This window comes from Amphiura filiformis, chromosome 3 (assembly GCF_039555335.1).
Source record: "Amphiura filiformis chromosome 3, Afil_fr2py, whole genome shotgun sequence".
NCBI classification, from domain to species: domain Eukaryota; kingdom Metazoa; phylum Echinodermata; class Ophiuroidea; order Amphilepidida; family Amphiuridae; genus Amphiura; species Amphiura filiformis.
In genome coordinates this window covers 18,562,123-18,634,211 of record NC_092630.1, presented here as the reverse complement: position 1 = coordinate 18,634,211, position 72,089 = coordinate 18,562,123, and the positions used below count along the sequence as shown (strand labels likewise).

Sequence of the window (72,089 nt, the reverse complement as noted above, 5' to 3'; positions counted from 1 at the left end):
TACATATCGCGTGACTCATTTTAGTAAAGCAGGGCATGGCAAAGAGTGTGCACTTTGTGCTGAAGTTTTGTACTTTGTCGGAATGTTTGCCACCCCACCGCGGTTTTCAGGCCAAAAGGTGTGTGTGTGTGGGGGGGGGGGGGGGGCAAGCAATTTATGGCAGACCATTTTGAGAATCCATATCCACCACCCCCCGGCGCTGTGGCCCAGGCTAGTAAGAATAAGATTTGAAAATGCCATGTCTAGCTTATTCGTTGTTGTAGGGGTTTACTCAATATTCCTGAAAATACAGCACTATTTTTTGGAATTAAAAAATATTATCCTGTTTTGCCAAATGAAACATAGCTAAAGCCTGCTACTTTAGTTCTAACTGGCAATAAAAATGTAATTTGAATATTTTTGCAATTTGAATGAAAATGGGCCAAAATGTGCAATTTTGCATGCTTTCTTATAATTGTAGTCACAAAATCTTGAGTAGGCCTATATATATATATGCTTAGAGTTAGCTCTTAATTTTATGTTATTTATGATAATTGGTTATAAAATAGATTAGACAATGTTTTTCCAAAAATTAGAACGCGTAACTTGAAATTAGTCTTTGTGCAAGTCTTTGGGGTTGATTATCACAGCATACGAAAAACGCCCTAAAAAGGCATGTTTATGCCCGGGGGGGGGGGGTACTCAGTACAAATGACCATATGGGGACATGCCGCAAATATGGGTAGCATTTTCAGCCTCTTGGTATATCAATGACCCCTTTTTCAAAGCCTATTTTGGTATATGAATGGGTCCTTTTTTCAAAATTGTCTCAATTTTTTCGGAAAATGGTCCAATTTTTCATTAATCTAGCCAAAATTTTTAAAATTTTCCTAAAATTTTGGGAAAATTTGTAAAAACTAAGACAATTTGGGTTAAATTCGGCCGAAAATTTTGGCTTTTGGTATATCAATGGGTCCAAATTTCTTGAAAAATTGGTATATTTATGGGTCCACTTTCAAATTCTCAGCGGCACGTCCCTACCAAAACCAAACTTGAGTACCCCCGCCGGGGTTTATGCCCATATTTCCAAAAATTGCCAGTTAGAACAAATTTGACCCACTCACCAAAATCTGGAGATTGTAACACAAAAGGCTATAATTGAATGTGGAGTTTGTAAAATAAGGGTCTACAAAGATGCTTTTGGTGCATGAGAACTTCAGGATACTCAGGGTCGGATCCAGGAATTTTTGATAGAGGGGGCGCCTTTTGGTCGACGACGAAAAAATGGTGTTAAGGGGGTTACCCCCTCGAAAACTAAACGGTTTTGGCCCATTGCTTGCTGTTCATGGCCGAATTTGTTCATTTTTTGTAAATTTCTTTCATTTTTTGTATTTTGCCACAGGTGAAAAAACAACAACATGGTTTTAAGGCGACGAAAAAAGAAAACCCTGTTCTACGGGCCCGACCGACCCAGATATTGAACAAATTGGGAAAAAATTTTCCTGTACAAATGAATACCGACCCAAATTTCGACAATTTCAGGAACAAATTTTTTTTTTTGTATTTCCCAATTTTTTACAGATTTTGGTGATTTTTGGGTCATTTCCAAAAAAAAAAAAAAAGTCAGACCGACCGACCCTACTTGAAAGGTCCGTCCGCCCGAGAACAGGTTTTCTTTTTTCGCCGCCTAGCCGCGGTTTTATAAGAATTTACTTATCGGCCTTGAAGACACTCAGGAAAGTATTTTTGTAACTTAATAATTTGTTTTGAGATGAAAAAAGTGAACTATTTATCACTTTTTTAGTTATGTCATTTTTGCCGGCAAAAACTGGCAACATTATAAAGAAATAAAAGGCATGTGTTTTCATTGCTCACTAATGCATTTAACTGAAATGCGGCATATCAAATTCAAAACCTTTTCATATAAGGACCTGATGAGACAAAAAATATGTTGAATGATTCAATGAAACTTGTGTGTTACTGTTTATGAGCTTTCTTTGTGTGTTACTTTTTAATATTTGACTGACTACCTATGAGTTGTTGCAAGTTTTTGCCGGTTTAAAACAGTTTTTGCCACCGTGCCAGCCGGCAAAAACTGGTAAAAGGATGGTCTGATTAACTGTGATCAACAACCTCTTCTCCACTTGTTCTCCATCAAAATGGAGATTTCAGTAAAGTGCATATATTTCTCGTGGACAGCAAAACAATTTGTTTGGATTTTGTACACAAAATTGGGTCTAATGTCACCATATTTTCAAAATCGCCGGAATGGTCAAAGGGGTGGGAATTTTACTTGGAATTGCCCATTGGGCATATTAATGCAGGGACTGTGTTTTGAGGAGAGCAAAAGCAATCAATCTCTACTGCATACTCTCCTTAAATCTGATACAGGAGAGTGATTTTTAGCTTTTCTTAGTTGACTATTCTGTCCTTATATTGTAAATGCTCTAAACAGCTCTCCTCAAAGGCTCCAGAAGAGCTATTTAATGCTCTCCTGCAAATTCCAGAAGACAGTCCCTGATTAATGGGTCCTAAAAATTTCTTTTGTATAGTAGATACAGGCAGCATTCCAGACTCCACTCCAGACATCCACACACAACTTTAGAAGACCCCTGTAGGCTTGCTGATATAATTCATATGACCTTATAATTATCACCATATTCTGATTTTAATCAGTTCAGCACAAAAAATTAAATTACTCAATATCAGGTTTATTTGCATAGATCAAGAACAAGTATGCATAAAATGAATCAACAACCCATCTGTTCATCTTTTCACCTCACACTTGGTAATGATGTAGGTGCATATTTCGCTGGTCACGTCATCAAATTGGGTGCATTACCCTTATCTCACACAGAGCGTATACCTATACAAACCTGTTTTGTTGGCATGCTTGTGGTGCAATCACAGAAAAGCACTAACCACATCATTACCAAAGCTGAGGTGAAATTATATTTACATAACATAGACGCATACAAAAATCTTGACCAAAGTAATATAATGGATAAAATCAAGTACTGTTAAAATAATACCTGTATCTATGACCCATAACAAAAAGTAAAAATAATAATGCCCAAATTATGGATAAAATCAAGTACTGTTTAAGTCATAATGTACAATTTCTGTCCTCTGTAAGAATGTCCTTCCTGTCTAAGAGAGAAAAGGTACAAGGCAGTGTAAGAAAAGAAGACACATGAAGAGTATAAGAAAAGGCACACTGAGATAATCATACACATTATTTAGAACTGCCAAATCATATAGAAAGTCAGCTATCATCTTTTTAACACTGATTATTGGATAAGTTTGTGTTATATCTTTCAATACTATTTATTTCTATGAATAGAAGTTAAATTAAGCACCAACTCATTACAAAATCCTAATATTTATCTCAGTTTTTTTCTATGAATGGAAGTCAAATCAAGCACCGACTCATACTGATTACACAAATGATCTAAAGAACACCAAACATTCACTTCAAGTCTATAATCAATTCATAATTGTATAAGTTACAAAATCTAAAAATTTACCTCCACGACTAAAGTTAGATATCTAAACACTACCACATGATTGTTTCTAGGGAAACAGGACGGTTCGCACCCTTTCAATTTCGGACCCGTGCACTTTCGCCCCCTTTCAATTTCGCACCCGTGCACTTTCGCCCCTTTTAAACCGCTGGGTAATGTGCTGCTGTTGATTGATGATGCACGATCGATCGCTTCAACTCCGGCGGTACAGTGGGGTGTTGTATGTGTATAGTATTGGTTGACTGTTTAGTGTTGATTGTCTATGTTTGCAGTACCGGTACTGAGTCCAGCGTGTACAAAAGCAAATAGTAGGCCTATGTTTACCCGGGATGTTGATGGACTCTCCGGTTCGATTGAATTTAATAGGTCTATATTATTACAATATATAAAATGTGCTTCGACTGAAGATTGGTATTCATTATGTTTTTGATTTGTTATCATATTTTACTTAGGCCTATTTTATTTTATTTCATTTTTATTTTATTTTAGGCCTATTTATTATTATTATTATTATTATTATTATTATTATTATTATTATTATTATTATTATTATTAGAATTATTTACCTTATTAGTACTTTATTAATAGCTATATAATTTAGTGTCAAATTATTTATGGCCTATAAAATTATATAGGGCCTAATATTGATATGGCCAAAAATTTGATGGCTTATAATTTATAATTTTATCCCATCTTTATGTTGACGAATTTATCTTCTTTGACATGAAATTTCTCAAAGACAAATGCGCACAAGCAAAACAAACGCCTGGCATCAGCTCAGTTGCGATAATGCTGTGCTGACTTTCGCCACCTTTCTTCACCATGAGTATTAGCTGCCACTAGTACGCGAAAAGCTCGGGCGTGACATGGGTTCAATCAATGTAATGGTAGCCTCACGGTGACTAGGCAGTAGCACGCATATATTCGTCCCAGAACATACCCGCATCGGATCGATTGCTTGACAAGTCTCCGGCCCGCCGTCAGCGTGACTGTATACATAAGGTGTGACTTCTTCAACCCATTATGTAATGAATGACTTACGGGAAAGTGCCGAGTATGGTGTGGGTTCAATCAATGGTACCGTAAACAGAAACGCGAAAGTGCCATATGCCGAGCGACGTACGATAGAATGCTTGACAAGCCCCCGGGCCACGCGGCCGCGTGCCAGAATAAACTTGTCAAGAAATACATGCATACAAAGTTATTTATTTACGAACAATATGCTACGATTGCACATTGAGAAATATTACAATTGCATCCATATTCTTTGCCAAATATAAAATATTATTAATCAGGAAAGTTTTCTGTTCGTTTTAATGAGAAATGTAAATAATGAACCAAATGTTTTAACTTTTATGTCTTAATGAATGATGTATTTTGTCTGTGTTCTTAATTAATTTAATATATATATTTCTACAAGTGTTACGTAAATTGTATAAAACAAAGAAATGTAAATACTTTTAATGAATTTTGATATATTTGATGTATGATTTTTTTATGTTTATGTTTAAAAAAAATTCTTACATATATAGGGCCTATAGATGTATAATTCTACCAATTGTTATGTATATTGTTTTCATGACACAGGGCCCTGTAATAGCAGATTTATCTGAAGGGTAACCCTGTGTAAATATGGTTTTAATAAATAACATAAGTAAATAAACAAATTTGTGGAAAAATGCTATCCAATTCTGCATTGTAAATGATTGACATTTTTGTGTTCATGATTCATTTTGTTTACCGGCCTGTCAATCACGGACTCATATCTTACGCGGTATCTTAATCCGCTAAATACTTTATGCCGACAATTTTAAGGCAGGATGTTTGAACTCGAAGATGTCAATAATGTAATAGCATCTATTTCTTAGATATTAATAAAGAAAATCGTGTAAAGGGGATGATTTTCATTCTTTCTTTATTTTTTATAGTGCCTTTTTTTCTTTTTATCAAGAAAGCTGCTTTGTCTTTTGAAACGTCTTGTTTTTGGATGTTGCTGCACATTATAATTTATTTCTGTCAATTAGATTTGTTCAGTTCATCTTAATTTCTTTGTATTTAGTTTTTTTTCTTCTTTTTTTTTCTTTCTTTCTTACTTTCTCTTTCTTTCTTTCTTTGTTTTTCTTTCTTCTTTCTTTCTTACACTTACACATTAAAGTATTTATTTTGGAACTTAGCTACAAATATTATGAATTTCAACTAAACACAGAAACGCTATATATTCAATTTATTATAATAACTATTATTGTTATTATTACTGTTATTATTATTATCATCATTGTTATTATTAGGGTCTGTGCAATAATTATGAGCCGGGGGAGGGTAAAATGGGGAGGGGGCAAGAAATTTTTGACGAGCCGAAAGGGAGGAGGCAAGCAATTTTGGCCAGCCGAGAGGGGGGGGCAAGTGATTTTGGCACACATTCAAGTGGCGCCTTTTAAATAAAACGCTCTAAAAATGCTTAGGAAAAAAGGTTTGAAGGTTTGAAAATTGGGATCCCAAAAATTTAGCATGTGTAAGGGGGCAAAGATTTTTGGCGGGCCGAGGGGAGGGGGCAAGCAATTTTGGCGGGCCGTTCGAAATTAACCCGGGGAAATAATTATTGCACAGCCCCTTATTATCATTGTTATTATTATTATTCTTATTATTATTATGAAATATTTGGGAAAATAACCTGGTGAGTGCAGTTGAAAGTTTTAATCTGTTTGCTTCTTGTTTACTACCTGCACGTATGAACTTACACAACTGCATATTATTATTATTATCATCATATTAGGCCAAGTAAAAAATAAAACATGTTTCACGTCTGGGTTTTCGAAAAAAAAAGGAGGAAGAGGGGCTTTTTATTTTCTATTTTTATCGCAAAATTGGTGTAAATACCCATACTTAGAGCTGTTTTAGCGTATACAATAATGCCTAGAAAAGGAGGAGGCCCTTTTTATTTGTTGTTCTGGGAGTTACACCCCCTCTAATGATCACAAAACCTTCCTAAAATGTTTCTTGTATCTTAATAAGGCTATAGAAAGCATCCCAACGTCCTAGACATATTTTTTGAAAAGTTATAGCTGAATTTCAAAAAATAAAAATATATTTGTGGAAACCTCAAAAAAGGAAGCGGGAGGGGACGTGAAACATGTTTATTTTTTTATTTGGCCTTATATTTTTAAATTAACTTTGTTTATATTATTATCATTGTTATTATTATTATTATTATCATTGTTATTATTATTATTATTATTATTATTATTATTATTATTATTATTATTATTATTATTATTAAATTAAATTTGTTTATGTGTTTTGTGTTACTCCCCCATTGGATTTTGTGTCATACTTTCATTGTTTTTCATTTTATCCATTGCTTGTTGACACTTGTATCATTTTGGATCCATCCTTTGGATGTCAGTTGGAACAAATTCCCCCTGTTTTTATACATATTCTAATTAATAATTAAATATAAATTTATTATTATTACTATTTATATTATTACTATTTTTATCATTGAATTCTAATTATTTCATTATTTTGGGTAAGCCTGCTGCTAAAATATCTGGCCTGTAATATAACTGAAAAAAAAAATCGTTCCTCTATTTTGTTTTAAAATATCCTTTCTTTCCTTCCTTCCCGGGTTTATCATGACTTTATAATAAGTGCATGCCCGCCGGCCCAGTACTATAAACATACTACGCCGCATCGCCGGGAGTTCAAATAATCGATCGTGCATCAATCAACAGCATGACAGCAGCACAATAACCGCGGTATAAAAGGGGCGAAAGTGCACGGGTGCGAAATAGAAAGGGGGCGAAAGTGCACGGGTCCGAAATTGAAAGGGTGCGAACCGTCCAGCATTCGTTTCTAGTATGATGTATACTGCGCCAATAAAGTATCCTTACAGTTGGAAAAATAATCACAATTCCCAAACTGAACAATATTGGGTTAAATTTGTTTTTTTGATAGATGCACTATCTAATCCTGCACATTATGACACCACATTGAATCCAATGTGACCTCAAGAAGTAAAGTTACAAGCAATTGAATAGACGAAGGTCCAGTTTTAAAAGTGACAAACTGGCCTATACAAGCATAAAAAGATTCCAACAAGCGAAACAAAGAGACAACACAGTTTTTTCAATGAAGCGTTATTTAAAGCAGTTTTTATTTCAGTTTTTACTTCTCTGTACTTTTCATAACTTTCATTTTATTTGTCAGTTCTTTTGTTTCAGTTTTCTTTTGTTCCTTTTGTTTAAATTAAAGCCAAACGCATAAATTAGCCATTCACCACTCTCAAACCAGATGTCTAGTCTGTGGAGTTTTGAATAGGCCAGTTTGTCACTTTCAAAACTGGACCTTCGTCTAATCAAATGCTTGTAACTTTGCTTCTTGAAGTCACATTGGATTCAATGTGGTGTCATAATGTGCAGGATTAGCTAGTGCATCTAGTAAGAAAACATATTCACCCCAATATTGTTCAGTTCGGAAATTGTGATTATTTTTCCAACTGTAAGGATACTTTATTGGCGCAGTATATAACAACCACAGAGATTAGACCCAAAGAGTATCAACCCTGCCATGGTTGAGTGTCACTCTAGGAAAGGCTGCAGGATATAACACGTGCTAAGTGATATGCGGCAAACCTTTGACATGACAAACCAATATGGCTGATTTACCACAGCGTTAGGCCAAAAAAAAAAATTGTTGTGTTGCCCTCAACCGTCCGACCCTAAATCCTGAAAAATCAGGGGTGCATTTTTTTTTTTTTTTTTGAATGATGATTTTTACAGATTTGTTCAAAAACTCAATGTTTTTTACTTAAAATTAATATTTTATTGAAAGACTAGTCTTTAATTGATGTCTAACAGGTATCCAGAAGTCAAAATTGACAAATGTCCCCTAATTGAAGAAGCATTATTTAATATTTGAGGGGATTTTTAAAACTGAAGGTTTAAAAAAAAAAAGAAAAAAAAAAAAAAGAAATCCGACCGTCCTACCCAAATTTCCCATTTTCCCACTTGAGGGCAACACAACAATTTTTTTTTTGGCCTTATACACAGGGCAATTCTGAGTTGGTACTCTTTGGGTCTAAACTCCTTGATAACAAGCCACTTTTAGAATCACCTCATAACTAGCAAAATCTATACATAAACAAATAGGTAAAATAAAATAGATAATACATGTATATTTCACAATGCATTACTTAATACAAATTGTTCCATTGGCAAGGAACCAACCAGACTCTGTCATTTTACAGTATCCATCATATTAACATATTGTGAGATGGAAATTGGGACAGTGGGCCAACTTGAAACTGTCCATATTCTAACGGGTTTGAGCTGCATTTATACATGTAGTCCCTGGAAGCATCCTCTATCATGTCACCCAACTTTAAATTATGTAAGTCTACAACCTACATTTATAGTAAATTGTAGATAGATAATTCAAACATTTTGCTAGGCAAATCCAATGAATAAAGCCACTACTTGTAGTGACTTACTTTTTCATTGGATTTGCCTAGCAAATGTTTGAATTATCTATCTACAATCTACAAATGCAGCTTTTTACATTTATAGTAGTTTTGTTCCATTATTTCTGCTGATGAACAAGAGTTGCACCAAAACATTGCTATAAGAAGCTTGATAATGTAACTTCCAAAAGTTCCTAAATTGGAATCCCCTACTTCCCTGCCAATAAATAATTGTTGCTTCCATGTGCGATGAAAATAAAATTGCATTATGAATTGTTACATGCAGCATACAGGAAAATAACACGCATATTACGTAGCAGAATGCAGCATGTTCGAATCAGTAGAAATAAAATTGTTATAACCCATCCAAGACATAATTATATGAGGAATACTTAAAAAGTCCCAAACTCACCCCTCGCTAACCAGGCGCCAGTCACATATTACTTAACTAGCATATGTGCTGCTACTAACCAATATTATGAGTCTTATTGTTTTTGGCCAATAATAAGCCAAACAAACTCTAGTTATATAACTCTGGGATGCAGAAACTTAAGTGATTTCTTCCTCATCAGGAGCAAACTTTATCTATTTTGGTTTTCTCCATATTCCTTTTTGCTCCAACATGGCATTTTCTCAATTTTGACAGTCATTTACTAGAAGTGGTGCTCCCTGTTCTCCCTCTTTTTTGATCCCTGGATACAACAAAAATATACAATACACAAGACTCTCTATTTTAACAGATATAACATGTATTGCATGTATTGTGTAGTGGCCCTATTGTAACGTCTTTGCATAGATACATTGATTTCACTATGAAGTGTTGACATTATGTTACACGTTTCTGAATGTTTTGGGTCATCCAGTAGTAGATTAAATTTTAAAATGGGCTATTCCAGATGTATTCCGCACCCCCCCTATGGAAGACATTTAAAAAAAAATACAATTCCAGCTGGAATTGAGATGTGTCTAGAATTCCAGCAGTCATTTTTAGCACAGATTCCGGCTGGAGGGTATGGAAGACATTGAGATTAGGTGAAACTCCGGCTGCTAAAATAAGCGAAAAAAACAAGAGTGGGGATTGTGAAAGGCCATGATGTGCCTATGCAAGACATTCACATTTCTTAATATTCCGGCTGGAAAATGGTCAAAAATGCTCCAATTCCAGCAGAATCTTCACTTATGATCACCATCTCAATTAACCTATGAAAGACATTTACTTGAATTCTGGCTGGAAACAAAAAATGTTCTAATTCCAGCTGGAACCCTATGGAAGACATTTACATTTACGTGAATTCGCTGGCCATATTAGACATATTACCACAATTCGGCAGTGTCTTCCATGGGGTTTTCCTGACATGTGAATTCTGGCTGTCAATTTAGCCCCGAATTCTGGAAGTGTCTTCCATGGGGGGGTGCGGAATACATCTGGAATAGCCCAATGTGCAAAAAGTTGAATCAAAATTCTGAACTCTCCAACAATAAAAGTGTGACCAAACCACCACCGGTCAAATCTCTGCACAGTCTAATGAAGACCCCGTGAACAGATTGCAATTGTAATGTTATTACTGAAAATAGTTGGCGAGTGCAAAATTTTGATCCACATTTTGTCCAAACTAATTAGAATACAATGAGCTATTGAGACAAAATCACATTCAGTACTCAATTGGCCCCAGTTACCAGCGGACACTGAATATTTTTCACAAAGACTTAGTGTCACACATAAATGGACCAAGAAAATCAATGTCTCATCTCAAAATTCTTCTGATGAGTTGCAAGCAAACACTTCTTTTATCATTACAGATAATAGCAATAGAGCTATGAATTTCAAAAATATTGGGTGAGACATTTTGAGCCTAATATTTTAAAACTTGTAGCAAGACCAATAAATATTAGGTATAAAGCATCCAATTTTATCATGATTATGTTTTGAATTCAATATTTACACTTGGATTCATCATAACATATTAATGGTGAAAATGGAGATATGACATAAAACAGTTTTTATACTTAAAAAATATTGCAGGTGTAAATATTACAAAGATTTGGGAAGCCAACTTGCTCATAATGCAAAGTACTAATGCACTTGTGTTGCACCTTCGACACAATCAGTGTGTCATGCCATGAAGGCATTTCAGATTATACATAGTTTGTGAGTGTCACATGCACAAGTAGCGCTTTGTTCCAAATGCATTCCTGGCAAAACAAAGGCCCAGTCCACACTAGTATATTTTCGTCATCGTGTCGTAATTACCCGATTATGATACATGAATGATGAGAGCGTCCACACGGTCAGCATCTCGTCATCGTGTCATAATAAATTCACGCTACGGTAATTACGAAGTCCATTGAGTAAACATAAATACAACGACAAAATACGTACACACAGGTAATTTTCATCATTAATTACGACACGATCATGCTAGAAACCGGTCCAATGATGGAAATTTTCATCATTCGCGAATGATGACACGATTGTAGTATGCCGACGACATTGAGCGGACACACGGTACTAATATTATAATACGATTATGACACGATCGTAATCGACGGGAAAAAACACACTCATGTGGACCGGGCCAAAAATACACAAACATTTCATCCATGCTTAAAACACAAGATCATGGTGGAAAAGTGTGCATTCTCCTTTTATGTATTTCTGTGGCCTTATGAGCCTGAATGCATCTGATCATGTCACATAATACCCAGGGGTGTCACTCAAATTTTGGTAGAGGTGTGCAGCGCAAAGCACCAGACTTTGGGAACTAAGAACTGATGGTGCAAATGTGGGTCTTAAGGAACTGCCAGAAAGCCTGAAAAAGGGACCCTTGACCGGCGCACATACCCATACCACCTTTACATTTGAGTGACCCCCTCTGGCACAATACGCTTACAAGATAACTTATCTCTTCTATTCTATATTACACACAGATGAGGAAAGACAACAAATCATATCAATACTGATACAATTGACCACTATGTAAATTGCAATAAATCACCTTAATAATATTTTATAGAAGACTACACATAGCATGTATCACTGAGAATGGGGAATATGAAAGCTTCTGAGTGGTCCACTTACCCATACTCTAGCTTATATACCGTAACCACTCAGGTATTAAGCCCACCCCCCTAGCTGGCCGATTTCACTTCAAAAATGGGGGTGGGCTTATAACCGGGGAAGGGCTAGTGCTTGAATTTTAAAATATGAACAATTACCCCCATTTATTATGCCCTATGTACCAGTAATTTCTATCATCTATGTCAATTTCTTAAAATAATAAGTGTGGAATGTTAATTGTCTATACTGATATTTTTTACATTTGTTCTGAAATATGAGAGCAAAGCATTGATTTGATTTAAGAACTTGGCCAAAATTTAGTACTGGGCTTATACCTGAGTGTACCCTTGTTCCCAGAATGTTTTGAAAAATAGGGGGTGGGGTTATAGCCGAAGGTGGGCTTATACCCGGGTGGTTACGGTAATGTATATGTATAAATCTTGATTTGTATTAATCTATTTCTCTGTTTTCTTGATAATTACTGTTATGGCATTACACATAGAATCAATCAATCAATTTGAAAACCAAATAAATAGAAATCTGAATCAGATGAATAGAACTTAGTGTTCTTCTGTTTAAAATATAACATCTAAATAGAGCTATCAATTGGAACTGCATAAATTCTGTAAGTTCAGTTGAGTTGATAATTGTCATGAATTGCACTTTTAAAACATTTATAATCGACACTTTAAAGTCCTATTCTAATAAATTGTCTTTTCTATTCATATATCATGATATTATATGCTAATCTTATGTTTCTTTGAGTTGCTACTTGATCAAATAAATTTCACTCCATACAAACACTATCACTACAATAAAACACTAAAAGTAATTGGAAATAATTTCTATATTGGCAAATTTCAAAACCAGAGATCAAAATAGCAATAGAGGCTGTCAGCCTTTCGCCATCTTGTGGGTACAAATGATCTGTGTGTTCATGCGTCGGATACTACGCTCAGGGCGCAGCTTACCACGCAGCTGTTATCGCGCATCAACGCGGTGATTTTGCTGTTCACGCATGGAGATCGAACGACCATCACAGCGTGTACTCACAAGATGGCGGCATATGACGTCTTGCTGACGGCCATTATGGGTTACTTTTACACTAAGTATCCCCTGGTAGCTACAAGCTTACTTTTAATGCTACTTGACCTGCTATTCTGCATGCAATCTTACAGACAGATTCAACAGCCATATCTAACAATTCACTCAGGACTATATTCTACTTGAATACCATTTATGGCATGGAAAGCTCTTAAGGGGTGGGGTATGAACGTTTGGACAGTATTTATTGTGGGACACTAGAGCACATCAGACATATCCAATTGCATTGTGAATACGAAGAATGTCCTTCTGATATCAAATAATTTTGATTTTTGAAATTGCAATGTAATACACATTTTATGGCAAATGATTAAAAATTGATATTTTTGATATTTAACAGTACTCAAAGTAAACTTTATAAATCTGATGATTTATACTTAAAGTGTATGTAGGTGGGATGAAAAGCCAACGATCAATTGAAAATTTTGACCTTTCGTATTGAAGATATGGATTTTTTTCCCAAAACACCAAAAAATATTAGGTCTTTTTGGGAAAAAATCCATATCTTCAATATGAAAGGTCAAAATTTTCAATTGATCGTCGCTTTTCCTCCCAGCTACATACACTTTAAGAATATGTCATTAGATTTATAAAATTTACTTCGAGGATGGTTATAATATCAAAAATGTGAAAAATATCTAATTTTAATAATTTGTCATAAAATTTGTATTTATATCGTGAATTTCAAAAATGAAAATTATTTGATATCAGAAAGACATTCTTCGTATTCAGAATGCAATTCGATATGTCTGATGTGCTCTCATGTCCCACAAAAATACTGTTGAAACGCTCAAAACACTCATTCCAGATCCCTTAATACATCACTCGGTATTTTGAAATCTAACACTGAACATATTATAGATTACAATATTATTACTCATATTTGAATCATCAATGACAAAAGTTATTAATTTGAATAAATTTACTACATATTGTAGGCAGTGAAACTGGAAGGCATCATGCAGTTGAAAATATATTACATAAAACATCCCTTAAAACACTCATTATGTACATGAACTTAAACTCCATGATGCTATAAACCACCACTTTTGTTTAAATATGTGACACGATCATGTGGAATGGACAATTTTCAATTTCTGATATTTGTGCATTCACACTTTTAAATTGCTACAGTATTGATGGTCTACACCCTGTTAAAATGTGACTTCTAGTTTCAAAGTTATATAAGATTCTTTAATTTTAAAAACTGTAAAGCAATGTATTGCATGTTTTCATCAATAACTCAAAACCAATTGTGACTCCTCGCCACAACTGAGCCCGGATGTCGCCAGTGCCACTATTGAGATATGCTCCATCGAACTTAACAATAAACAATAGGAAAGAAAGGATTTGTTGACTGTTTTATTGATTTTTCACTACTTAAATGTCAAGTACTATAGACATGATATACATCATTTTAAAGTTAATTTCAAGCAGAATATTTTGGTTGAATATCTCAAAAATGATGATTGGCGACATCCGGGCTCAGTTGTGGCGAGGAGTCACAATTTGGACTCATTCCTCTTGATCATGTCATATATGCACTATTATATGCTTGAAAGAGACTGGGATGCAAGGCAATGTTGACAAATCGTATGTTGCTATTACTATTACTTAATCAGTTAGTCAATTACAACATCACTTCTCTACCTATAGTCCATTTGGCTTCCTTGAGACAGAAGTGTCCATGCATGATTAAAGGCAGTGTATCTGTAAGGTGCAGTCACTTTGTGCTGCATCATACGCTATTTAGTGAATGTGTATGACACCCTGATGCTACGTCTCGAGAAGCCAAATGGACTATAACCCAATATTGCGCTACATCAGCACAGTTAGCGATTTCAATGTCAGTATAGTGTTTGTCAAAATCTATATAAACACAGCCAAAATAAAAAGTCTCCACTAGTTCCATCCCCATTTAATCAGAGTCTGATGAGTTTATGGCAAAATAATTTATATAATAATTTTCTATACACTTTCCTTCGAAGGTTGATACCAAATTTAATATCAAAAGTTTAATCATCGTGAGCATAGTAGCCGTTGTTTGGAAATTCGTGCAATTTTAAAAATGACAAATTACGAAAAAAATCAATGAATGGTATCAGCTTATTATGTGGCCGGAAGCAACCCGTACAGGAATCATTGTACACTTGCCTGCGCACAATTGATTTGCATTTTGACATGCATGGGTAAACCTTTAACCTGCCGGCCTATTCAGGCGATGTAATTCTTGGCACTCACGCTAGTGTCGCTACGTGATACAATTCCCTATGTCATTTTTAAAATTGCACAAATTTCCAAACAACGGTCCTTATGGTCACGATGATTAAACTTTTGATATCAAAGTTGGTATCAACCTTCGAAGGAAAGTGTATAGAAAATTATTATATGGATTATTTTGCCATAAACTCACCAGACTCTGATTAAATGGGGTTGGAACTAGTGGAGACTTTTTTATTTTGGCTGTGTTTAGTACATTTTGTATTCCAAACAACTGTCTTTTATGACAATCTGGGACATCATCAAATAAAATGTAAGGGGCAGTAATATAAATGGTCAAAAGATGCCATAGTACCTTTGCGGTAAAGCGTAGAAATCTTTTGATTCATATTGGCATTTACATATGAAGAATTTATTTCTATACATAAAATGTGATAACACCCGGGGGGGGGGTACTCAAGTTTGGTTTTGGTAGGGACGTGCCGCTGAGATTTTGGAAGTAGACCCATAAATATACCAATTTTTCAAGAAATTTGGACCCATTAATATACCAAAAGTCAAAATTTTCGGCCGAATTTACCCAAAATTGTCTTAGTTTTTACAAATTTTCTCAAAATTTTCCCAAAATTGTGTGTGTTTTTACAAATTTTCTCAAAATTTTGGGAACATTTTGAAAATTTTGGCTAGATTAAGGAAAAATTGGGCTGTTTTCGAAAAAATTGAGAAAATTTTGAAAAAGGACCCATTCATATACCAAAATAGGCTTTGAAAAAGGGGTCATTGATATACCAGAAGGCTGAAAATGCTACCCATGTTTATGCGGCACGTCCCGTATGATCATTTGTACTGAGTACCCCCGAGAAAACACTTGTACTGTAATGATAAAAAGATCTAAAACCAAAATCATAACAAGCAGGTCATTACATAATTTTTGACCTCTTTGTTACCTAGTATCAAGAATTGGAACTGCTTCAGCTGAGCCCTGACAAATCTTAACCTCTTCATTCATGTGAAGAGAATAAACATGTTAGTAACTGCAGGCAACATATCTTAGTTATCTCTCAATCTCACATTCAACAGTTTTACTCCATTACCAATTAGCATGTAAAATATAAAAATTTTACACCTGATGTTATGGACACTGCGGTGAAACCAAACTTTCCTAATTATTTCCTATACTGGCCTCATATATACCCCAGGGGGTACTCAAGTTTGTTTTGGGTAGGGCCACATTGAACACAAATTTTGTTTTATAATTTTTCTCAAAATCAAAATGTATGTATGTTTTGGAAAACTCTAATTTCTAATAATTGGGCCAATTTCAAAACAATTTTGAAAAAAATATACCAGTTTTCAAAAAAAGAAAGGGGGGGGGCATCCTATTCCTACACCAGACACCTGAAAATGAAAGCCATTTCAGTGGCATATCACTGTATAGGCATTTGTACTGATAACCCCCTATGTCGTATACACACAGTGGATGGGAGAAGGGTACCCAGTACAAATACAGGGATGAGCCACAAACAAGGTACCAATTTCCAGAAAATAGCCCAATTTTGCTCACTGTAGCCAAAATTTATGAAATGTCCCCAAAATGTAGGGAGAAGTTATACAAACTAAGATAATTTTGGCCGAACACTTTTGGTATATATTTGGGTCCGTCCAAACTTCTTGAAAATTGGTATATTGATAGGGCCACTTTTTAAATTCTCAGTGTCACATCCCTACCCAAATCAAACTTGAGTACCCCTCCGGGAGTGGCTCATAACTGGATATAATAAAGATCTTCACTGACAACAAGGCCTTTTAACAACATCCTAAACATTTTTATAATTACGACATAAAGATAACTGTCAAAAGTGTTGTCAATACTACTACCAACACGGACACCTTGACTGCAGCACTACCACCACCTTCACACAAACCAAGTGGCTCCTTTGGTTTGCAACCTGATGTTATTACTTTTAAGGTTAAAGACACATTATACGTTATTGGATAATTATCACATGGACCGCATGTCGATGGGTCATTACACTGATCTGGTGCTGTACACCACCCGTACACCCTACGAAGTAATGCCCTGGGTAGAACTCGGGGTCATCATGATCAATTTTAACGCTACGCCGATTGATGTCTGCGAGCTTCCATGCGTGGTCGTTGACCGTTGGTACCACTATAGAACGTGACACGAGTAGCTCTGGCCAAGCGTATGAATTCGGACATGATGTCGGATCATTACAATTGCCAAGATTAACTTCGATGTTGACACAGCTGTCTGGTATACAGAAACGAAAGTATCCATAGCCATTTTTTTCAATCTGTCCTGTTAATGCTTCTCCATTGGGCATGATCTGGTCATGGTAGTGTGAACTTTCAACGCTGCTGGCCTTGACGGTAAATCTGGCGGCTGCAGAGAGAAAATTATAGATTATGGCAATCTACATTAAATTCTTGATGTACAAGGTGTGTAATTACTACACAAATGCATGCCATAACAATATTAAAACGGCAAGATGATTGTGTAACCCCTCCATGCTTCAGTTTTTCTGCCTAATGAGTTTGCCTTCAAATGGCAGTTAAAGGTGGATGGTCTGATTGCACAATACAATGTTTTCTACCTCAGATGGAAGGCTATCCCCAAAACATTCTTTATTCCAAATTTTGCGTTCAATTGCTCTAGAAGTTTGGATTCTGGAAGCCAAATATTATGTCACATACTAATGGCCCATAGACCAGTACATGACTTCCCGGGTGAGTATGCCACCAAACTATCATGTTTTTGTTCATTCTGCCTAAACCAAACATATTTCTGAGTTGGAATTTCACTGGTGTTATGGGAAAAATATTACAAGCTTTCATCTAATACCAAAATCTGCATTTTGATGGGTAAAGTGGGGATGAGGCTGTCAGATCACCCACCTTAAATTCAAATGTTTAAAACTAATGTTTTGAAAATTTTGTAACTAGTCACTTAGCATCTTCCAATGTTTTCATCAGGGCCTTCCTTCCATTTATAAAACATCACTATCTACTCTTGCACCTGATTTTCTTAGTCACTGAGCATACTCAGCATTGTATTTGTAGAAAAAGACAAAATGGGAGGCAGGCATGAAAATGAAGAAAAGAAGACTGAAACATAAAGGAGCATAGAAAAAGATATAGTAAATAGTTGTATCAAAAAATATCACCCCTTGAGCTTGATAACGAATATTCCCACTAACTCATGATCATGAGTCCAAGCTTGTATAGCAGCCCCAACATGCCATCTAAAACCTACATTGTACGAGTTGTAAATGCCCAGATTATGTGTAATACTTATGTAGAAATTCAAAATCATTTGAATAGTAATTCAAGTGAAGTGCTCTAAATGCTTTACTTTCAAAAGTAATGAAGAAATAATGAAGAAATCAGGCAGCCTATAAATCATGTTTCATCCTAGCCAGGCATAAGACAGTGCGGGCATGCTTCATCACAGCCAGGGAAAAGACAATAAGAGACATTATGTCTTCAGAATCTTGCCTCCTATACCTTTGTACATAACCCAGCTGTCTGATAAATTTGTGTATCGGTCACCTGGAGCTACAGGGTTTTTTCATATCTGTAGCCTCTTCATAGAGTGCATAGTTCATATACTTTATGTGTAAAAAGTCTTTTGGTGTGATTTTTTTGTTGTTAATGTGACAAGCCATGACCAAAAATCACAGCCATGACCAAAAATCACATTTTTGACCAAAAATCACATTTTTGACCAAAAATCACATTTTTGACCAAAAATCACATTTTTGACCAAAAATCACATTTTTGACCAAAAATCATATTTTTGACCAAAAATCACATTTTTGACCAAAAATCACATTTTTGACCAAAAATCACGTCAAAAATCATTTTTGACCAAGAGTCGCATTTTTGACCAAAAATCACATTTTTGACCAAAAATCATGTTTTTGACAAAACAGATTCTGAAGACATAATAATGATAAAATTGGACGGATAATTTAGCATGATACCTGAATTTATCAGTCTCGCTAGAGTTTTCAAATATCACGCTCGACTTTGTCTCGCATGATATTTGAAAACTCTAGCTCGACCGATAAATTCAGGTATCACACTCAATCCGTCCAATTTTATATCATAATCATGCTTCATCATAACCAAGCACAATGCAAGACACAATTTATATGTGAGGATTGAAAATAAATGAGGCAAATCCAAGCTATCATGATACAAATGATTTTTATGGAGCTCAGGGAGACTGGCACATAATCAATTGATAGGCTTAGCTAGGGATTGAACCCCTGGTCACTCGATTACCATATGTTATAATTGGCTGCTATACACAGTGAAAGAGTAGCTATATAGGCAGTCATGCATAGCTGAAATTATTTGTGTACCAGCAGTGAACCAGGTAGCGCAGTAGCATAAGATCTTGGTCGGTGATCGAGTGACCTGGGTTCAATCCACAACAAGTCCGAATTTTTTTGCCCTCTCAATATTTATTACATGTCAGTTTGCCCCAAGCTTCATCAATTCAGTTACTTTCAAAACTTTTTAAATCCTTAAACCTTACGTGTATTTCCCGTATCAACATCATCCCCACAGTATGCATGAACACCAATGTAAAATGTACCGACAGTGAACTCTGGATCCCAGCTTGAGATTGCCAGACGGTCTGAACCCCAATTATATGAAGACCATGCTAGACTGTTTTCTGTCGGGTATTTGGTAGCACCACGGGATACATATAAATTGGGCTCTCCTCTTTGATGTGAGACCTGGAGGTGAGATCAAAAGATAAGTGTTAAATGTTTTACATCCACAGATCTAACATGTTTTCTCACTTTCTAAGTTCTTAATGTCTTAATAGGGTGGGGTTGGGTATGTGAGGTCAGGGGTGAGGTGGCCCAGACCCTCACCCCTTTCCCATCTCAAGACTCTATATTGGACATCAAAATCAACTATAAAAATATAATCAGAAAATTATGGAACTTAGGGTAAGGTTAGGATAGGGGTAGGGTATAGGGTCACAAGATAGAGTGTCACAGGAGGATTGGGGGACTCAAATACCAAACTATAATCCACAGGGAAGTGCAGTAAAATAAGTAGAGTCATTCCATGTAAAATCTATGGCACAATGAACACACACAAAAATTTGATCTCATAGTCCATTGTCATTTTCAAGAAATGGCCCCTTGAAGTTTGGTGATTGTTACAAACTTTGGTAGCTCATAACTTCTTGTTCTGAACAGATATAAAGCTGCAACGTTGCATTCTCGCTAACCTTATGTCATATTTTCAGAATCTGGCTCTAAATTTCAGATAATCTGCTTTCCTTTTTAAAGTTATGAGCACCCAAAGTTGGTCATTTATTCAACTGCAAGTGTGATTCTGTCATTTTGGGGGTCCTCTGGTGCCAAAAATATGTGATCATATGACTCAAATGTCACAAATACATTGTCTATGGGTACATATCTGAGTCCACAAGCAAGTTTGAGCTAATCAAACCATTAATGGAGGAATGGGCGGCATCAGAAGTTGGGTTCGGGTGAAAATTTGCCGGAGACCCAGTAAGAATCTTTCAATAGTATTACCTTTGAATATTAGAACCATTTATTTATTTTGTATCAGATATGCATAAATACATTGCATTTTGTAAGATTGAAAGGTTTTAAGAGACCACCAAATTTAATATGCGATGCGGAAATTAAAGCCATAATGAGCAAATCCCATCAAACGCAAAAAATGCTGTAATAATATTAGTAGGTGTCTGACCATTTTAGCTGAAATAACAAGATAAGTGAAGGAAACCACTTCTAACATAATTTACACTTGTCAGTATATCAAAGTCTACTTACTAGTATTTCAAGATCTTTGCAGGCCTCTGTGAATTCTACTTTGAAGTACTGCCACTCTAAACAGGGCACATCATACACCTCGCTTTCTTCTTCTAAAGTCAATACAACATGGTCTGGAGATGCTGTGAAAGTTGTACCCACATGAAGGACTACAACCAAACATATGGCCAACTTCAACCTTGGTAAAAACATTATAGCTGGAACAATTCAATGTGTTGAACTATCACAGTCAGACAGATGTACACTTGTAGTGTAGATATTCAGTTCTACTGTAGAGGAGACTAGGATTATCTGTTGTCTGAGTCACCACCTGGTAGTAAGAGAGCAAGAATTGAATTAAAATTAACTGGTAGTTCAGTCTAACAAATTCATTTCACAGCTGTACCACAAGATTTATTCAATTACATCCCAATTCAACTTTTCATATGTACTTGCGTATATTGTAATTAAGCAAACACAAGAGAACAGCAACAAGGTTTAAATTTAATAAATTGGTATTTAATGTAATTGATGCTTTATGACAGTCAAGTAATAATAATTGTTAACTTGTAATTTTAATTAAATTTATACTTGGAAATTGGTTAAAATTGATTTAACTGCATCACCAGGATGATTCCAAGTTAGTCATGTGATTTCATTAAACTGAGTTGCATAACTTTGGATGGATCTAAAAAGATTCAAGAAGTTCATGAAAGTTCATCTGTGTTGGTATATTTATATTGAATGATTTTAAAACTTTTGACCCACTCACAAGAAATTATCCCTGCCTCAGAATTTTCAGATGGCTCTCTAGAGAGTGATGAGGATGTGATGTGCATCTCCAGGTCATGACCTTTTTGGTCTTAGACTTGATCACAGTCTCACTCTAGCGAATAAAATCACAATTGGAGAGCCATCTGAAACTTCTGAGACAAAGATTCAAAGATCAAAGATTCAAGAACTGTACACAACAAAGGAAAGCAAATGTTTTAACATTTAAAGAGCTGTGTAATACATAGTACATACATTTTGGATGTTATTGTATACTATCCAGTTTTTAACATGAATTTTCAAGCCAAATAACATTTGCTGAGAAAGACACCGTCAAGTTTTGTCAAAATTCTGATTTGCACGTAATTGTAATGTACTTTAATAAACTTACTCTGCAAAATTCAAGGCTGTAGGTGCTGTACAGGTATTTGCATGTGACAAGATCCGATATTTACAATAAAATGATGATATGTCCTGTTGTTTTATTCATATGGGATTGAAATATTAGGTTGAATGCACAAGCGATGATGTTAACACTGTACATTACATGTACATACTTGTCAATGTACAGGATGGTCATAACATATCAAAAGGACCGACCTCGGTTATGACCGATGGAGTGACAGGCATTTGGGGACAGGCGTCAAAATTAACAGGGGGCATTTCTGACAGTAAAAACTAACATTTTGTGGACAGTGGCAGGCAAGGGGGGCATTTCCCCCTCCCCAATATTTTTCTTGCCCCCCCACTTTTGAGCCGAAACCCCCAAAATTACGTAAATTTCCACTTTTTGCAGCAAATTTGCGCAAAATTGGTTGATTTTGTCCCCCCGAAATTCACTCTGCCCCCCATGCTCCCCCCAAATTCCTGGTGCTCCCACTGTTTGTGGAAAAAGAAATACAAAATATATTTTTATAGAAATGTTACAATAGATAGAAACTGATTATACTCACTCTATTACAGTTGATTGGCAATGGTATCAGGTAGACTTGGTTCTCTCTGTCTGTGATGTACATGAACCTTGTGTAACCTAAAGAGGATATGGATATAACAGATAAGATAAGTCTCTGATTGACTGTAAAGGAAATAATAGTGGTTGACACAATATGGAATGAATGCTGTGGTCTACACTGAATCTCTATCTACCTGTAGAGGATTGGGGAACATAGATGAATACAATTCCCCAGCTATGAAATCAAAAAAAATAAAACTGGGGGAGGGGTCACCAATTTTTTGGTAGGTATGCTCCCCACAGAACCAGGGGTGGAATTTCGTTAAGTGCCACAGGAGTCCAAGTGGATTCTCGCAAGAGAGTTTTGCGAGAGTCCATGGATTCCCGTAAATGGATTCTCGTTGTACAATCTTGCGGGAGTCCAAAAGGTATTATATGTAGGCCTACGTAAAATGCATTCAAACAAACAAACTAACAAATAAACTAACAAAGTTAAGTTTTTAATATGTGTCATCATACTCTCACTTCCATATATGTGATGCGATCAAGCAAAATCAGTCGGAACTCGGAAATATTAATTTTTCAGTTTCTTACAAGATAGTAAGAGGCATTTACAAAGCTGCATTTTGCAGAAAACCCCATTGAATTTGAACAACCAGTTCCAAAGATACGAGCAATTAAAGAGTTTCCAAAACAATAGAAAAGAAAAGGAAAGATTACCTTTGTTTGGCTATATCTCAAAATCAATATTTGCGAGTTCCGACTGATTTTGCTTGATCGCATCACATATGTCATTGCATCTTTGGCGACTTTTCCTTTATATTTTACAGGCTTTGAGTTTTAAGGCGTGTTGAACTTAAACGTAAGTTCGCTGATCCGATCATTTCCAGCGAGAGTCCACATGTACTCTCGCAATAGGATTTTACGGGAGTCTCTGCGAGAGTCGACTCTCAGACTCCCGCGAAATTCCACCCCTGCAGAACTGGAAACAAGCTCAAACCAAATTTGGGACAGCTAGAACGGATGAGGTTAGCAGAAATTGATCCGAATAGGATGGGAATGTTCAAAATTGTTCGGGACGGGTTGTGTTGGGTTGGTATTATTTCTCCTGTTTACTTTCTCTGTTTTTGTACCAGTACCGATGCAATATTGTCGTCTGCGGGTTAAAAAAATTGCGACCCAACCAACTTTGCCCCGTAAGTAATAATATCCACCTCAGACACGGACTGATTATCAACACCCAATACTCTTGTTAAATGGATGTATGTGGATGTTGCAATTGCGTATAGTTTGGTCAGGACGCACACCAGTCAATGAAATTCTCTCAAATGCAGGGCATAGTTCAAATAATGCCCCACTTTTAAAATAAATCTGGCCTTCTCACATTGGCTTGTTTATTATGGTCCATATGTATGTGATTGATTGATCGATCAGTCATTCCATTATTTCGTACGGATTTTATCTCCTGCGCTGCCTCGATCCAGATCTACTGGCTCTGTATTCCGGGCTCTGTATTTTCTGGGTGTTACGCAAAAATATTACAAAACAGTCCTTACAGTCGGCTCTCTGACTCAAACAGATTTAGAATGATAAATTATCGTTTCATAAAATACTTAAATTTTAAGATTTTTTGCCAAAATTTTAGAGATTACATGTTATGGCGAGGTACAAAATTATGATATCCTGACCGGCCCCTCCTAATCAAGGAGGATCACCCCTATTTGGGAAATGGGGTCAAAATATTTTGTTTCAGCCTCGATCAATATGTGCCACGGTAGATTTCGCAAACATGATCATTTTACTTTCACCTCTTGAAATTAATTGATATTTAGTATCTATTGACTCCAGATAACTGAGAAAAAAATAACCAGAACGTCAGATAAATCGGGTTGTGACAATGATGGTCCAACAATCGGAACAATTCTTGACAGAGTTTCGGCATACAATATAGGACATTGTAACACTCGTAAAATTTAGAAAATGCCTTGTTTATGATGTTGTTGACGAGCTTTACTTATCCTCAGTACGCTGCCTCTAATATCGCGTATCATCCATCACTAAATTCAAAATCTTACACGTAAAAGAAGTTGTGGGTGTTACAAATCTAAAAACGTCTTTACATATTATTGGTCGAAGTTTGCTACGCATAAGATGATTGGTTGTTTGTGATTTCTTACTCTGTGATTTGTCAACTTAAGAATTCTTACATGTATAAGATGCAATCTTACGCATATAAGATGCAACCTTACACCAGAGAAGATGAGAAAAGAGGAGATCGCTCGAACATATAATCCGATTACCCACAGTTATCCTCCATTCACTTTTCTTTGTTTGGGGTACTTAAAACGCCACTTGAAACTTCCTTTGTGGTAATCTGTTCATCCGCCACACACTCGACTGATTCGATAGTTTTCTTAGTGGAGAAAATATTCCACACACGGAAGTACATCGTTAAATTCCCAATTTTGTAGTAAAATCATGTTTTTTTTCTTTAAAAAAAATAATACTAACCAGGGTGACCATGATTTTTAAACGAGTGAAAAAGCATGATATATATCGCAACTCCCATTAAAAAATCAAATATTTTGTTAAGTTATGGAAAGTCAAGCATAATCAATGTTCTAGTAAAATTAATATAAGGTCAAAGGAAAATAAATTTAAATGATAAGCATTTGAATATTTGCGGCTGTTTACGGAAACTTAAAACAAGTGTAATCAGTAGTTCAAACTCGTGTCAGTTTCTCCATATACTCCCGTTTTGTGTCCAAAGCGTGTCCAAAAATGCTATTTGGATCCAAAATGAGGGTCTTTTTCACAGGGATCTCGGGTCAAACTTAGCAGCCGGTCATGCCAAACAATACAGAAATTATATTTCGCGGTCAACTGGCGTAACAAATTGATATCCGGGCATGCGCCGTTTAGAGCTAGACAGTCGTGACTGCATAAAGCCACTTATCGTATTAGTTGATCAATCGGATTAGATCATTGTTTCCATCAATAGGCGGATGCACACATTATTTATTTGATGTGGGGAGCGAGCGACCTCCTCTTTTATCATCTTCTCTGCTTACACATGTAAGACGCATGTGTAACCTTACATGTTTGTCTTACACATTTTTTGGACCACTTGGCCATTCATAGTTATCCGTAATTGTTACCTTTATAGAAAAACATGTTTTTATTGCTTTAAAATTAAGATCTTGATTTCATTCACTGAAGGACTATGTGGCATACAGCACTCAAATACCACCTTTCAATGTTATTACCCCATTTTGAGTACCGGGGTAACCTAGTTGTTGTCTCAATGTTAGAACTTCAAACATTCAATGCAGAATTCACACACATGGATGAGAATATGTTTCTACCACTGTACAAGACATTAGGCCCAACCTCAAACTGTGTATGTAACCCATTTCTCCAACAAGACATCACCACATTAGAAAAAGCACAGAGAAGGGCAACTAAAGTGATTCCAGCTATCAAAGATCTCCCGTACCAAAGTAGACTGGAAGTTTTGAACCTACCTAGTGCCATACTATTATGCTGACTTTCCTATTCGGCAAGGATGACAATTTTGACCTCCTTGTTTGTTTACAAACAGAGAGGTAGACAAAAGACCGTTCCACTTGTCCAAACACTCAAGTATCAGAAGGATGGTCCACAATAGCGTGATTCACGTAACATGAATAGGGATTAAAAAGCTGTCAAGTACATGTAGAACCATGTGCTTCTTTTGTCCAATTTTTTGCCATCAAGATTTCATATGGAAACAGTTCAGACCCAGAACACGATCATGTCAGAAATTAATATTTTGTTCTGGGACTGATTATTCAGACTTGAACCTACCCCCTCTGGCATACAGGTGAAAGAGGTGACATGATTCAGGTCTTCAAAGTAATGTATGAAATCAATGATATGGATAAGAACACATTTGTGAAGGTTGTCAATCATCCATGTATAATAAAATATCAAATTGGAATAAAAAACTGATCAACTGGACTCACTTTTATTTGAGAGGCTATCCCAGTATCGCACCTTATCCTACATGAAGGTGCACCTGCAGGACGTCTACGCGTCTGATGATCTGGCGGCAAAAGGTCGATGACCTGTGATAAGGTAATAGATCTTGAGTCAAAATTCTTATGAATGTTCTTGATGACAGAATTGTAGGCCCCTGCCAAGTTATGGCGTAGACTGCCTCCCCTGTTTAGTGGTTTGTTCTTTCTTTACGTAGATTGCTTCCTTGATGCTCCTTTCATACCACCTGCGTTCTCTGTCCAAAATCGCAACATCTTTGTTGTCAAAAGTGTGATTTGTACTGTCCAAATGTGTGAACACGGCTGAATCCCCGCAACTAGTATATATACTAGCACGTCTGTGCTGGTATGTGCGTTTGGCTAATGTCTGTTTGGTTTCTATGTGCAAGTCCTGGCAATCAGCATCCTTGCATTGTATTGCGTAGACTATATTGATTTGTTTGTCCTTAAGCGGCTTATCTTTGGGGTGAACCAACTTCTGTCACAAGGTGTTGGTTGGTTTGAACGAGACAGGGATCTGATGTTTTCCAAAGATTCTGCAAAGTTTTACAGACAGTTCAGACACATAGGGTTTCAAATAAGCAAAAAAAGCCATGGGCCATTTTGGCCCTTGCTTTCAAAACTTTAAGGGCCCTCAATTTTTTCGCAAGCCCGAATAAATTCACCGAAATCTATAGAAAATTGCAACTGCAAAAAGGTAAGTTTTGCAGTAATCAGTGCGATCATGACGACTCATGAATCCGGTGCTCACACGGCAATGCATGTACATCGATGCGCAGCCAGAATTTATACAAGCCCATAGGGCCCGCACAGATACTTTTTAGCAGGCCCTCACAGATTTTCATGGGCTGAGCGCCCGCCTTGTTTGAAATGCTGGTGATAAGGTGCGATACTGTAGCCTCTCAAATAAAAGTGAGTCCAGTTGATCAGTTTCATATTCCAATTTAATATGGATAAGGAAATATTCAGAAAGGGATCTTTGAGGCCATAGTCTATAAGGATTCAAAATATTAATTAAAGGAGTATGCCCGCCTGAGTGAAATACAGTTTCACACATACACAGGGAAAATATGCCACATAGTGCCAGGTTGGCACTTGCCAACTGATGCCAATGTGGCATTTGCCAGGTTCGGCCAAGAAGAATCTGCAAGGGGTACGCACAACCAGGCATTTGCAGTCACGGGCCAAATTGGCATTTGCCATCAATATCCAGAGTGTCAGAAATCATTGGCATCTGCCAATTGTACCAGGTTGGCAAGTGTCAATCTGGCAGGGGTTGGCATTATCATTTTTTGGTGATTTATAGATTTGTATTATTTTTGAACAAAATGAGATTTTTAGATGGTTTCCAGCGGTGGTTCCCAGTGTTTTAGGCTCCATATTGTTTTGAACATACAAAACATTGCATGATCTTTGTTTTCATTGGTTTTTGTTATTTGAATAAATCAAAACAATAATTTTGTATAAAAATGAGCTATTTCTGATGATTGAATTTCTTTTTCATGTGTTTTTATTATTCTAATTTATTTTGGAACAAAAATGCAATGGTTGGTTTCCTGCGTGTGGTTCCCGGGTTCGGCTCCAGGTCGCTTTTGATAATAATTACGAGTTTGCAGGTTTGTTGATGTGTTTTTGTTATTTTTCAAGATTTAAATTATAATGGAAAAAAAAAAAAATGCATTTTTGGATGGTTTCCTATGGTGGTTCCCGATGTTTTCGGTTCCGTGTTGTTTTGATAGTAATTGTGCATTGGTTGATTTGTGCTTTCATATGCTTTTGTTACTTTGCACGATTTAAATACTTTTGGAACACTGAATGCATTTTGGATGGTTTCCTGTGGTGGTTCCCGGTGTTTCGGCTCCGTGTTGTTTTGATAGTAGGCCTACTGGTGCATTGGTAGTTTGGGCTCTCTCATTTGCAAGAATTAGGCCTAAATTATTTTGGAACAACAATTTAAAATTTTGTTAGATGATTTCCTGTCCTGGTTCACGGTGTTTTCGGCTTCATTTATGCATTTATAGATTTGTGTTCAGTCGTCATGTGAGCTCCCTCAAATGCTGTTGTGTGTGAAAGAGCTCTAATGACACTTTCAAATGATCATGATCATACCAAACCAGTAGGCCTAAATGTGCATGTCGCAAAAAAAGTAGATTTAAGATTATTCAGATGAAAAATTAGTGTGTGTTCATACATACTCGCTATATAACAGCATGCGTGATTGGTCGATAGGCGGGCATAAACAACGTTTATGCCCGGCGTTCGTCATAAACAAGCCGCGAGAACTGATGGACGCTTCGCGAGGAGTAGGATATTACGGCGTCTATGTTCGCGAGCTATTTACAAAGCGCGAGTGATGTACGCGATGTTGGCAGCGCCCAAGCACGATGGACTGAGCAAGAAAACGTTTTTCTTACAATTAGCGATGGAGAAACTGTTAAAAATGATAAGGAACTGGTAGTTTTAGTTTAAAATGATGGCATTTTTAGTTTTGGAGGAAATAACAGCAAGCAGAATGTTGCGTATGTATGAGCGGGTTCATTCATTTTCATGACTAAGCGTTGTTTATGCCCTCGGGCTAAAGCCCTCGGGCATAAACAATCGTTTAGTCATGAAAATATATGAATGAACCCCTAATTTCAGTTGTTAAATAGACTTCAGTGGTTTCAGTCAAAAGTAAGAAGAAACACCATTATTAAACTTCATTTTTTGTTTGCAATTTAAATAACATAATTTTAAAAATCACAATGAAAGATAAAACGGCTTTGTACCCAATAGGCCTACCACGGAAATGGTGTACATATTGGCGTAAATCAACCGTATTGACAAGTATTGGCGAAGATTAAATGAGTTTTGAAATTTTCAGTCTTTTTTAAAATTTTGTTTACTTTTTTATGGCTTGAAGAACTGAATCGCGTATTACGCTGCCAACCACTCGCATGGCGCAGAGTACGCAAAGTTCACTGCGAGTACCGGCGCGTAATTTGAGCGCAAGCGCGGATAAGCCAAGTTGATTGATCGGTGACATAAAATCACCCACGCACGAGAAATGCATTATTTACGATCTGCATAATTTTCTAGCTCGGAAGGCGCGCGCGCAAACGGCTATCTTCTGAAGATAGCATTACGGGCCTAATAAAGCAACAGTACGGTGTCTGATCTCCGCCAAATGCCCCCTTTTATTATTAATTCCCCGATTTTTACTTACCCCCCACCTTTTTACAAATAATTCCCCTTTTAATTTCCCTGTTTGCAAATAGTTCCCCCTTTTTGTAAATAGTTCCCCCTTTTATTTTTACCCATTTTGTAAATAGTTCCCCTTTTAACAAATAATTCCCGTTTTAAATTTCCCCTTTTTACTTTCACCCGTTTTGTAAATATCCCCCTTTTTACTTTCACCCGTTTGTAAATATCCCCTTTTTACTTTCACCCGTTTTGTAAATATCCCCTTTTACTTTCACCCGTTTTGTAAATATCCCCTTTTACTTTCACCCGTTTTGTAAATATCCCCCTTTTACTTTCACCCGTTTTGTAAATATCCCCTTTTTACTTTCACCCGTTTTGTAAATATCCCCTTTTACTTTCACCCGTTTTGTAAATATCCCCCTTTTACTTTCACCCGTTTTGTAAATATCCCCTTTTACTTTCACCCGTTTTGTAAATATCCCCTTTTACTTTCACCCGTTTTGTAAATATCCCCTTTTTACTTTCACCCGTTTTGTAAATATCCCCCTTTTTACTTTCACCCGTTTTGTAAATATCCTCCTTTTTACTTTCGAGCTAAATAAAATGAATAAAATGATACTTATTCCGCTGAGTGCACCAAATCCGCGTAACTTACTAGTTTAGTAGCTTACTTCTTTAGTAACTACTCTGCAACTGCCGCGTATCTTACTAAACTAGTATTTTTGGGACTTGCGCTGAAGCGTATCTGGCGAGTAAGGGTCGGTTCATAGTGCATATTCGAAGGCGAATATTCGGCTTCCAATACTTTTTGTGACGTCAAAATATATACGGCAACGAATAAAATATGAGTTGGATCGGATTAAATATCGCTCAACTGATAGCGAGATACTATTGATTTATATGAAAGGCTCGAGGTCACCTGAATATCGTTCGACGAACGATGATTTCAAAAATCCCCAATGATTTTGACATGCGCTCAAGACTGCAAACCCGATCCTACCATTTTTTAATTCGCGGACCTATTTTCTCAATAATTATAAAAATGCTACTTTTTTTTGTTGCGACGAATTTATGTATAGGCTTTCCACTTTTTTTTTTTTTATTTTATTCGCCACTCTTTCTGATTATTAATTTTAAAGATCAGCCCAAAATACCTCAAATAGTTTCTGTATATGGTGTGCCCCCTTATTAGTGCGGTACAAGCGTGCCCATTTTTATATGATATTCAAGTAAGGGACTATTAAGACGTCCAGGAAAGGAAAATGCCTGGCAGGCAATAGCATTCCAATGCTGGAGTGATGGTATAAAGTTATGTTTTATGCAAAATTATGATATTTAGGCTTACAAACATAACCTAAATGTACAAGTGAATGTTTCCATATTAACGTAGCTCTATTTAAATCGACTGATGCAGGAAAAAAGTCTAACTCCAAATTCAGATTTATGCCTCCACCCCGGTTTTACATAAATAATGTTTGGCCCCAGTTCTAGGGCCCCATATGCATCTGCTGCCCCTGGCAGAGGATGTGTGAGGGTCTGGGGTGGTAAATCATTGGTTATTGATATAAAAATGCGTTTGCCACGGAGGTTCACCCATTTTTGTCATCCTTTCCGCACTAGCGGAATTCTTGACGTTTTGGGCACCTATAAACGATGTTATTTTGGGCGGAATAAAGATGTAATGCGTTCAGTCAAATTCATAATTATAATTAATAATTAAGATGGCAAAATAAGTAACATGTAGGAATGGATATATAGCGATTTGCAATGAATATCTTCATAAACTATGCAGAACAACCAAAACCACGAGCGTTGGTACCCTATCATTGCGTGTTCTTTTAAAAAAATTCTTGTTTATTTCTATAATTTGTGAATCAGGCATTAAAACACACTTAGGCCCTAGCAATGTAGGCCTACACAAGTTCGGAACGAGACTTTTTATCTTTTGACGCGTATTTCGGTCGAATGCCAAAATTGATTGCTCAATGAATCATGAAATGAGAGCAATACTACTTTGATGATACCGATCTCAAGTGGATATCAGCCAATGAAAAAAGTATTCACCGGAAATATATTTGTGGGAGTTGAATTTTGTTGAACTCGACAGATATATATTTGGTGGGTCCCCGTTGGTGGTCTCATATATAACACTTGTGAGGGCTGTCATATTTGTCGTCGCTTCAATCATATCTTATGATTGATTTATTGATTGATTGTTTGATTTATTGATTGATTGATTGATTGATTTATTGATTGATTGATTGATTTTATTGATTGATTGATTGATTGATTGATTGATTGATTGATTGATTGATTGATTGATTGATTGATTGATTTATTGATTTATTTATTGATTTATTTATTTATTTATTTATTTATTTATTTATCTATTATATTTATTTAATTATTTATGTATTTATTGACTTATTTATTGACTTATTTATTTATTATTTATTTATTTATTTATCTATTGACTCATTCATTTCTTGATTTGCTTTGCAGTTGAAACCTGCAAGAAGGTATGGGTCAACCTCCGCGCCGGTTACAGGCAGGTCGTAAATGCCACGAAAAGCAAATCTTTTTGACTCTCAGGGCGTAACCAGACCTGACCTTCCGGGGGGCAAGATTGAAAAATTTCCCAATTTCTGATCAAAAGTTTTAGTATTTATGTTCGAGAGAAAGCTCGCTTGCCATGACGCTTAAGCGTTAAACGGGTGGAGTCGGTGGGGTCCAGGGGCAAAGCCCAGGCGGGTCAAGGGGCTGAGCGCCATGAAGCTCCTGGTTTTGGCATATTAGAAAATATCAGTGTTTCAGAGTACAAATTTCACAATGAAAGTAGTAGGCCTATAGATCTTCTCTCTTTCTTTCCCTTTTCTCTTCTCCCTTGAGTCCCTCCCCTTTTCTCTTCTCCCTTCCTCTTCCCTCTTTCTTTCCCTTTTATCTTCTCCCTTCCCTTTTTCTCTTCTTTCTCCTTTCTCTTCCTCTTTTTCTTCCCTCTTTTCTCTCTTTCCCCTTCCCAATTTTTGACTCTTCTTCCAGGTTTCTTGTGTCCGGGGCAGCTTGCACCCCCGGCCCCCACTGGTTACGCCACTGCTCCTATTTAGACCCATTTATACAGACATTAAATCATGACAATAGTTCAATGGAGTTTACCTATTATGATTTTATTAACTTCGTTAAAGAAATTCTCTAAATTTTGCTTACCTTGGTCAACGGGCAATACTTGTTAACAGTCGGGCAACGCTGTGAATTATAGAAATATATCTTTCTCCGGTTCATAGTTTTATATTCGAAGCCGCATATATTTTGACGCCCAACACGTATTCGAAGCCGAATATTCGCCTTCGAATCCCGGGGGGGGCACTTCAATTTGAAATGGATATAGGTGTAGGGCTGGCGCTTTCGCACTAAGGGGCTTTCGGTGAGAGCAACATGTAAAAAATATGGGGTCATTGGGTGAGAGCATGATTTTTGGCATTCGGTGAGAGCAAAATGTAAAAAATATGGGGTCATTGGGTGAGAACATGACCTTTTTTTTTAATGGAATTTTGGGTGAGAACCAAAACAGTGCCACAAAAACCTCGAAAATCGAATTTCTAGTTCGAAATGGCTTCAAATTTCTTTATTTTTTCAAAATAAGTAACAAAATCAATGATAAATGAAAGTTGCTGTTCAAATTGAACTTGTAAGGGTCTTTGGGTGACAGATCAAATGGAAAAATAGGGGGTCTTTGGGTGACAGAGCGCGGAGCGAGCATGTGTTCGTAAAAAAATATGGGGTCTTTGGGTGACAGCGATGCTGAAAAGGGGTCTTAACAGCCCTACATACGCGTCACCTCCAAAGTTGGAGTGCCCCCGGGCTTCGAATATTCACTTTGAACCAGCCTTAACTACTTCTTTAGTATCTTCATTAATGGAGCAGTAAATCACAATCAGCACCTTTAATATCACGTTTTTAACCACGCGGTCAATTGTTATTTAATTTCAACAATAGGCAGTGTTATGTCACTAAATACCCCGGTACAAACAAAATACCATATCAGTGTATTTAGCGTGCTTTGTAGTAGTAGGCCTGTAGGTTTATGATTATGAAATCTATTTTGTCACACCATGACAGAAGGGGTAACACGCCGGGGGTGGGGGACTCAGCAGTGTAGTTTTTGTACAAATCCTTTCGGGGTCAAAGTAGTTTACGTGTTCAGTCGCGTATCAGTTGTAGGAGGGGGATAGAAAAAAAATTTGGTGGGTATGTGTTATTGTGATAATTGCTCATTTCAATTGTAAGCCTACACCATTTTAGCCCAAAATTAAGGTGATATTTTTGTTTTCTATGCCAAAATTAATTAACTTTGCCCAAATAAGGGTAAAATTGTGTGTTTACAGGGCCATTTTCAATTTTACACTGGGGGTAAGGGGGTGACATTTTAGGGGGTTGGTTTTAGGGTGTTAACATTTTCTTTGTGAGGTTGGTTTTAGGGGGTTGGAATTTTCTTTGGGGGGGTTAGCAAACCAACCCCCCGCAAAGACCACCTTGGTGCTCAGTTCAAATGACCGTATGTCATAGATAATAAGCCGCAAAATATGGGTCTCAATTTGGGGCTTCTTGTATAATAATGGCTCCCCAATTTTAGTATGAAGGTTTGTATTTTTCTAAAACATCACAAAAAGCGCAAGTGTTTTAAAAATGATATTTGGTAACAATGTCGCAAAATTGTTTTCAATTTTGGCAAAATATCTGACAATCGTGGGCCTACTCTATTCAAACATTAACCAGATGATATGCCCCAGGGGTAAGATGGGGAAGGGTATATATAGCGGTTTTTGATAGTGTGTAATTTTGCAGCCCTGCAACCAGGCGAACCGGGAATGGAATAAACAACAGGATAGACGGGCATATAATTCCTCAAGGGTCAGGAAATATACTCATGAAAATAAATCCCATCCAGGGCCAGTCGGATTGGGATATAGCATATGGATCTGCCGTTATCAGAAGAGATTATCATGAGGAAAGAATTTATTTCTGTGATTGTATCCAGCCGTGTGAAGGGAATATTTATTTGGCACAAAACTTGCAATTATTCCTAATTCCTGAAGCTTGGGGAGATCCTGAAATAGAAGATATCTTGAGTTTTGAAAACATGTTTCCCCAGATATGAAAATATTTGCATAGATTCGAATTATTACTCAGTGTAGTATATATATAGAGTACAATTGGGGACCGTTCACAAACACTTGTTAGGGGGCCTGATGCAAAAAAGGGGCCTTAAATATTTTGACCCTCCGGGGCTGAAAAAAATGACCACAAATTTTCCTGGGAAAATTGAGTTTATATGCTTTTCTATGGGGGTTGACCCATAATTTTCATGTCAAAAAGGGGGGCCCTGAAATTTTTGAATCTCTAACAAGTGTTTGTGAACGGTCCCTTGTCATAAATTTGTAAGGCATAAAATAAACGCATAAAGTAATGGGACTTTGACTCTATTGTGAAATTTAAACGGTAGGCCTACTATAATTATGCTATCTACTGAAGATACAAATGGAATCCAACATGCATTCGCTAATCACTATATTATGTGACACGTCACAGGGAATGATTGATTGATTGATTGATTGATTGATTGATTGATTGATTGATTGATTGATTGATTGATTGAAGAGCGGTTATACTAATTATCGATGATCACCCCCTTCTATATTGTCTTGTTCTCCCTTCCAGAATAAATGTTCCATCCGTAGGCCTATACGAAAGGTTTGCGGTGCCGCATACGAGACGCTGCACACGCAGAATACACTCTAATGCAAAATATCTTATTATTTACTTTCAAAATCTCATCAATATCAATGATTTTCTCCTCTATCTATGAATTAATTTGCTTACTCGCCAACTTACTCCTCCAACGATGAAGAGTACGTTGCCGAGTAAATAACAACAGCTGCGGCGTAACTTTACTAGTTTAGTAACTTACGCATATTTGGAAGTCACGAAATTCTGAGATACTCGCCAACTTACTCCGCAAAAGATGAAGAGTAAGTTGCCGAGTACATAACAATAGAACTTACTAGTCTAGTAACTTACGCCGATTTGGAAGTCTCAAAATGCGAGATACTCGCCAACTTACTAAACTAGTAGCTTACTCCGAAGTTACGCGGATTTGGTGCACTCAGCGGATTGTGTAATTTATGAATTCTATAGGATATAGATCTACATTTAAGAAAAATCATAATCTGAATTATATCATGCAACTAAATATAGACCCAGGAAAAGGCCAGGAGTTTGGAATTCGAATCAATTCGATTGGCTTATTAATCGTTATTATTTTGGACTTGTCTCGACTTTAAAAAAGACTAGGCTTAATTGCTACTTAATTCTCCATCTAACATAATAGGGCCTACTAATTCTTTTTGGATTTTTGAGGCGTGCACCACTGACCGAAGTCCCTGGTTCATTTGTCTGGTCAATTGAATATACGCCATAGAGCCTTTGATTAGAAAGCACATTTTTATTGTTAACGGAATTGTTGACAAACAAAGAATAGCGAAAATTACTCGGAACTGGCTTAAAAATAAAGTTGCATAAAATCACACAGCCACACTTGTCATAAATATGCAATGCCCATTTTGTCCAGGCCCGTTTTATAAATGTATGCTTTTATTGTCATTTCACTGTTAAGACCGCTTGTTTTAAACTTTGGTGCTAACTTAAAAAAAACCTTTTGAATAATATAGCACAAACAATTCTTATTATCTAGGCTTCTGTAACAATGGCAGCCAGTTGTTTGTTGTCTCTGACATATCCCTGTTTATAGACAAGTTCTTCACAGACTTTCAAACATCATTGCTATGAATTTGACCAGCATAAATATTTATGCATGCCAGTTTCACCCGTTTAACATTCTGAACATCATTTGGTTTATCAATCATATCGGATTTGCTCTTTGTACAGCCCCTCTATAAACGTGCATAAAAGTTGACGGATCCCTAACCCATTGAATTTAGCGGCGCTTGCATGCACAACAGGCTATAAATCTACCTACGTTGGTATCCAAATTCATATAGAACGCCTTTCCAATAATGGATGTAACGAAATGAGCTGTAGTGAGTGCACGGTACTCTCCAGGGTCCAGGCTTACTGGTAAAGCCTACGCACGGAAAACGGGGAGTACCAAACAAAAAGGGAGTATTAAAAACAAAAAGGGAGTATTATTTAAAAAGGGATAAACTATTTAAAATGGGAACCTATTTGTGAAAAGCGGGAGGAAAGTTAAAAGGGGATTATTTGTAAAAAGGGGGAACTATTTACAAAATGGGTGAAAATAAAAAGGGTATTATTTGTAAAGGGGTAATTCGAAAACGGGGAAACTAAAAAGGGGAAACTATTTGAAAAGGGGGAAAGTAAAATAGAGGACTATTTGCAAAAAGGGAAACTATTTGAAAGGGGGAAAGTCGAAAGGGAGAAACTATTTGAAAAGGGGCAAGTCGAAAGGGGGGAAACTATTTGAAAAGGGAGAAAGTCGAAAAGGGGAAACTATTTGAAAAGGGGAAAGTCGAAAAGGGGAAACTATGTGAAAAGGGGGTAAGTCGACAAGGGGGAAACTATTTGAAAAGGGGAAAGTCGAAAAGGGGAACTATTTGAAAAGTGGGAAAGTCGAAAAGGGGAACTATTTGAAAAGGGGGAAAGTCGAAAAGGGGAACTATTTGAAAAGGGGAAAGTCGAAAAGGGGAACTATTTGAAAAGGGGGAAAGTCGAAAAGGGGGAACTATTTGAAAAGGGGGAAACTATTTGAAAAGGGGAAAGTTAAACGGGGAAATATTTGAAAAGGGGAAAGCATTTCGCAAAAAGGGGGAAAACTGAAAATTTGGGGAGATGAATTATAAAAGGGGAGTTTGGCGGAGATCAGACACCGTACAACAGAAAACATTTCACACATTTGAAAAACATCTGTTAGGAAAGTTTTTTTTTTGATGTGTTTTGTTTGTTTAGTAGGTTTTTTTTCATAAAATAAGCCTAAGAAAGTAAGAAAGGTTGACAATATTTTGTTACCATTTGAAACCGTATGAACTATTTTTTTTTAAATCATAAAAGTCGGAAATTTCATTTGGTATATTTTTTGTACTACATGTTTGTTGTTTGTTTTCTTGTTTGTTTGTTATCTACTCATGGTATAATTTACGGTGTGATTTTGCAAATCATATAGGCCCTTTGCGACATCACGAATCATTTAGGGCCTGCATCATTTTGTCGGCACTCGCAAATACGGGCTTAATAAAACAACGCAGAAAATAATTTAGAAAACGTATAGGCCTATAGCCCCAGACAAACAAGTGTATAATAGCAACGTGTATAAGTAGGCGTAAAACTAATTTTGGTGGGTTTAATTAAAATGATCTTCGGTTTATATATCAGGTAAAAAATGAACCAGTGTATATTTGAAGAATTATTACTTTCCAGCAAAATCATGAAACGTTTCATAATATTTTAAAAAGGCCTACAAACGGTGCCTTAAATTAAATATTGTTGTATACGTTTTTCTCGGGGGTTTTCTAACATTTTTACAAATCATATCGGCCTACTGTCAATACGGCGTATTTTTATTTATAAACAAAACATTGATTATAATAAAAGTATTTTGTCAAAATCGGTAACAAATTAATTTAGGTTTTCTATTAAATATGTAAAACAAATGTAAAAAAAATGTTTTTTAATAATTTGTGTTTGCTGGGTTCGTGCAAGATCTCGACAGAAAAAATACGTTGAATTTTATTAAGTGGCATTATTTATTATAAGGGCGTGTATAGGCTAATCTTAAAATACAGGGTGATTTAAAATGAACTGTACCCAAATTCAAAAATTAAAATAAAATACTTACCGACATTTAAATAATTTGTGTTTGTAAGCTGTAACAGGATAGTATGATTTCTATTATTGGTGAAAAAATCATGTCTCTACCTCTAATGGTTTGGAAGAAAAATACATTCTTAGAAAACACACCAAAAACGACATCGTTTTGTGTCAATTTTTATTTATTTCGTTTGTACATAAATTAACACGGAATAAAGCTAAATTAACTTTGAAATCTGATTTTCTCAAAATCAACTGATTTTACAAAAATGATGTACGACAAACGAAAAAATGATTATGTCGAATAACACCAATAATGAAACTGCTGTTGAAATATTAACCATCAAACGGTAGGTCTACTCATCTTACTCATCTTACTCAACAGAATAAACATTGGACATCTGTTGACTAATGAGAAAAAGAGTTTTTAGTGGGAAGTGTTAGTTTTTGTTCGATATAGGCTTAGGCTGGATCCTTCAGTCTTTCAACAACTACGCACGGTCATCAGGTTGTGCTGCTCGAATAGACTAATTCCAATCAGCCGTCTACACTTCGCATACTGTGTATGCTTCGTAGTGACGACTGATTATCTTACAGCCAATATCATGACGGACTTCTGAAATTATGAAAACAATTCAATGCGACTTTGGTTGACGACTGAGGGCAGCAGTCTACTGCTCGAATAAGGTAACGTGAAGGATTGTGGGTAAATAAAAGGCGCCGTCATTAGAGGCCAGAAGGATTCAGGCTAGTCCTTGCTGCTGGTAAAAAAATAACCCGTTTTCCGCGCAATTTGGTAACTCTCATGGTTGTCATTGGGTGCCGGGGTAGGCCTAAGCAAGGGCGTAAATCGGGTGGGGGACAGGGGGACACGTCCCCCTCACTTTTCAAGGTGGGGGGGGACACAATATCAAATGTCCCCCCCACATTTTGGTCCCCACCCCCAAAAAAAAAAGGAAAAGAGAGAAGAGAAAGGGAGAAAAGGAGAAAAAGAGAAGAGAAAGGGAGAAAAGAGAAGGAAAAGAAAAAGAGAAGAAAAAATGTTAAATTGCACGTAATTGAGTAGGCCCATCACCATGATCACCGCCCATACCTAAAAATCCGCACAGCCGGGTCGATCGTAAGTATAATATATTATAGGCCTGTGATTATTTTGGGCATTGCTTGAAGGCGGGTCCTCGGCCCAAAAGCCTGTACTGCGGGCCCGTCGATATGCAGGGCCCGTCGATATGCAGGGCCCGTCACATTTTATCACCAAAGTCAGTTTTAAGACGAACTCAATGCTGACTTCAACATCAATCCATGCATGCTTTAGTAATAATTCCGAATCTCAAATCTCAAGTAAAATTTTGTAAATTGAATTAAGTCCCTTTTTTTTTATGATAACAGTGTAAAAATTATGCACCAAATGACTTCAACACCCCCTGCGTATACATAAACAAGTGGTCGCTTTCGCTTCTGTTTTAGTGAAGACTTGTCCACGAATGGCTTATTAGGCCGTCATTTCACAATTTTTCAGCTGTTTCAAGCTAAAATTTTACACAATAATAGTGCCAAAATGGTCCACCAAATGGCTTCAATTAGGTCTTCATTTTGCAAAAGTTTCTTACTTCTCTGTGGGCACATCCCCCTCAGACACCCCCTGCGTCGCGGGGCGCCTAGTGGCGCTATCGCGCCGAAGTATCAATGACTAATAATTTTCATTGTGTCCCCCCAAAATGGATTTACGCCCCTGGGCCTAAGGCCTATGTCATGATGTATAATCATTTTCAAATAAACGCAATCTACAGCTGCTAGTATAAGTTCTGAAGAAAGTTTTATATTTTTTGCTGACATTTACCCGAACATTTATTTTAACGTACGTCATGTATATTCCTGAAAACAGTCACCAGCATGTACTTTTCAAATAATTTAGCTATTCTATTTTGATAATTTCATAATAGTTGAAATTGTAACAAACTGACATAAGAACACCCATTATGTTTTACCTTTTCATTCCTATCGTGCTTTTAAACCTCTAGATCATTGAGCTGCTGAAATTATACGAGTACGAGTTTAGCGATCATGCAAGTATTATTAACGTGGCTGTGTACTCTAAACTCCTCATTCCAGAAAAAAATACAGAACTAATTTTTTTGAATAAAAAAATATTAGGGCCTATCCTAGTAATAAAAGTCAAATTTTAATATCTAGCCACTTTTTGAAAATAAGGGCCAAAAAACATGCGTTTTTAGGGTGTTTTCCATATCTTATGACAATCAAGCCCAAAGACTTGAACTAAGAATAATAAAATTTTATGCCTTCTCATTTTTGGAAAAGACATGTTTCATTCTTATAACCAACCATTTAAAAAGTAACACAAAAAAGTGAAAATTAGATCAAAATTTCGGCATTATACTCAAGATTTTAAATGCTTAGACTTGTTCCAAGTCTGTGATTTTCGTGACTCGATTGTCAGAAAACATGCCGAAAATGCATGTTTTTGGCTCTTTTTCAAGATATTAGTAAAATAGTGAACTTTTTCTTTTAAATTTGTGAAATATTTTCTGGCCGTAAATAGGCTTTGAGCGCGTTTTTTTGATAGCAGATGATGCTTGGTGTCGCAAAGGGCCTATAATGATTTGCAAATCACACCGTAAATTCTACCTTGAGTAGATAACAAACAAACAAGAAATTGGTTCATACGGTTCCAAATGGTATCATCAGTAGATAACAAAATATTGTCAACCTTTCTTACTTACTTTCTTTGTAATTTATCCAAAAAAAATATTTTCTGTTGCTTTATTAGGCCCGCAATGTTATCTTCAGAAGATAGCCGTTTGCGCGAGCGCCTTCCGAGAAAATGATGCAGATCGTAAATGATGCAGGCCGTAAGTGGGCTCGCGCGTGTTCACAGATGCATGTCGCAACAGGTGATTTGCAAATCGCACTGTAAATGGTATCTTGAGTAGATAAAAAACAAAAAAACAAAAAACAGACAAACAAACATGAAATATACAAAAACATATCAAATTATCTTTCTGACTCGTCTCATGCTAAGTCTTATAATTTCCTTCTTTTTTGTATATTTCATTAGGTTTTATAATGCTATCATCAGTAGATAGGCCTGACAAAATATATTCAACCTTTCTCATAGCTCAATTTCTTTGTATTTTACTTGAGTAGATAGCGGAAAAACTAACAAGCAGACAAATAATAATAAGCAAACAAAAAACATCAAAACAAACTTTCCTAACAGACGTTTTCTAAATTAAGCCCGTAAAGCCGTTTGCGAGTGCCGACAAAATGATGCAGGCCGTAAGTAGGCTTTGAGCGCGTTTTTTTGACAGCGTATGCATGATTCGTGATGTCGCAAAGGGCCTATAATGATTTGCAAATCACACCGTAAATTCTACCTTGAGTAGATAACAAACAAACAAGCAAACAAACAACAAGTACAAAAAATATACCAAATGAAATTTCGGACTTCTATGATTTAAAAAAAAATTAGTTCATACGGTTTCAAATGGTATCATCAGTAGATAACAAAATATTGTCAACCTTTCTTACTTTCTTAGGCCTATTTTATAAAAAAAAAACTATTATCTTGAGTAGGCCTATATAGCGGAAAAACAAACAAACAAAACACATCAAAAACAAACTTTTCTAAGAAAACAACAGATGTTTTTCAAATGTGTGAAATGTTTTCTGTTGCTTTATTTATAGGCCCGCAATGCTATCTTCAGAAGATAGCCGTTTGCGCACGCGCCTTCCGAGCTAGAAAATGATGCAGATCGTAAATAATGCATTTCTCGTGCGTGGGTGATTTTGCGTCACCGATCAATCAACTTGGCTTATCCGCGCTTGCGCTCAAATTACGCGCCGGTACGCGCAATGAACTTTGCGTGGCGCTCTGCGCCATGCGAGTGGTGGGCAGCGTAATACGCGATTCAGTTCTTCAAGCCATAAAAAAGTAAACAAAATTTAAAAAAGACTGAAATTTCAAAAACTCATTTAATCTTTGCCAATACTTGTCAACCTCCCGGTTGATTTACGCCAATATGTACACCATTTCCGTGGAATTGTGTACAAAACCGTTTTATCTTTCATTGTGATTTTTAAGATTGTGTTATTTAAATTGCAAACAAAAAATGAAGTTTAATAATGGTGTTTCTTCTTACTTTTGACTGAAACACACACTAATTTTTCATCTGAATAATCTTAAATCTACTTTTTTTTGCGACGTGCACATTTACCATGTTTAGGCCTACTGGTTTGGTATGATAATTTGTCATTAGAGCTCTTTCACATACAACAGCATTTGAGGGAGCTCACGACTGAACACAAATCTAAAAATGCATAAATGGAGTCGAAAACACCGTGAACCAGGACAGTAAATCATCTAACAATTACATTGTTTAATAATTTAGGCCTAATTCTTGCAAATGAGAGAGCCCAAACTACCAATGCACCAGTAGGCCTACTATCAAAACAACACGGAGCCGAAACACCGGGAACCACCACAGGAAACCATCCAAAAATGCATTCAATGTTCCAAAATAATTTAAATCTTGCAAAGTAACAAAAGCATATGAAAGCACAAATCAACCAATGCACAATTACTATCAAAACAACACGGAACCGAAAACATCGGGAACCACCATAGGAAACCATCCAAAAATGCATTTTTTTTTGTTCCATTATAATTTAAATCTTGAAAAATAACAAAAACACATCAACAAACCTGCAAATTCGTAATTATTATCAAAACGACCTGGAGCCGAACCCCGGGAACCACCGCAGGAAACCAACCATTGCATTTTTGTTCCAAAATAAATTAGAATAATAAAAACACATGAAAAAGAAATTCAATCATCAGAAATAGCTCATTTTTATACAAAATTATTGTTTTGATTTATTCAAATAACAAAAACCAATGAAAACAAAGATCATGCAATGTTTTGTATGTTCAAAACAATATGGAGCCTAAAACACTGGGAACCACCGCTGGAAACCATCTAAAAATCTCATTTTTGTTCAAAAATAATACAAATCTATAAATCACCAAAAAATGATAATGCCAACCCCTGCCAGATTGACACTTGCCAACCTGGTACAATTGGCAGATGCCAATGATTTCTGACACTCTGGATATTGATGGCAAATGCCAATTTGGCCCGTGACTGCAAATGCCTGGTTGTGCGTACCCCTTGCACATTCTTCTTGGCCGAACCTGGCAAATGCCACATTGGCATCAGTTGGCAAGTGCCAACCTGGCACTATGTGGCATATTTTCCCTGTGTAGAGTGGTGGACCAGTGGAATTTACTTCCTAAGTCAGCTGCAGAGGCACCCTCAGTCAATTGCTTCAAGAAAGAAATTGACAAGTTTTTCGATGCCAAGTACCGTACAACAAGTTTGTCTAGAAATTAAATTTGTTAGTGGCTAAATATCCCATGCAGTGGAGTCTGAATGAATTTAGGAGGGCATTGAAGCCTGAGAAGACAGAATGCAGGTGAATTATATATAATTCACTTATCCGGATTAATTCACTTATCCGGATTTTTCACTTCATATCTGGCCAACGCTTGGTCCCATCATGGCCGGATAACAGAGATTGGGCTATTATGCAAAAACTAATTGTGATTGTGTAATTTATGATGGTACCATGAAGTTCAGCTCAAAAGCGTCATATATACATGTACGGTATTCCATTTAAGCTGATCAGCCGTGTTCAGTTCAGGCTCACAACACGATCATGTCAGTATATATCTTGTTCTGGGACTGATTAGGACTTACATGTAGGACTTACATGGCTGAGTCTCAAAACAATCACATCATATCAATTTGCATCAAATTTTGAAATTATTTGGTAGAAATTTGCTACTTTCACCGATCTAACAAACCAATCTAAATCCAATGCTTTTGTTTGTTTGTTTGTTCATAATAAAACAACAGGGACAGATTTAATCTGTGGCCCGGTAGCCTCGCGCCAGTTAATGTTGCGTTCGGCCAGTAAACTTCCAAGAATGCTGACCCAGCGGGTCACTAGATTTTTGAGCATAATGTAATCATGTAACTACGCTCATATTGAGATAAGATATAATCAGTGATGGACATACGAGGGGCGGTCAATAAGTTCCTTCTATGTCAACAAAATGGAAGTCTTCCGATAGCTCCTTGAGCCACTCTTCAGTGAAGGCTTACCAGCATTGATCACCAGCAAACCTGATATTATGAAGGTAGGACTTAAAATTCTAAAATAGGTTTCACTACCTGGAGGCCATGCCTGAACCACAATATGGTTTCTTTAATTAACTGACCCCTCTGTCGTGAATGGCAGCTTGACAAACTAAGAATAGCGTACAGGACAAAATCCGAGAACAGCCACATTCCTACCATCAACCTAATTCACATGATGACTTGCCTCAATTTTGCTATCAAAATTGTATGATATATGCCTATGATTGTGCTTTCATTTGGCAAATGATCTGTCATCAAGACTATCCCTGGATCTCAGAAACAGCTATGTGACCGAGTGATGATCTTCTTAGGGGCGTGAGATCCAGGTGCTTCCACTAAATCCACTTATAATTCCAGTGATTAATGTATGCCTTATCACCTTTAGCCACATATAGATTAAACTTGCCTTGGTCCTCATCCTAAGTGTATAGACGGTGTGGACCTGAACATGTCAACTGGTATCAATTTTGTACATGAAGATTCCGGGACCCCATCTAGAAGACACCCTGGAATACCCAAATGTTAATGGATTAATATTGAAAACACATTCATCAGAGTTGTCATATTTTGTGGCTATCTCATCATTCTTATTTGGCTCTTTATTCATTATCAATGCCACTGTACCAGCGCGTGTATCATTAGTGGTGACGTCAGCAAGTCTTTTGGACCTTGGATGATCTTCAAGGACGCTCATTCCATTCTTGAACTCTAAGAACCATTTCGTTGCTGTTGAATACCAGGGACTTCATTACCATTTACAACAACTGTACACTGTTAAAGTTTATTTGAGTTTTCACCACCGTCGGGAGAAATTTCCATGATGACCTTGTATTCACTTCTGGTAGTACCTGTGAATTCATGGAGGTAGGCTTCCTCTGAAGAGCATCCTGCCCATATACAGTGATGCAAAAATATAATATCTTTGCACAGAGTCTTAGCCAGAAATCAGAAACCACCCGTCCAAGCAGACACCAAAATTTGACCCTCAAATATAAAACAACTTGTCTATGCCCATGGAAGGGTCACTAGGGTCAAATATGTCCTGATTTGGCCTTTACATGTCACTCTGAATTAGTCTCAAGTTCATATAACCTTAAAATCATCTGTTTTAGAGCTATCACATTTGTAAAATCCATTAAATCCACCCGTCTAAAATTAGATTAGGCCGTCTTAAAGACGGGTGGACGCATGGCTGGCTAAGACCTTGTCTTTGCAGTAATGTTTTGAAGGAACAAACAATTAGCTTTCAAATGAGACCAAATTCAATACCGTGCAACAAAGTAGCATACCGAGTTCTACGAACTTTTTGACCGGCCCTCGTAATTGGACATTTTCGTAAGAACATTCACTCATTTATAATTGGACACAGTTTCTGCTCCACTTGTCATCTGTGTGTAATTTTTTTGTTTACGGTAATGATTTTTCATTTAATTCTTATTCTTGCGTTGCAAGCAAGTTGGAAATATACAGCCGCTTCTTACGGCGACGCGATAGTAGGCCTACATACTACACCTTTGTGAACTTTTGGAAAGTACATGTACACTGAGTACACTGCACTCAGTACAAAACAATTAAAACTGTTATAAATGTTACGGTTTGCTTGACTTACTGTAAAGAGGATCCTAGCATCCTCTTTTTATGACATTTTCAGTACATATCCACGAAAAAAGCCTATTCCCAAAATTTCAGTTGATTCCGATTTTGCGTTTGCGAGTTATGCATGATTATGTGTATTACACTGCTCCATAGACAATGCGTTGTAATTTCGTTCTGGTGCACCAGAAGGAAATTCAAATTTCACGATATCTTTGCAAAACAAATTAATCTGCAAGAAATATTTTGTACATAAACATTATGTAGCCAGAGGTTTCCAGTGATATAAAAATCTCAACTTTTTTTGAGAAAAGTGGGGGATGAGGCTGTGGATCACGAAATGCCCCTTTAAAGTGGCACATAATAAATGTTAACACACAAGTAAGTTTGGTAATTAGTAGTCTCTATCTAAGTCGCATTGCAACATTTTATTTTGCACTTTTTTCAGTAGAACATAGTGTATATTGAAAAAGGGTCCCACCTCAAAAAACATGACCATTTATATTTTCTATTACAAACAGATCCTTACTATAAACATTTATAAATAGTTAGTTAGCATTACCGTCACCGACGATTTTCCAAGGGCAAGGTAAACATTACCGTAACATAAATACAGCAACCATGTCAACAAGTTGAACTGGCTAATCACAATCATGTACATGAGCCGGCAAACATGAAACTGACGAACAGGATGACAATGCATGGATGAAGCTTCATCACATATCAATACTTTTAAGTTTTATACGTAACTGACAAAACAAGCCTTTGCAACATTTTAGACTAAAGTATTCACATTTTAAGGCATACAATGACGGCAATGTCAAGGAACCTGATGAACCAATGAAATTCACGTTTCAATCATAGTCATAAATAAATGCAAATGATGTCATACATGTGCCGATATCAATTATCATTATATGATTATATGATATGATTATTGATAATATGATTATGATGTAATGTATGATGAACGACGCGATGTAGGCTGTAGTTCATTTACCTCAAATGCAAAGAATGTGGCATAGACGGTCATTGTACGCTGACATCGTGAGATCATGAGGTTATCAGCAGATTATGTGTGCGTTTCCACATGTAGTAGTACGCTGAAGTTCAAAGTACAATCATGTAAAGTAAAGCTTACCAAATTCTTGTTCGCATGCATTCTCCAGTGCGGCTGCGTAGTCATAGCCGGTAGACGGCAATATCGCTATTAAGAGCCCGTATTCCAAGTAAATATGCCCGCCAATTTCAAACCAAGCAAGCAGACTTTATTAAAGGGGCATTTCGTGATCCACAGCCTCAACCCCCCACTTTTCTCAAAAAAAGTTGAGATTTTTATATCACAGGAAACCTCTGGCTACATAATGTTTATGTACAAAATATTTCTTGCAGATTAATTCGTTTAGCTAAGATATCGTGAAATTTGAATTTCGTTCTGGTGCACCAGAACGAAATTACAACACATTGTCTATGGAGCAGTGTAATACACATAATCATGCATAACTCGCGAACGCAAAATCGGAATCAACTGAAATTTTGGGAATAGGTTTTTTCGTGGATATCTAATGAAAAATGACATAAATAGAGGATGCTAGGATCACGAAATACTCCTTTAATTACTAGCGGGAGACCCGCGCTTCGCGCATGACCCCTTTTTTCACCAGCTTACACCCAATGACCCCCTTTTTTAAATGGAAATTTACACCAAAAATCTGCAAATATTTTAGGCGCTTCGCGCGCATTGTGAACAAATTTAACATTTTTGTAGCAATTTCAGTTTCAAAAAGGCAAATTTTCACAAAACGTTGCCCAGAAAGTTATGTTTTACGGTTAAGGGCTGGGGTATGAACGTTTGGACAGTATTTATTTTGGGACATTAGAGCACATCAGACATATCGAATTGCATTCTGAATACGAAGAATGTCATTCTAATATCAAATAATTTTGATTTTTGAAATTCGCAATTTAATACACATTTTATGGCAAATCATTAAAATTGATATTTTTGATATTTAACAGTACTTGAAGTAAACTTTATAAATCTGATGATTTACACTTAAAGTGTATGTAGGTGGGATGAAAAGCCGACGATCAATTGAAAATTTTGACCTTTCGTATTGAAGATATGGATTTTTTCCCAAAACACCAAAAAAATTAGGTCTTTTGGGAAAAAATCCATATCTTCAATATGAAAGGTCAAAATTTTCAATTGACCGTCGGCTTTTCCTCCTGCTACATACACTTAAAGAATATATCATTAGATTTATATAATTTACTTCGAGGACTGTTATATATCAACAATTTGAAAAATATCAAATTTTTATAATTTGTCATAAAATTTGTATTATATTGTGATTTTCAAAAAATGAAAATTATTTGATATCAGAAAGACATGCTTCGTATTCAGAATGCAATTCGATAGGTCCGAGGTGCTCTCATGTCCCACAAAAAATACTGTCGAAACGCAATAAACGCTCATTTTAGATCCCTTAATGGCACTGAATTTTAGCGTTCTCACACATTTTCTTGGAGGGCCCCCACTACTGAACCCCCTTTTTTACCATAATCGCCTTCGATAGACCCCTAGTGTCATACTCTGGTAGGGACAGGTACGTTACTTTCATATTCGAGTGCCCCCCCCCCTCCCGGCGCACCCTCCATCAGACACCCTCCCTCCGCGTATTGATAAGAAGCTTGTTTTGAACATCCGATAACAACTATTATAGTGTCAAAGTGGTCGAGAAATAGCTTCAATTCGGTCTTTATTTTGATTTTTTTTTTCAAATAGGGCCTACTCAGGGCCACATCCCCCCCTGGGTATTAAGAAGTGTCTGTTTTTGCTTCTGCATGCTTCGGACAGCTGTACACTTACGTTTTAAACGATGATAACAACATTAGTGTCAAAATGGTGCTTCAATTGAGCCTTTATTTTGATTTTTTTTTCAAATACTCCCCCCCCCCCCCTTGATACCCCCTGCGTATAAAGAAGTGTCCGTTTTGGCTTCTGTTTTGGACACCTGTACACTTTAAAGCAATGACAAAACAAAAATGGTCCCCGAAATGGCTTCAATTAGGCCTAGGCCTTTATTTTGATCAAGTGTTCAATTCTAAGTGGACACCACCCCCCTCCTCAGACCATCAGACAACCCTTTGCGGCGCGCGGCCTATAAACCCAGACGCAGTACGTGTCAGGGTGCGTGACTCGCCACTAATCGCGCGCGTGCATTTGACGCGTTTTTGGTCATGACCTGGGCCGTAAGGTTATTGACCCCAACGGCCTAGCAACCGACCATTTTTTTTGTTATTTCCATAGTGATTGAATAGTTTTGCAAAAATGAACCTCAGATGGTTTAATGGCAATATGTGTACCCGATCAATGTACGAATAAATCAGAGCTGAAAGTGAAATCATCTCTGAGTCTATTCGCGAACAAGATTTAGCGACTTCCTTTTATTTATATAGATAGATATTGTGCTCCTCCGTCACTAAACATTTCACAGCCGTTTCGCGCATCCAGTTGCCCACCAGATGTCACGACATCCGGTGGGCAACTAGCCCGGGGCAACTAGGTGCACCACTAGTTGCCCACCGGTTGCGGCAACATCTAGTGAGCAACTGGATGCAGCTGCACCAGGTGGACATGAGGATGTGGTGACATCTGAGTCTATTCGCGAACAAGATTTAGCGACTTCCTTTTATTTATATAGATAGATATTGTGCTCCTCCGTCACTAAACATTTCACAGCCGTTTCGCGCATCCAGTTGCCCACCAGATGTCATGACATCCGGTGGGCAACTAGCCCGGGGCAACTAGGTGCACCACTAGTTGCCCACCGGTTGCGGCAACATCTAGTGAGCAACTAGATGCAGCTGCACCAGGTGGACATGAGGATGTGGTGACATCTGGTGGCCTACCTGATGTGGACAACAGGTAGGCCTATGCTGACAGATGTTCACACGTAGTTAGAATTCAGATGTAGACATCTGTTAGCATTATGATTGCATACATGCGATTGCACTGGACCGTCATTTCGCATATTTTCGGCTTTTTCAAATAAACATTTTACACAATATTAAATAGTGCCAAAATGGTCCACCAAATAGCTTCAATTAGGTCTTCATTTTGCAAAAGTTTCTCACTTCGGAGGGGGGCACATCCCCCTCAGACACCCCTGCGTCGCGCTAGCGCGACGTTCGCCGCTGGCATGCCATTGATTCTAACTTTGTGCCCCCCCCCCCCTTTTCAAAAATCCTGGATCCGCCACTGTACTGCTGATAGCAAGTATAGTTCATCAATGCCCTATCTACTGCTGATAGCCAGGGGCGTCGCCAGACCTTTTTCATTAGGGGGGTGTAAGAGTCAATGATTGCCGACGAGCCGTCTGTGCGCCGACATACCAATAAATACTAGAGCGGTTGTCACGATCACCATATAGCTGAACCATGTTGCATCACCCGGGGGGGAGGGGGGTGTGGGGGACTTTGTTTTCATTTGACACCTTGGGGATCATAGGCATACCTTCTTGGCATTTCGCGCAGGTTTTTTTTTAATTTCTTGGACAAGTTTTTCCTATTATTGTAGGCTTATAAATTTATTGTATTAAACATGTTAAACAAAAATTGGTAAATGTCGAAAGCAGAAGCGAAAATGGTCATTTGTTTGACCACAACGCAGGGGGTGTCTGAGGGGGATGTTCCCCCCTGAGGAGTAAGAAACTTTTGCAAAATGAAGACCTAATTGAAGCGATTTGATGGACCATTTTGACACTACAGAGTGTAAAATTTTAGTTTGAAAAAGCCCAAACAATTGTGAAATGAGCGGTCCATGAAACCTTTTGCGCGAATTTTATGGACAAGTTTTCCTTATTATTGGCCTATCATTACTCGTTGACTGCCGATAAACGTCCCAATAAATCGGACTTAGTCACCGGTCAGTTCTCATGATAGATTTCCATGGCTAACGATGGTTAACTATGTTAAAGGACATCAAGAAAATTTTCTAAGTTATTTATTCATTACTCGTTGACTGCCGATAAAACGCCCAATAAAGACTTAGTCACCGGACCGCGCCGGCCAGTTAAAGTACATGCCCTATCACACCACTCCACACCATACATAAATTCTCCCAGTCACATTTCCCAAATATGAAATTAAAAAGTCAAATTTTAATTTACTTCTTTTAAAGTTTGGCAGAGGCGGGGTTCGAACTCACGGCGCAACGCTTAGTACTCTATGAGCCTAGCGCCTTAGACCACTAGGCCACTTGTCTTCTTGTTATTCATCTGAAACTTATTTAAAAATATAATCGCAACTTCAACATAGGCCTACCACGTGACAAGCAAAGGCAGAAAACGTATTATATTTTGGAATTTTATCTGCTTAAAACATTAATGTGTATTATAATAGAGCTACCATTATTTATATTGTTGAATTCTCAAGCGCATAGAGACAATAAATACGAGCGTCCTATAATACATACACAATACATAAAATCGATTTTGATCTTCGGCATTACTAGGTGACCTCCGATCATGGAAGAAAGAGATAAGAAGGAACCACAACGAACGCATTCACTTTGTCCACTCCCTTTACCGACATTTAATTGACATTGTTATTCATGAGGATTTACTTTGATCAATACCCCGCGTTAAATAGGTGATTGGTATTGTATTCCATGTATTTGCATGTCTTCTGGAGCGTGTGTGAAGGATGATTTGAACTAATGACCTTCCGTGCAAGCACCCTATAGGATTTTCTTTGGTGCCGTGATCATCGGTCATTGATGGCCTACATCTTTTTCTTCCATTTTGCCCAATTTTTCCGAACTTTGATGACTTTTTTCTCAGAGTTGGCAGTCTTTGGCACTGAAACGAGTTAGCTAGTTACGATTATACACATATAAACTATTAAATTAAACAGGTTTTATGTACCGGACTCAACCGGAACATTGTGCATTATTTAAGAACATTTTACATCTATTTTTCATCGAAAAAGTCACCAAAATCTTACCTTATTTGCTAAAGATGAAACTCAGCAAAAAAACGGCCGATTTTGATTACCTTTTCGATGTTTTATAGGACATTTTCTACACAACACGATCAAGAAAACAGTTTGACTGTAGATCCCAAAACAAAGCTACTATACATGTTCAGAGCATCAGTGAAATTCCATAATCTTACTTCTGGGTAGCGTTTGTTTGTTCGTGGATGGGTTTGTTATAAATTTTTTCTAGTAATGATTTTGCCAAGCATCGATCGCGGTAAATGGATCATACATGAAAGTAAGTACCATTGATAGCTTTTCTTTTCATGCGTCAATAGATAAGCGGATTAAAACTTGGCCGATCGAAGTCGTTGTGGTTCCTTCTCATCTCTTTCTTCCATGCTCCGATAAAACGCCCAATAACGCCGGTCAGTTAAAAAAAATGCTTAAGTACATGCCCTATTGAGATAAGCAATCCTTTTGTGATATGTCCATTCATCCATATAATAATAGCAATCAGATTTTTGGATGGATGTTTTACACAGTGATTGGAGAAGAAGCTATGTAAATAATCAAAAGTACATGTCTACAAATTGACAAGGACAACTCCTTTTGTCAAAATTGTTTTCACCTATTGCTCAGTATGTTAATTAATCCGATTAATTACGTCATTTCGCCAGCGTATGATATATCAGTACTAATATGTAGGCCCAAGGAGGTTAGATATAGAGGGTATTCATTACTACGTCATTGATGTGATTGCTCATGCATAAAATTCCTCCACATAGGTTGTTTAGCTTAATCGGGAGAGTGACCTCTTGAAATGATGATCACAGTTATCTTTGAGTTATTACAGTGAGGCCCACGTACAATGTTCAACACAAAGTGAACAATGCTATAACTTGGAGGACAAACAAACCAACACCGCCAAATTCGACTGACATGTGTACAACGTGGGAAGCTATGGGGAAATTGAACACTCGTTGTCTGATCATGCATGTGTTTATGGTTCGGGTAGCGGTTACTTAGCAACTCTCGTTCCGCTTGGGTTTATTGCATACACTCTATAGAAAGAAGAGGAAATAGATTACGTATCGCATATTGGTCCTTTGTGCCTATTAGAGTTTCCGCCAAGGGGAGGAAGAAAAAAAGGAAGGAGGGGGGGGGAAGGAGAGAGAGACCGATGGAGTCACAGGGCTCTAAATTACATAGCCGTAGATCGGTGGGGGGGGGGGGATAAATGCCACAATATTTTTCCAGGGGGATGGTCAATATAATCACCCCCCAATATTGACGCCTGTGTATTGGTTTGTGTCGAAATTAACCTCATATTTGGCCATTTTATAGCCACAAAATGCCATCTTTAGCGCTTTGCGCGAATTTATTCCACTTTTGTCCCATATTTCACCAGTTTAGTTTCAATAGGCCTATGCTAAAATTTTCGCGCGCATTTGTACCATAAGGTTCACTGTACTGGGTACTTTTAAAAAATCCTAACCTAACCTAAAACATAACTTTAACCCTTAGATTGGAGCTCTACTAGAAGTAAAAATATAGATAGTGAACGAATTTAGTATTTCTATATCTATGTGAGAATGATGACATAGTCATTGATGCATCAGTTTTAAAATAGACTAGGCGGTTACCCATATTTGGCGGTTCTCGGCTGGGCGCGATTACCAGGCTGATGGTGACATGCCCATATGACAATTTTTACTAATTTGACCTCAGATGACCCCAGGGTGACATTGGATGACCCCAAAATGACCTAAACTTATAACTCTAAATGTTGACTGTACCTACCAAGTTTCATGCCCATATATGAGCTTTTACTAATTTGACCTCAGATGACCCGTGGTGACCTTGGATGACCCCAAAATGACCTTCAAAAATGCTGCTTTAAATGTTGACTGTACCTACCAAGTTTCATACCCATACGACCCTTTTTAGTAATTTGACCTCAGACGACCCCTGCGAGGGGACCCCGGGGTCAGATGACTTAACGAACATAAACATCTCCTTGCCAGCACAGAACTATACCCACCCACCGACTTTGAGCCCCGTACGACCTAGTTTCATGCCCATATGACAGTTTTTAGTCATTTGACCTCAAATGACCCCTGGGAGGGGCCCCGTGGTCGGATGACTTAACGAACATAGACATCTTCTTGCCAGGACAGAACTACACCCACCCACCGAGAGTTTGAGCCCCGTAGGACCCTAGTTTCATGCCCATATGAGGTTTTAGTCATTTGACCTCAAATGACCCCTGGGAAGGGGGCCCCGGGGTCGGATGACTTAACGAACATAAACTTCTTCTTGCCAGGACAGAACTACACCCACCCACCGAGTTTGAGCCTCGTACGACCTAGATTCATGCCCATATGACAGTCTTTAGTCATTTGACCTCAAATGACCCCTGGGAGGGGGGCCGGGGTCGGATGACTTAACGAACATAAACTTCTTCTTGCCAGGACAGAGCTACACCCACCCACCGAGTTTGAGCCCCGTACGACCTACGACGGCCTCACATTAGTCAGCCACAGACAAAACCTAAATCTACAGAATATATCCATTACTCGTCGATACTCGAAAGAGCTCAAAATAAATAACTCAGAAAATTTTCTTGATGTCCTTTAACATGTTTTCATAGTTAACCATCGTTAGCCATGGATATCTATCATGAGAACTGACTGGTGACTAAGTCCGTTTTATTGGGACGTTTATCGGCTGATCAACGAAGTAATGTTGAGCTCTTTTATGTAATTTCGTTAGGTCATCTGACCACGCATGAAACTAGGTCCTCAAACTCGGTGGGTGGGTGTAGGTCCCAGGGGTCATCAGTCAAATTAGTAAAAACTGTCATATGGGCATGAAAAAACTCATATATGGGCATGAAACTTGGTAGGTACAGTCAACATTTAGAGTTATAAGTTTAGGTCATTTTGGGGTCATCCAATGTCACCCTGGGGTCATCTGAGGTCAAATTACTAAAAACTGTCATATGGGCATGAAACTTGGTGGGTACAGTCAACATTTAGAGACAAATTTTTGGAAGGTCATTTTGGGGTCGCCAGGGGTCATCTGAGGTCAAATTAGTAAAATTGTCATATGGGCATGTCACCATCAGCCTGGTAATCGCGCCCAGCCGAGAACCGCCAAATATGGGTAACCGCCTAGTCTATTTTAAAACTGATGCATCAATGACTATGTTCATCATGTCATATAGAGGCCTTGCATGCGACGTATCATCCCGTAAATATGGCGGACTACTCAATGCATTCAACGACAGCATGATTGCAATCTACCGTGACAGTTCGTCTCACACACATAATCCTGCACTACGATCAAATAGGTTGATGACAACATTTGATTGAATGGACTGCACTCCGCCATAACTACGGTGAAGGACACCGGTTGAAAACCTTTGTTTGGAGCCAATCAATAATTTCATGCAGGGCCTCTATTGTATCATTCTCACATAGGCCTATATAGAAATACTAAATTCGTTCACTATCTATATTTTTACTTCTAGTAGAGCTCCAATCTAAGGGTTAAAGTTATGTTTTAGGTTAGGTTAGGATTTTTTTAAAGTACCCAGTACAGTGAACCTTATGGTACAAATGCGCGCTAAAAATGGCATTTTGTGGCTAATGGCCAAATATGAGGTTAATTTCGACACAAACCAATACACAGGCGTCAATATTTATCCCCCCGATCTACGCCTATGTAATTTAGAGCCCTCTGACTCCATCGGTCTCCCTCTCCCTCTCTCTCCTTCCTCCCCCCATCCTTCCTTTTTTTCTTCCTCCCGGAAACTCTAAGTAATAGGCACAAAGGACCAATATGCGATACGTAATCTATTTCATCTTCTTTCTATATCTAACCTCCTTGGGCCTACATATTATTATTAGTACTGATATATCATACTCTGGCGAAATTACGTAATTAATTGGATTAATTAACATACTGAGCAATAGGTGAAAACAATTTTGACAAAAGGAGTTGTCCTTGTCAATTTGTAGACATGTACTTTTGATTATTTACATAGCTTCTTCTCCAATCACTGTGTAAAACATCCATCCAAAAATCTGATTGCTATTATTATATGGATGAATGGACATATCACAAAAGGATTGCTTATCTCAATAGGGCATGTACTTTAAAAGCATTTTTTTTTAACTGACCGGCGTTATTGGGCGTTTTATCGGAGGTTACCGAGTAATGCCGAAGATCAAAATCGATTTTATGTATTGTGTATGTATCATAGGACGCTCGTATTAATTGTCTCTATGCGCTTGAGAATTCAACAATATAAATAATGGTAGCTCTATTATAATACACATTAATGTTTTAAGCAGATAAAATTCCAAAATATAATATGTTTTCTGCCTTTGCTTGTCACGTGGTAGGCCTATGTTGAAGTTGTGATTATATTTTTAAATAAGTTTCAGATGAATAACAATAAGACAAGTGGCCGAGTGGTCTAAGGCGCTAGGCTCATAGAGTACTAAGCGTTGCGCCGTGAGTTCGAACCCCGCCTCTGCCAAACTTTAAAAGAAGTAAATTAAAATTTGACATTTTTTAATTTCATATTTGGGAAATGTGACTGGGAGAATTTATGTATGGTGTGGAGTGGTGTGATAGGGCATGTACTTTAACTGGCCGGCGCGGTCCGGTGACTAAGTCTTTATTGGGCGTTTTATCGGCAGTCAACGAGTAATGAAATTGTGTTAAACAAAAATTGGGAAATGTCAAAAAGAGAGGCGGAAATGGTCATTTGTTTGGCCACAACGCAGGGGGGTGTCTGAAGGGGGATGTTACCCCCTTAGAAGTAAGAAACTTTTGCATAATGAAGACCTAATTGAAGCGATTTGGTTGACCATTTTGACACTATAGAGTGTAAAATTTTAGTTTGAAAAAGCCCAAACATTTGTGAAATGAGCGCGAATTTCGTGGACAAGTTTTCACTATTATTGTAGGCCTATAAATTGTGTTAAACAAAATTAAAAATTGGAAAAACAGAAGCGTAAATGGTAACTTGTTTGGCCACAATGCAGGGGGTGTCTGAGGGGGGATGGACCCCCCCCCCTTAGAAGTAAGAAACTTTTGCATAATGAAGACCTAATTGAAGCGATTTGGTGGACCATTTTGACACTATAGAGTGTAAAATTTTAGTTTGAAAAGCCGAAAAAATTTGTGAAATGAGGTGTCCATGAAGCCTTTTGCGCGAATTTCATGGACAAGTCTTCCCTACATATTATTGTAGGCCTATATAAATTGTGTTTAACATAAATTGGCAAATGTCGAAAGCAAAAAATGGCTACTTGTTTGTGCACTACAGGGGGTGTCTGAGGGGGATGTAAGAAACTTTGACAAAATGAAGACCTAATTGAAGCGATTTGGTGGACCATTTTGGCACTATTTTGTGTAAAATTTTAGTTTGCAGTCAGAAATTGCGAAATTTTTCAAAATGAAGGCCCAATTGAAGCCATTTGGTGCATCATTTTTACACTATTTAAATCATTGCTTTACAAGACTTCAGACTCACAATATTAAAGCATGCATGTATTGATGTTAAAGTCAGCACGGAGTCCGTCTTAATACTAGTATTGACTTGGTGACAAAATGTGACGACGGGCCATGCATATCGGCGGGCCGGCAGTAATTTTCACATGCTTTTAGGACGAGGACTCGCCTTCAAGCAATGCCTAAAATAATTGCAGGCCTATTTATATAAGACCTACTTCCGATCGACCCGACTGTATGTGTTTTAGGCATAGGCCTACTATATGTGCAATGTTAACTTTTTTCTCTCCTCCTTTTCTCCCTTTTTTTCTTATCTATTTCCTCTTCTCTTCTCTTCTCTTCTCTTCTCTTCTCTTCTCTTCTCTTCTCTTCTCTTCTCTTCTCTTCTCTTCTCTTCTCTTCTCTTCTCTTCTCTTCTCTTCTCTTCTCTTCTCTTCTCTTCTCTTCTCTTCTCTTCTCTTCTCTTCTCTTCTCTTCTCTTCTCTTCTCTTCTCTTCTCTTCTCTTCTCTTCTCTCTCTTCTCTTCTCTCCTCTTTTCCTCCTATCCCCTCTTTTTTTCTTTCCTTTTCCTCCTTCTCCCCCTTTCTCTGCGATTTGCCGACGACGGCACGATTTTGCCGACGGATTTGACGATTGGGGGGTGTCACACCCCCCATACCCCCCTCTAGCGACGGCCCTGCTGATAGCAAGTAGTTCATCAATGCCCTATCTACTGCTGATAGCAAGTAGTTCATCAATGCCCTATCTACTGCTGATAGCAAGTAGTTCATCAATACGCTATCTACTGCTGATAGCAAGTAGTTCATCAATGCCCTATCTATTGTTGATATCAAGTAGTTCATCCATTCCCTATCTAGTACTGCTTAGCCTAAAATAGTTCATCATCAATGCGCTATCTACTGCTAATAGCAAGTAGTCATCAATGCCCTATCTATTGCTGATAGCAAGTAGTTCATCAATGCCCCTATCTACTGCTGGTAGCAAGTAGTTCATCAATATGCTATCTACTGCTGATAGCAAGTATAGTTTATCAAAGCCCTATCTATTGCGGATAGCAAGTAGTTCATTAATGCCCTATATCTAGTACTGCTAAGTGTATAAAGCAGTTCATTATCAATGTGCTATCTACTGCTAATAGCAAAAAGGTCATCAATGCGCGATCTACTGCTGATACAAGTAGTTCAGAACTATAAAGTACTTAATGTCTACGATACCTATAATCTTGAATTAAGTACTTTTACGTATAAACATTTTACCAATCAACTTCCAGAAGCATTTCAAAAGTATTTTGTAAGGCAGAGTACTCTGCACAGGTACCACACGAGAAACAATGAAGATTACCAGGTTCCTAAATCTAAAACGAATTTCGCTATATTTTTCACTATAAAGACGATCAAGCATTTCAAAACCAAAGTGAAAGATAATATTATTCTTAATTACATTTAGTATTTTATCTAATTTCCTTGTACGGCTTAAAGTAATTTAATTGTGTATTGTATTATCTGTAATATAGTTAATGTAGTATTGAATTTATCTCGGTAATTTCTTGAAAAATCTTGAACACAAAACAGGCTCTTTTGGTTTTTGTTAGGGTAAATGGGGGGGGGGGGTTTTTGACATTTTTGCGGTATATTTTGTTGTTGTTGTTATTTTGAAACTTTTTGTTGTTGTTAGGACAGGGGGTTCTTAATACAGGCCATCCGGCCTTCCGAGAACCTCCTCATTCAATGTATGTGTTTAATTGTTGTGCTGTTATATTTTATATTTGAATGAAATAAAGATGAATGAATGAATGAATGAATGAATGAATGAATGAATGTTCATCCATGCGCTATCTACTGCTGATAGCAAGTAGTTCATAAATGCCCTATCTACTGCTGATAGCAAGTAGTTCATCAATATGCTCTATCTAGTACTGTTGCTGAGCGCAAAGTAGTTCATCATCAATGCGCTATATACTGCTGATAGCAAAATGTTCATCAATGCGCCATCTACTGCTGATAGCAAGTAGTTCATCAATGCGCTATCTACGCATGACAGCAAGTAGTTCATCAATGCCATTATCTAGTACTGCTGAGCGCAAAGTAGTTCATCATCCATGCGCTATCTACTGCTGATAGCAAGTAGAAGTAGTTCATCAATGTCCTAGCCTCCTATTTACTGTTGAGCGCAAAGTAGTTCATCATCAATGCGCTATATACTGCTGATAGCAAAATGTTCATCAATGCGCCATCTACTGCTGATAGCAAGTAGTTCATCAATGCGCTATCTACGCATGACAGCAAGTAGTTCATCAATGCCATAAATATCTAGTACTGCTGAGCGCAAAGTAGTTCATCATCCATGCGCTATCTACTGCTGATAGCAAGTGAGTAGTTCATCAATGTCCTAGCCTCCTATTTACTGTTGAGCGCAAAGTAGTTCATCATCAATGCGCTATCCACTGCTAATAGCAAGTAGTTCATCAATGCCCTATCTATTGCTGATAGCAAGTAGTTCACCAATGCCCTATCTACTGCTGGTAGCAAGTAGTTCATCAATACGCTATCTACTGCTGATAGCAAATATAGTTTATCAAAGCCCTATCTATTGCTGATAGGAAGTATAGTTCATCAATGCGCTATCTACTCCTGATAGCAAGTAGTTCATCAATGCGCCATCTACTGCTGATAGCAAGTAGTTCATCAATACGCTATCTACTGCTGATAGCAAATATAGTTTATCAAAGCCCTATCTATTGCTGATAGGAAGTATAGTTCATCAATGCGCTATCTACTCCTGATAGTAAGTAGTTCATCAATGCGCCATCTACTGCTGATAGCAAGTAGTTCATCAATGCGCCATCTACTGCTGATAGCAAGTAGTTCATCAATACGCTATCTACTGCTGATAGCAAGTATAGTTCATCAATGCGCCATCTACTGCTGATAGCAAGTAGTTCATCAATACGCTATCTACTGCTGATAGCAAGTATAGTTCATCAATGCGCTATCTACTCCTGATAGCAAGTATAGTTCATCAATGCGCTATCTACTCCTGATAGCAAGTAGTTCATCAATGCGCCATCTACTGCTGATAGCAAGTAGTTCATCAATACGCTATCTACTGCTGATAGCAAATATAGTTTATCAAAGCCCTATCTATTGCTGATAGGAAGTATAGTTCATCAATGCGCTATCTACTCCTGATAGTAAGTAGTTCATCAATGCGCCATCTACTGCTGATAGCAAGTAGTTCATCAATGCGCCATCTACTGCTGATAGCAAGTAGTTCATCAATACGCTATCTACTGCTGATAGCAAGTATAGTTCATCAATGCGCCATCTACTGCTGATAGCAAGTAGTTCATCAATACGCTATCTACTGCTGATAGCAAGTATAGTTCATCAATGCGCTATCTACTCCTGATAGCAAGTATAGTTCATCAATGCGCTATCTACTCCTGATAGCAAGTAGTTCATCAATGCGCCATCTACTGCTGATAGTGAGAAGTTCATATCAATGTCCTATCTACTGCTGATAGCAAGTTTAAGTCGTTCATCAAAGTGATATAGGAAGTATATATTTCGTCGATGCGCTATCTACTCCTGAAAGAAAATCATTCATCAACTATATACGACATAATTATGGAAAAAAAATCTGGATTATTTCTTAAATTAATGCGAGCCGCAAAAACAAACGCACGAACAAACAAACAAACGATGTTATTTTATTTTAATTTATATTTCAATATGTTATTTTTTATTTATTTATTTATTTTTATATTTATTTATTTATTTATTTATTTATTTATTTATTTATTTATTTATTTATTTATTTATTTATTTATTTATTTTTTATTTATTTATTTATTTATTTATTTATTTTTTTATTTTTTTTTTTTTTTTTTGTTTTGTTTTGTTTTATTTTCTTATTTGCTACTTAAATTAATTTTTTAATTCAATTTAGCTTTTATTTAATTTATTTATTTGAATTTGATCGATTGATGTAGTCAAGCACGTAGTCAAGTATCCAGGTCAAGTAGGTAGGTCAAGTGTAGGCCTATTCGATAATTTTGACAGGATTTCAATTCAGCTTTTAATCTTCTAATTGGGCTGTTGCAGTTCAAATGCACACACCCCATCTGGAAGACATGACCTTAATCTTTCACACAGGGAGTGTATGTTTCAAAGTGAGTCCCCCTTTATCCTTCTGAAATGCATACTCCATGTGTTGAAGATCGTCTTAATATTTGCAAATTCCAGTGTCAGATTGGTAAGTAATCTGGTTCATTTGTCATTTATCTGCTTAAATTTTGTTCACAGTCACCTCACTATTATGATTAAATTTTAATTCGCAATGATACCAATAAAATGACAGTCAATTTCGGACAGGGATCTCAGGTTAATAAAATAGGTGCCACGGTGCAAAACAAAGTAATAACATGAATAAACAAAACAACAAAATAAATCGCCATCTTTAGGCCTATCATAATCACCCGCATCACCGTTTTTTTTGTCATCTATCATCATCTGTCATCGTCATTATTATCATCATCATCATCGTCAGCCATCATCATTGACTTAGACGACAAAGTTAATGAGCAAAATTGTGACGTTCATCATTGTTCATGATCGATCACCTGGGAACCAAGGGAGAACACTCAGAACAGTGCCAGTGCATTGATTGGTCACCCCAGGTTAAATATGAAATAAATAGCAGCATGGATACTGATATTGGACTCTGTCATTCTTGACATTTGCTTAAAAAGTTACCTTTTTCAGAGTCTTGGTTAGCAGCGACGTAGCTTGCGACACCATCACGGCGTCTTCATTCAGTGTTTACAATCCTCCGGAGAAAATAAATAAATAAATAAATAAATAAATTTACCTATTTCTGGCTTTTAGTAACATGAATATTTTTTATTTTCCAGGAACAACATGACTTGCGTAATGTACGAAAGACGTTTGGAGCGACTTGATAAGATACTGCCTGGGAAAACGGAAGACTGAAATCTTGACGGACATAGCTGCAGTGTACACCATTATTCTGAAAAAGTTAAGTAGCCCAATATACCATTCTTTTAAAATTTGTTATTTGTGACCCATTCCCACAAAACATGGAGCATCGTGAGAAGAAAGTGGACTTTATATATGTTAGAAAATTGTTTGAAATTGTACATTTCTCAGAATTGCATGACACTAAATATCTATTGCACCCTTGATAAATTGTACCATATCTTCAAAAGCATCCACAGAACAAAAACAAAATGATCATGAATTATGCGTCTATCTAAATGTCCAGATTTCACTAGATAAATGGTAATGTGAAACTAATATCTCGGCGCTGGAATTGTTGCCTGTTTTTACCTCGGGATTCCGAAATCTTCAAAATATTGGATTCTGTCATATTTACACCAACGTAGACTTCCATTTTACATGGCGTTTTATTTTAGTATTTGAATATACATTGTAATTGTTTGAAAATTTTAATTTTCAGAAAAAACGAGGGCTTTGATTTGAGAAATTTTACATTTATTAGCGCACGTGTACATTGTGTTAATTTTCCCATTCAAGTATTTTAAAGTAAAAGACCGCGCTGATTCCGAACTTGATGTTCATCACATCTAAGTGATAATGAAATCAAATTTTTTGACATTTTATAATCTTTTGAGAATTATTGAATAAGTAGGTTGAAATTCATTTCATGATACTGAAGCTCAGAATTGATTCCATGCATTATCAGACAATTATCATCGTCAGGTTATTTGGCGATTTAAAGTAATATACCTCGAGTATATCGTACATACAGAAATGTTGGACTCCCTAGTATTTTAGTAGTTTTGATTATGAACACTATCTTCTGGTGAATTGTGTTTGGTTAAAATTTATAGCTGCAAAAACAAGATGTTGTAGCCTATGCCTATACGCCTATACCTTAAAATGTGGTGTGTTACTAGGCCTAGTATAATAAACATCTCAAAAAAAGTAACTAACCCCCCCCCCTTAAATAATGATCATTTTTTTAAAACGGGTGATTGTATTACAAATCTGTTGGAAGCACATTTTGACACCTCATTTGTAGCAATTGACTAAATAATGACGCCACAGCGTACATTTAAATCAATTGATTTTGCATTCAGTGTAATGGAAGGAAATCTGTGTAATGATAATTATACTGAGTGTTTTTGTATTGTAAAAATTTGTATGTAAGTGTAATCTGGACATCACTACATTAAATTGACCGGTGTTTTATTGTTTTCTGGGCTATCGTATCAAATGAGGTGTCAAAATGCGCAGAAATAAATTCTGCTTCCAACGCATTTGATTTGTAATACAATAGCCTCTTTTTGAATAATGGCCATAATTTAAGGGGGTTAGTTACTTTTTTTGAGATGTTTACAATCAATTACATTTCTGATTCAGGGTGATGAAATCCACGGTAATGAGTTTTACAAAATCGTGGAAAGAACGTGCAAATCTGATATTTCAATTTTAATATAGCTGATTCACACCCTCTGTATAATAAAACACTAGCAAAATTAAGGCGACTGCCATTTTCTTTGGGAGATGGGTCCAGTAAAAATAAAACAGATTCAATTTGTGTAAATCTCTAAATCTGAGGTTGATCATTTGTATGATCGAGAGCTCTCCTTGCATTCAACTTCATGAACCCATTTCCCGGGGACCCATTTTCAATTGTATTTGAAAAAGGACGCACACTTCAGTTTTATAAACCCTATATTTTAGTATATCAAAATATTATGACTCTCGGTGATTTGTGGGCCCATTTCCAAACAAAATGACAGTAAATTGTAAGTTACTTATCCTACCATACACTGAAAAGATTGGTAAAAAAATGTGGTATAATTTGACAAATTAAAATTAGTCAATGTAAATGAAATATTTATCATTAAAGACAAAAATGCTGAAATGTGCTTGGAATGTTGAGGAAACAATTTATAGCATTTCAAATTAATATTTATCATTTCAAATATTTTCACGACTCATTTTTAATGACAAATTGTTGAGTAATTTATAAAATGACAAATTAATGAATGACAATGTAGTTGTGACAAATTAAATGACTAATTTTAATTCATAATTCATCATAAATTTGTCATGCTCATGCACTAAAAATGTTTTTAAACCACATTTTTTGTCGAATAATCTTCTCAGTGTAACCTAATCTTATATTTTGCAACACAGTGTATCTCAACCTATAACCTGACCGTGCCTTATAGTAAACCCAGCAACCACAAAACGTTATTTAAATTTAAGGGTATGAAGTGTGTAGGGCCTACAATATTTTAATAGCATTCAAAAACATTTTTGAAAACTTGCTGAAAAACATTCTAACAGAAGGATGTTGAAGTGTTTACAAAATATGTTTGCTTAAAATATTTTTCAATAAAATTTCATATAGGCCCTAATGTAATTTTATGACTAAAATCAAAACGTTAATAATGTTTTAAAACATTTTTATGTTTACTGGGAACACAACTTTCTACATGTAGGCCTATAGTGTAGGCCCAATTAATAATATATCAATATATTTAACTTATTTAAACGCACCTAGCATTACTTTACATAAGAGACCGTTCACAAACACTTGTAAGGGGGGCCCCCTTTACAGACCTCAACAATTTCAGGGCCCCCTTTTTGACATGAAAATTATGGGCCATAGAAAAGCATATAAACTTTATCAATTTTCCAGGATAATTTTGGGTCATTTTTTTCAGGCCCCCCCTTAGGAGGGTAAAAAATTCAGGGCCCCTTTTGCATCAGCCCCCCCAACCGTGTTTGTGAACGGTCCCCAATAGCCTAGTCGTACCTAACATAACCCAAGCATGGCACAACCTAACATAACCCAAGCATGGCACAACCTAACATAACCCAAGCATGGCACAGCCTAACATAACCCAAGCATGGCACAACCTAACATAACCCAAGCATGGCACAACCTAACATAACCCAAGCATGGCACAACCTAACATAACCCAAGCATGGCACAACCTAACATAACCCAAGCATGGCACAACCTAACATAACCCAAGCATGGCACAACCTAACATAACCTTATCCGTTATAGCACAACCTAACCTAACCTATCCCAAAATCTCACCTAATATACACTGCAAAAACTGTGTCTAGAGATTGAACACTTTTTGTCCTCGATTTGTAAACATGTGCAACATGTCTAACTTCAAAACATCCAGTGTTTAATATCTATATATATATATATATTTAGCATTTAAACATGTTTACAAATCGAGGACAAGATAGGTGTCTAGAATGGTGTTTTGCAGTGTAACCATATAACCCAGCACACGGACAGATAGGCTTGGTCTCTAAAATTTTGTTGAAATTTGTTGAAATTATAATCTATCTTTAATATAAACGCGTTTTATGTTGATTTCATCACCCTGTGCCAGAAATATATTATATGGGCCTTTTTAAAAAAAATTAAAAACCTCCTTGGTATCGGCCCAGACCATGCGACAATACAATAACAGAGAAGTATGCTTTACATTCCCGGGCCTATATTTCTGCACAATAAATATATCAAGGCATATTTCTTTGAATCGCCAACTAACTTTGCGATGCTAATTGTCATGATACATGCACCGAATCAATAAAGAGCTTCAGTATCATAAAATGAATTTCAACCTGCTTATTAAATCATTCTTAAAAGATCATCAATGTCAAATGATTTGATTTCATTATCATTTAGATGTTATGAACATTAAGTTCGGAATCCGCGTGGCTTCTACATTAAAAAGTAGTTGAATAGGAAAGTTAACATAATGTAGGCCTACATGTACGCTAATATAAACGTAAAATTGCTCAAATGGGGGCCTTCGTTTTTTTTCTCAAAATTACGATTTTAAGACGACAGCATTGTACATTTACATACTAAAATGAAATTCCTTGTTAAATGGAAATCTTCTTTGGTGTAAATGTGACAAAATCAATATTTTGGATAAATTCCAGGATCCCGAGGTAAAAACGGCCAACCGTTCCAACACCGAGTCATTAATTTCACATTATCATTTATCTGATGAAATCTGTCCATTTTAGATGGACGCCTAATTTATGATTATTTGTTTTTGTACCGTGGATGCTTTTTAAGATATGGAACAATTTATGAAGGGTTCAATATATATTTAGTGTCATGCAATTTTGAGAAATGTACAATTAAAAACAATTTTCTAAAGTATAAGTCCACAGAAACTTTACATTATTGTTTTAAATATTATGCTCGACAACCTCAACCGGGGGAACACTCCCTTATAGTGTAACGTGCATGAGTGTCTACCCTTTTTGGAGTACATAGTGATTTTAGTGTTCCACTATTTACGCCGTAGAAACCCGAATATTAGGCATTTTTTTCGAAATTTAGTGATTAAAAAAATGCATGCATTCAATCATCTTTCTATTAATTTTATTTTATTTTATTTTGCATTATGCCGTACGGAGACTCATAGACCCATCGGAGGACTATTGCCGAAATCAAGTAGGCTTACATCAGAAAAGATCAACGAAGCTATACATGATACACATGATAAGTAGAGGTGGGCATGCAATGATAGAGGGACCCAAAACACTGATATCTGAAGACCTGCAAAGCGGAGAACCGGAAGGCAAAAGGAAGATTGCACGATGATATAAAATCATACAGATGGGAGCGGAACAAGGGATGTACAAGACAAGCAGAAATTGAACATTATTGAAGGCTTCACACTATACAGAAGATGAAACGGAATAGCGAGGGGAAGTGAAGACTATTATAGTTGCACCAATACATTTTGCATTAGGTAAGTTGTCGAAGTACTATAGGTAGACTTTATAAATCTAAGTGTATGTAGCTGGGATGAAAAGCCGACCGTCATGCGAAAAGTTTGACCTTTTGTATATCATAAAGTTTCCCAAAAGACTTAAATGTAGGCATTTTCAACATTTTCATGGCGGCCGGCTTTTCCTCCCAGCTATATACATTTTAAGTACATAATTATCATTAGATTTATAAAGTTTACTTAGTCAAAAATGTGAATTTTTAATAATTTGCCATAAAATTTGCATTATATCGCGAATTTCACAAATTAGAATCAGAAGGACATTACTTGTATTCAGAATGCAATTTGATATGTCTGGTGTGCTCGCGGGTCCCAAACTGTCGAAAGGTGCATGGGTTTCAAAACCCTATAAAGCCTTTGAAACACAGGCCAAAGGGACCGTTCACAAACACTTGTTAGGGGCCCTGATGCAAAAAAAGGGGGGGCTGAAAATTTTGAACTTCCTAAGGGGGGGGGGGCCTGAAAAATGTTCCTGGGAAAATTCAGTTTATATGCTTTTCTATGGGGTTGAACCATAATTTTCATGTCAAAAAGGGGAGGGGGTCCTGAAATTTGTGAGATCTGTAAAGGGGCCCCGAAAATTTTCGCGATAACAAATTTTTTCATCAGGCCCCCTAAAAAGTGTTTGTGAACGGTCCCTAATTATTAGTTGCCGCTTATTTTTTTTCAAAAAAATGCTCATTTTGCATATATTTAAGTTTGTGAGGTCTGTTGAAGCTATAGAAAGAGTAAATGAGCTGATCGATCACCTGTAGATCGGCAACTATAAGGCCTATATACCGATATTCGATCGCAAGCATAGGCGTAGCGGGTGGGATAACCCCCAATATTTTGCCAGGGGATGGTCAACTAAACTCAACCCCCCCCAATGTTGACGCCTGTATATGGGTTTCTGACCAAATTAACATCATATTTTGCCATTTTAGCCCCCCAAAATGGCGAATTTATTCCACTTTTGAACCATATTTCACCAATTTAGCTTCAATATGGCAACATTTTTCGCGCGCTTTTAAACTTATTTCGTCACCAAAAAGAGCTGGATTCACATTACTTCAAGAATTTTGTTCCAACCCCATCCCCCATGTCGAAAAGAAATCTACGCCACTGATCACATGACCAACCGGTGATCAAATCTGGCCGATTCGAGTTTATTGTCATTATAACATCCTATAATTATATACATTTTAGCTTTTTATCTAAATAGTTTAATGAATATCCAATTTTCATTTTCATTGCAATTTGGGTCGAAGTAGTTAAGCATGGTAGATTGTACTGTTTTTGGCAAAATGTTTTGCATTTAAAGCAAATAGTAATGTATTTAATCGGAAGTAGTCCCCGTCCTCAATTGGTGATCTAGGTCTGAACAAGTGGTGGCTTAAAAGCTTCGGTCAAATTTTAATTTGATTACTCTTTGCCAAATATTTTAACAGATCATTTTAAAAGATCGAACATTATGGCTTTAATGGCCTTAAGGGGGTACTACACAACTCGATAAATTTGTGTCTATTTTTGCCTTTTTCTCAAAAACTAATTACACAGTGGTAACAAAAGTTACGTATATTATAGTGGCAAGGTATCCAATTACTACACTGGAATTTCAGTGACCCAAGACAAGCGGTTTGTTATATATGATAAGAAATAAGGTACCGCTAGGATGTACCTCATTTCCTATCATATATACTGAACCGCTTATCTTGAGTCACTGAAATTTCAATGTAGTAATTGGATTCCTTGCCCCAATAATATAACTTTTGTTACCAGTGTGTTATTATTTTTTGAGAAAAATGCAAAAATGGTCACAAATTTACCACAGGGGTGTAGTACCCCCTTAAGGGCTCGGATAGCAACGTTTTCACAGTATTTTTTCTGGGACACGTGGATAGGAATGTCCTTTTGATATCAAATAATTTTGCATTCTGAATACGAGGGGTGTCAAATAATTCGCGATATAATACAAATTTTATGGCAAATTAATATGTATTTTTGATATTTACTTCGAGAACTGTTAAATATCAAAAATATCAATTTTTAATAATTTGCCATAAAATTTGTATTATATCTCGAATTTCAAAATCAAAATTATTTGATATTAGAAGGACATCCTTCGTATTCAGAATGCAATTCGATATAAATATAAACGTTGCTATACGAGCCCTTAAATTAATTCAGATTCCCCCCCCCACCACCACCACATTTGCTGTGTTTGTAGCTATAGGGCAACATATAGGCCTAGCAGCAATTTTGAATTCGTGGCAGTCAAGCGACAAGTCTTTTATCTTGAAAAAAAAATTAAATGGACAAAACTTTCTTGACATTTGCTACTAATATTATTTCATAATTTTTGGCAAAGAATCGTTATATGAATTAATTAAAGAATGTTGCAGAAATATTTAATGTTTATTCCTCATGTTTCATAACATGTTCTTCCCTTCGTTTCTTTATGGACAAAAAAGTTCCCCTCTGGAGGAGTTGCCGTGTTTAAGATAGCCAACGGTCCTTTTAAACAGGCAGTGCGCTTCTATGACTAAACTAAAGATGATGAATATACATAGTGCAAACTATTCCCTTCGGATTGCTATATCAAGATAAACAATTGGAGACCATTTTTGTCAAAATTGGAGGAAATCATTAGCGTAGAGCCCAAATGATGACCTTTCAGAATCCTTATTACCAGAGCTGCAGAGGACTACTCTGGAGTTTGAACACATAGAGCAATTTTAAATTTTGACCTCTGGATGATCAGGGTTTGTTTCTTTTATTTCTTCTTTTGCCTGGATTACTCATTCAATGGATGTTTTAGGGTATTCTCTGTTCTTCCATGAGGCGTAGGGCCCACTGCACACCTGATACTATTATTTAAAGCAAAAATTTTGATTGTCATACCCAAGTTTTCACTTTAGGGCGATAATTTCAGTGATTTTATCACTGAACACAAAAAAATAAGGTGGGCTATATATTTTGATAGGACGTGCAGTTTTATTCAAATAATTTGATACATGTTGGTTCTTGATACAGAATACCTTGTAAAACTATTTTCATTCATAATCAAGTGTTCAATTATCTATTACCTTATAGACAAAAGATTTTATTTTATAATGGAATATTATGAAAGAAAATTACTTTTAGGGGGCTATCTTTTTCTTCGAAAGGGGGTCCCAAATTTACAAAAAGTCAGCGTCAATAAAATTGCGACCCAAAAAAATTATGACACCCCCCCCCCACCACCGATACACCTTACCCCTAAACAGGCTAAAATTGTATTGAAATCAGTCTTTTTGAATAAAATTAACACACTATCTGTGCGGGTCATCCCTACATTTTGGTCATCCAAAATTTTATGACCCCTCTATTTCCTTTCCAAAATTACCCCCGTATATTTGGGAAGAAGAAAATGATAGCCCCTACATTCTATGACCTACCAATTATGTTTTCCCGTTTTCTTATATTAAATCGCAAAACTGCCTGACATTGTGATTTTTGTTTTGAAAATTGACCAAAATTGAATTAATCATTTTCATCATATAGGCCATATGTATTCAAATGCTAGATTGTCCGAGATGAAATGAGTTTTTCTTTCATATAATATCATACATAACTTAAAAACGTAATTAAAGTTCAATTTTCAAATAAGATTCAACTTCCTTTATGGAAATAAGGTAATTAATATTCATAAATGTGAAAATAATATGAAAAATGTTATACTGAGTACAAGAGGTAATCACACTCACCAAATTAGCAGTTTGGTGATCGCGTGTAGGCTATACATAATCATGATAATGGATTATCGGGATGCTATAGGCCTAGATAATCATGATAATAGATTAACGGGATTTCAGGCAAAATTATGCGACGAGTTAGCTAATATGCAAATAGCCAAATAACATATGACACATGAAGTCATCAGTGTTCTGTAGATTCTTACTTAAAAAGAAACCAAAAAATACACATGTGACACGATCTGGTCCATGGAAGTC

The 72,089-nt window shown here is 36.8% G+C and overlaps 1 protein-coding gene across 1 annotated transcript; it reads right to left on the bottom strand.

Moving 5' to 3' along the window:
- Positions 1–16,659: 16,659 nt before the first annotated feature.
- Positions 16,660–47,914, bottom strand: LOC140147647 (uncharacterized). Its single transcript, XM_072169418.1, is given in 6 exon segments — positions 16,660–17,406; positions 17,409–17,750; positions 19,911–20,115; positions 21,196–21,505; positions 22,899–22,975; positions 47,770–47,914. Coding segments are annotated over 4 exon segments (969 nt in total). The 5' UTR covers positions 21,388–21,505; positions 22,899–22,975; positions 47,770–47,914; the 3' UTR covers positions 16,660–17,176.
- Between the last annotated feature and the right edge of the window lie 24,175 nt (positions 47,915–72,089).